At 34.4% G+C, this 72,089-nt stretch overlaps 1 protein-coding gene across 1 annotated transcript; it reads left to right on the top strand.

Annotated features, from left to right (window-relative positions):
* Nucleotides 1–12,605: 12,605 nt before the first annotated feature.
* LOC129225054 (junction-mediating and -regulatory protein-like) lies at nt 12,606–48,328 on the top strand. Its single transcript, XM_054859599.1, has 8 exons — nt 12,606–13,580; nt 16,798–16,970; nt 17,058–17,223; nt 25,130–25,287; nt 29,695–29,775; nt 33,768–33,866; nt 41,710–42,304; nt 47,809–48,328. Exons 1-8 carry the CDS (start codon nt 12,773–12,775, stop codon nt 47,934–47,936), a joined length of 2,208 nt encoding a protein of 735 aa, XP_054715574.1. The 5' UTR covers nt 12,606–12,772; the 3' UTR covers nt 47,937–48,328.
* The last annotated feature ends 23,761 nt before the right edge of the window (nt 48,329–72,089 follow it).

Below are 72,089 nucleotides of genomic sequence, written 5' to 3'. Positions count from 1 at the left end.
AGATGGGACTCTGAAAACAGTTAAGTTTCTTGATCCAGACCAGGAGCCGGGCAATCCCTGATCCTGCACCCTCGGAAATATCGATTTGGAATGGAAACTTGGAGGTCTTCGTGATCACGACTGATTAAACGTGACATGAACCTGTCACCATTAGCGTACACGGAGGATCTCCGACCAGCCGCATCGAACCCGCGATCCTGCAGTTGCGAATCAAACGCCCTACCGATCAGAAGAATACGGCCACATGTTAAGAACATGCAAAGGTCGCTGTATATCTGGGGACCTTACTCAGTGGGCTTTTTTTTCCCACTAATGGATTTTACCGCAACGCTGTAATTGAATTCTTGTCTTCAAAATTCAAATGATTGCCTGGGGCTTGATACTGGATGTTATGTTTTGGATGTTGCGTGCTGGATAATGTTTTCGCTTAAAAAGGATGTGTGAACTCGAAAATGTCGTTAATAAATAATTCGATTTCGAGGTGCATGGACGCTACCATCCAAGGGGGGGGGGGACATGCTAGCGGAGGCTCGTGGACTAGAGGACATGGACGTGCCACCACCTAAGGAGGAGGGACATGCTCACGGAGGCCCGAGGACCAGAGGACATGAGCATCACCATTGAAGAAGATGGACACGCTCATGGAGGCCCGTGCACCAGAGAAGTTTGCATCATAAGCATAGAAAAATGAAATCAAAGGAAATCAATTATTGTCAAGTAAAAATAATAAACAACCGCGATTGCTCAAAAACATATTTATATAAACTTTTTTATTTTACATTTTTTTTTTAATTCAGCAATTGTGAATTGCTTATTGTTCTCACTTGACCGTTTTGGGCGTCCGTCCGTCCTTTGATTTTATTTTTTCCACCACCGGTGGATTTTTGGAGGGACTCCACCTTGGCCACCCCCCAGTCCCCATACTGCTACTCCAGCGGACACCGTCTCCAGGTTGCATAGATATCCTAGACACACGCAGAGGCCTACACGCCTGCACACACACACGCCTGCATACACACTTACCCAGTAAGCAAAATATCTTGCCTCAGTATTGCATAAAGGTTGACATGCAAGAAAAATCATCTTGCATTAATGCTGCCTCAATGTTGTTATGTTACTCCATTTATGCTGTCAGCAGGCTGCCACAATATTGACTGACAAGGTGTATGCAGCATAATATCAGGAAAATATCAAGGTAGGCTGCTTTTGTAATATTGCATACGTATTGATATGACAGGATAATATCAAGATGTTGTCATGACAGCATGAAATCAAGGTCTAGGCAAGATGATCTTGCTTTTGTAATCTTGCATACGTATTGATATGACAGGATAATATCAAGATGTTGTCATGACAGCATGAAATCAAGGTCTAGGCAAGATGATCTTGCTTTTGTAATATTGCATACGTATTGATATGACAGGAAAATGTCAGGATACATTGACATGACAGTATGAAATCAGCACGTTTGCAAGGTGTTTTATCTATTTATTTATTTGTATTATTTTCACTTTAAACTCGAGAATTAAATTTCATTCTTTAATTATTTCTGTTATTCTTCAAGATAGTTTTTTAGCCTAAGAATATTTTCTTAAAGCTGACATCTGATCGGAAATTCATATAAAGGTATTAATAGTACTCGCAATTCAATTTAAAAAATGAAAGTTTCTTCGTTTTGCGTAACACTTGACTTATTTTTTAAATTCATGCTTCTAATTGTATTATAAAGACATAAAATGCCTAGTTAGGAATAATTGCGGAAGTTTTTATAACACATTTAGGAGTAAAGAAAGAAAAATAATAAATAAGTAAATAAATACAATAAAGTACATTTCCAAATGGATGTCAGCATTGAAAATATCCCATTGACAAAACACATAAATTTATCTTAAAGAATAACATAAATAACCATTGAATAAAATTAATCTTACTCATGAGATTGAAGTGATAATACGAAATTCTGGGCTTCATGTCCTTTGTTTCTAAGTCTAGGGACGAAAAACGTTATTTTCGGCCATTTCTAACATTGATCGCACATCGTCTGCGATATGACTTGTTTATTACTATATTAATAAACAAATGCAGTTATCAGTCATTCATAAGTTATTCCTAAAACAATACTATTCCACACTAATAACTAAGCAACCAACTTAACGAAGCCTAAAGAACGCAACGCCAACGCCACGTGCAGCTCCTCTAAACCGACTGAATCGTAGGTCGAAGGAGGAAAATGTGCCAGCAATGCGGAGGGACGCTGGGTAGAAAGAACTGTGCGCATGCGCAAGTATCAACGAAGGTCCACCTGTTCTATTGTGTACTAATTACCTTGACGGCGACAGCATGAAATCAATATCATCTTGACGGCGTCAACATGTATGCAATGTTGTTATTGTAAGGTAATATCAGTATTGATATTTTAAGATGAATGCAGTGTTGCATACGTGTTGTTATTGTAATATTGCTTTTTAATCTTTATGCAAGCTTTATGCAGCATGAAACACGTCAATATTGACGCCGTCAGTATAATATCAAGATCTGTCAAGGTTGATGCAAGAAATTTTGCTAGTAGGGTACACACCTACATATACATGCCTGCACACAACAACATGCCTGCAGATAGACTTACACGCACACGTCATAGTCAAAATTAAAATTAATTTTTATTAATTAATTGATTTTCCAATTTTTAAAAAATTATGTGAATAATTATTTATTAATTTAATTTATCTTAAAGCGACTTCTAAGACGTATTTCTATTAAATTATTTAGTTCAAAAGTTACATTTTTCTGATCACAGTATTTCTGCAGTTTTGTATTTGCCCTTTGCTTAAAATGCAGTTATTTTTACTTTCTTTCTTATTCAGTAAAAGTAGTTTCTTTCTTATTTAGTATCATTAAAAACATGCTTAAAAATATTTTAAAAGTATTAAAAAGTTTTTGTTTTTAAATTATTGCAACTTTATTTTTTAAAGTCGACGGGGGGAGGGGGCTTCTTGCCAATTCAGGTAAACTAAGCGATGGAATTATTTTAATCGTGATGCATTTTGCAGTTCTTTAAGATATTTTATAATTTCTCAATATGTTTAACTAATCCAATTTAGTTTTTATAAGTCAAGGATGAAGAATGCCCCTAAAAATAATATAAACACCTAAATATGAAAGAAAACCTAGTGATATATGTTTAAATTTCTTATAAATAACTAGTAAAAAAGTTAATAAAAAAAAATGTTTTTTGAAAATTGTTTTTTGGATTTTTTTTTTTCAAAAGCCGTGAGGTATAAGAAATCCTCCTTGCATCCCCCCCCCCTTGCCGGCACCCATGTGCACATCTCGTATTTCCTGTGGAAATAATAGGTGTCACATCATTGTCGTACCAGTAAAATTACAAAAGTATAAGAAAAAAGAAAAGAATGAGTTTAAAAAAAAAAAAAAACAGCGAGATAAGAACAACGTAAATCCGCTTATTTCAGACCGGCTGAAGAAAACGTAGCTCCACCCATTCCGATGACATCATAAGGCAACGTAGCTGTGACGTCATGGTAGACCGTTGCAGATTTATCCGAACGTGAAACTTTCAGCTTTGCAGGAAGCAAATAAAAAATTGTTCATGTTGAGTTTTTCTAATAATTAATTTAATATAGATCAATATAGATCTTCACACATTACAGTAAAAATACAAAGCTGATGAAATTAAGGTGAATGTTTCCAGCTCGTAAATACCTCGCACAAAGTGTGTTTACTACTTAATATTCATTAAGATTCAATCCTTTCGATTTAAAGCATTGGCTTTGATTCGACGATCAAGACCTTTAGAAATTTGAACATCTTTATTTCTGACATCTTATTTGCTCCTGTCCTCATGCTGTACCCGAAAGCAGAACAACATCCCCTCTTTTTACGAAAATTTTGCGCCTTTGAAATTCATGAATAATTTTAAAAATTCAATCAAATTACAGATACGTAAACAGAGCAATTCGTCGTAAGAAGCAATACAAATAAGACTTCCGCCGGAAGTTTTGAGTGACCCCGTGCAGCCTTGCCACCTAGTGTTCAAAAGAGTAAGCGTGGTTTGGAATTTGGTGAATTGATTTACGAATTTTGACGAATGCAGAGTTCATTTTTGACAACTTTGGTAAGTGTCTGCCTGTTGTGCGGCCGGTGTTTTTTTGAGCAATCACGATTGCTTATTGCTTTCATTTGACTGTTTTTGAGGTCCTTTGATTTTTCCCAACGCCACCCTCTGCACCATCACCGTGGACAGGCGGGCTCCTCACGCTGCTGCTCCTATAGCGAAAGCCGTCTCCAGGTTGCATCCATGTCCTACACACACGCGCATATATACACAACTACACACACACACAAACACATACATACAGACACTTACACATATACACACACAAAAACCTACACACACACACAAAACTACCCACACTTTCATGCCTGCACACAGACACAAACACACATGCCTACACATACACAGCCCGAAATGGGAAGATTGGGCGCCGACTATTGGGCGCCGCATATTGGGCGCCGGGAACTTTGGGCGCCGAGCATTTTGGGCGACGGGACCTTTGGGCGCCGAGCATTTTGGGAGCCGGGAACTTTGGGCGCCGAGCATATTGTGCCCAGTATTCCCGGGGCGTAAAATGCTCGGCGCCCAATGTTCCCGGCGGCGAATTTTGAACCGCTCTCAATGCTTACGTTACGGTAGCTACCGGTCAGTTAACCACGTGATAGCTAATGGTAACCGGTTGATTATAGAACGCTGCGGTTAGTAACCGGTCGACCGGTGAGGTTCGTCGAACGCAAGGAATGCTTGCGTTCGCCGAGCTCAACTGGTAGCTACCGGTTAATTGATCACATGACATCTAATGATCACGCAGCGGTTAGCAACCGGTTACTCAGTGGTCGACCGGTTAGGATCGCCGAACAAAACCAATTACAGTACATTGGCGAAATGAGAAATAAAAACGAGCGCGTTCTATTAAACAGCATGGTGACCTGGATACATTAAAGCAACCCCGAGTAAAATGTAAACAGAGCCGCCCCTTTAAATTGTGAGGTAGAAATTGCAATGCGAAATATTGCTGCTTAAAGTTTTAGTTCGTTTTAATTTCACGATTTACTCACGATTTCGAAAAATTACTGGCCTTAATATTACAAAATATGGCTTTACAAACGTGTTTTTAAGACTTGAATTTCGGAAAATATTCGGGCAAGGGTCCCTATACCGCCTTTCTTCAACATAATAAGCAATTAGGTTTTTAAACTACACTTAAAATTTTTTAAGTGGAATAGTCACTGAATATAGAACATTGCTTTAGTTTTTAGCACCATAATTTTGAAAACTTTACCAGGAAAGAGCTTTAGAACCTCCTTCTCGTAAAATATTCAACGTTTATCCAAAATTGCGTTTTTGAAACTTCAATGTCGAAAGCGGGGGGGGGGGGGGAGGAATTGAATTAGACCTAATAAAAAATCGATCCGGGACAGTCCTTGAACTCCATCCTAACACCGATAAATATGGATTATAATCACGTTTTTAAAAATTCAATTTCTTGAAATTCCGCTGAGACCCCTGCACCTTTTGTCCCTATAATATCAACGAAGAAAGTCTAAAATCGCGTTTTTAAAGCTACAAGTTTAAACATTTTTCCGGGGGAGAGCCCCCGGATCCCCCTTTCCTATCAAATAAAAATTCCTCTTTTCTTTCTCAATGTGCCCTCCCCATCTCCCTAAAAACATTTTTCTGGTTGCGTCACTGAAATAGAGTATCACTTTGGTTCAACTGTACTTCATCTGTTATTGTTTGTCAATCTGTACTTTAGGATTACAAAACGTAAGTACAACTGTTTGGCGACATTGATCGTGTTAAATATAAACACAACAACAAAAGAAGGTCAGCATATTTTTTGGGAGAGAAGTTTCATTTTTTTAAAAACTTCTCCGAATGTATATGCGCATTACTCTCTGTAGCTCTGTTCTGTTTAAACTGAATAACATACATTGCGTTAAAATGTATTATGATTTCTTAAATGTATTTATTATTTTTTGAAAAAGTAAATTTTTTTATTATTTTAGTTGGAAGGCAGAATATGAATCAAATAAATTTCCTTTGAAAAAAAAGTTTACTCCCCCCCCCCCCCAATTCACGTGGCCAAGTTACGCCTCTGCTTCCGAGTTGTCAATATTAAGGGAGGTGCCCAAGAACGGATCTAAAATGAAGTCATAAAATCCTTTTAGATCCGTGTTTAGGACTCTAAATTCGAACATTTTCCGAGGGACATCCCAAAAATCCCTATCTCATCCAACGCCGCCAAAAATAGCTTAAAGTTAGGTTTTTAAAACTTCAAGTTCAGGAAAATTCTAGAGAAGGGGTCCCAAATGTCTATGCAATATCCTAACATCATATATGGCTCTAAATTTCGTTTTTAGAAATTTCTGAGGGAAGCTCGCAAAGCCTTTTTTTTTTCAATGATAACGAGTCTTAAAATGGACATCAAATTCCAGAAATATTTTGGGTTGGAAGCCCTACTTCGACCTATTTCTCATAACGCTGTCAAACAACGCCTTTTGTCGCGTTTTTGGGTGTCTTTTTTAAAAGTTTCCAGGGGACAAGGGAGAGACTTCCCAACATTTTCGGGGACATTCGACAGTTCACAATTGCGTTTTCGAATCTTCGATAAAGAAAAATTTCCAAAGAGGGCCCCAGAACGTTCCCTGTTCTCTTAACCTGATCAAAGATAACCAAAAATTGATTTCAATGTTGAAAACACTTCGGGAGGAAAATCCAGTCTTTGTTGGAGCTAAGGGAAGCTCTTACGGCACTAAAATCAACCTACAGTTGTGTTTCCCCCCAGTATTGTCGAAAAACTTTCCGGACACAATCCTGGAACCTTCCCCATTCTCTTAATATATCCAAAAATAGCCTAAAATTGCTTTTTTTTAACACTTCGATTTCAGAAAATTTCCTTGAGAGACCCCAACCCCCTAACGTCACCAAAACAAGGCGAAACCTGACTTTAATTTTGAAAAAAAGAAAAATTTCGGAGGGAGCCCCAAACCTCTTTTCTATTAGCTTTACTAAAAATTTGCCAAAAACACTGCGAGTTTTGAATTAACTTTATGAAATTTTCGGTGGGGCTCAGATATTTTTTTTTATTATTATTATTCGCAAGAAACATGTTGAAAGATAGTAAAGATTTTCTTCTAAATTAAATTAAGTTCTTATTTTTACTTTTAATACGTTTGACTGTTTCTCTAACTAAGGGCGGCAAATTGAGAAACCGCCCCAAGCGGCAGAAAATGAAGCTACGCCACTGCCCACCCCGGGTTAACAGGCGTCCTTTCTCCTCCCACCTGTGCACGCCCCTGGGCCTAGCTAAGTTGGGGGGATGGCATTCTTTTGGAGACGACGATTCAGCACCTTTGATGTGAAAAAAAAAAATCTAAATAAGGGATCATAATTTAAATCTATCACTGGAGGCAAGAAAAAACCCATTCGAAATGAAAGGTTTTAGTATGACTACAACTGCTCTTCTCAGTGTTCAAACTTGAAATACAGTCGAGTCCCGACTTACGCGAGGGATGCGTTCCAACACCCCTCGCGTAAGTCGAAATTTCGCGTTGTGGAAAAGGGTACGTATAAAAACTTTTATAAACATAACCAATCATTTTAGACACTTGTAAACACCACCTTAAATAGTTAAAAACCTTTTCTTAACTATACATTACTGTTTCTTACATAAAGAACTGAATTTTTATTTGTATTAAAAAAAAAAAAAAAACACGTTTTATTCAACATAAAATACTGCTATGATGCACAAAAACAATGATCAATGCGAAAGAAAGACATAATATAAACCAGTACCGTACGTACAGCATGTAGTGGAAAACAAATGCCCTAGAGTTGTACTGTACAGTTGATTGAGTAATGATATTTGTAACTTGAAATAAGTGAAAATGATGATGATTTATGCTGCGTGATCAAACCGTTATTCTAATATATTTTTAAATACAGTTGCTTCATTGGTTCTTTTATAAAGTTTCCATCTATGGCATTACCCCTCTTCCTGGTTTCTTTAATTTACAATAAAAAGCAGCTTCCATTTTTCTAATTTTTGCATTTTGCTTGGATACTATTACTCGGTGAACTTTTATGGATTTCCTTTTCTTAACTTTTAATTGTACGTATGGAAGATTCACTTATACCGGCATACCTAATTGTTGTGCTACCCTTCGAAGCATTTTTTTTGGTTCAGCTTCAGCTTTTCGAGAAGCTTTACCTTTTAATTGTCAGAAACGTTCTCTTTTTTTTTTCTATCTTCACCAACTTTAGATGAAACAGCGCTTTTAGGTGCCGTTATATTTCGTTAACTTTCGCATTTAGAATGAAAAATATTAATGGAAAATGAGAAGTAGTTATTTGTATAAGCGATAAAAGACTAGTACGGTGTGTGTACTTCTGCTCTCAGTGATGCTAAAGGGATGAAGGTCCATTACGAAAAAAACTTACACACCTCGGTTCCCTTCTGAAAATTTTCATGTTGCGGGCGAGGAATTCGCGCTAGCCTAAAAAATCTTTACTGTTGAAAAAATCGCGTTATAGCCATTTCGCGTAAGTCGGATCGCGTTGTAGCGGGAGTCGACTCTACTTCCATAGTGAGCCCCTGAACCTTCCTCATTCCACCAACGTCTCTAAGATAGACTTAAATTGTATTTCTGAAACTTAAATTTCGGGAAATATTCTAGAAAAGACCCCGACTTCCTTACGTGACCAAAAGATAAAACTGACTTATGTGTTGATGAAGATTCGGGAGAGACCCCCCCCCCCCCCCAACGTTACTTTTAACTGTGATTTTATAAAAATTTAGAATATTTCTCCGGGAAGACACCTGACCCCCCCCCCCCCTTTTTTTTAAAGGAAGAATATAGATTAAAATAGTTTCTTTTTTTTCTCAAATAAAGTTTTTAATTTTAAGCTCAATAATTTTCTTTGTATAACTTATACATATAGATATGTTTCAATGAAAGGGCGGGTAATAGAGGAACCGCCCCGAGTGGTAGAAACTGCAGTTACGCCACTGACTGTTCTTGTACATAAATTTTACTTAAAATGAGCGATAAAATTAATTTCAGAAATAGAGAGAGAGAAAAAAAGAAAAGAATAATCTCAAGCGTTAGAAGCGGAAAGGAAATCAGTAAATAAATAATTGCGAAAAAAAAAAAAAAAAATAAATGAACTTCACACAAAAGAATTTAAAAGTTGATTCAGTTATTGAAGATATAACTTACATCTTTATGAATATTGATAAAGAATTCCATGAAACTCCAAAACCCGTGCTTGTAGTGGGTAGTGTTCACGTGGCGTCGCTACGTGTATTCGACGTCACTGAGCAGCAAATGAAATTCTTATTCACCGGTATTCATTAACACATGTACTTTTGGGGTTGGAAAATTCTTCTTTCTATTTGAAAGAGATATCTTTTGAAAGTTTTTAAATTAGAAAGACTGTAAAGACAGTAGCATGAGAAAGCATTCATTTAGTACGGTTTTAATCGTAGTTTCTTTCCTGATTTTTCGAAAGCCTGTCATCAGAAAGTTAATGAAAACTCGCAAGATTCTTTATTGAGCAAACAAGAAGATTACTTATTGATTTCACTTCGCTCAAAGCCTGATGTTCACTTTTGTATTGCTTTTGTAAAAAAGGTAGTTACCAGCAGTCATGTGGTCCTTTTTAGCTTCGTTAGATAACTCACACGAAAATATTGACGAAACCTTAATTTTTATGTTAAAGTTCATCGGAAATTCCGCTCCATTTGTCGACACGAAAATTTTGAAGTTTTGTCAAGAACTACAAGGACTTGAAAATAAAATAGCGTTGTTTCATCGATAACATCTCTTCCCCATAAAACCATGCAAAAACCTTAAATATAATCTCTGATAGCTCAAAATTTTTTCAAAATTTCGATCTATCCGCACATCCAAGTTTTAAGAACGTCTCAATTTGTTTTAAGATGCTATAAATGTTATCAATGACTGGGGTGTTATAACGTTTTCTTTAGTGAAGAGTGCTGATTATTGAGTTGACAGATTTTTTAACATTTTCATGAAACTTTTAGTGTAATTGAATATTTTATTCATTTGGAGGATTGTTTGCAATTTAATTAAACTTTTTGTGTTTTTTTTTTTTTTTTTTTTTTTGTATTTGTTTTTTTTGTGAACTAATTAAATTTTTTGGTGTAATTTTCCCATTTCAATGAAATTTTTGGAATATACGAGAAGCTAAGATTTTTGAAAACTCGTCACAATCAGGGTACTACTTTTAAAATATTGTTATTTATTAGCAAAAGTGAGAAATTTTCAAAAATGCCCAAAATATTTTTAGCCTTCAAACAATATTCAACACATAGTCAGTGATATTAGGGTGGGAGGACATCACATGTTTGATAATAATTATATTCAGATATGTTTGAAAATCTTACAGCAATAAAAGAACGCAGCCTCTGTCCTCTGTCATTAATTTGAGTTCTGGCGTCTTGAATTCAAATTATGTTTTTCGTACTCACGAATTGCGATAGTTGGACTTCTTGTTTCTACAAATGTCACCTATGGCTATGGCAATCATAATTACGAAAACACAATTTGAATTCAAAATGTCAAAATTCAAATGAATGCCAGGGACTAGATGCCGGACGTTGTGTTCTCGATGCTGCTTTTGTCTAAAGAGGATTATGTAAAGTCGAGAGAATTAGGTATAAATAAAGTCGATGCCGAGGAACATGGACGCCACCGCTCAGAAGGAGGGACATGCTCTCGGATACCCTTGGCGGTCCCTGTAAGGACTCTAGATCAGACATGAAAGCCACCGCCCAGGAGGAGGGACATGCTCGGACAGGCCCGTGGACCAGAGGAGTTTGCAATATAATAAATAAGCATAGAAAAGAAAGCATATAATCTATAGCATAGAAAAATAAAATCAAAGGAATATCAACTGCGGTCAAACGAAAGCAATAAAAGCAATTCGTGATTTCTTAATAGAAAAATTCACGCAATTTTAAAGGTAATTCGAAGTTGAAGGTACAGTAGAACCTTGTTTATTTGGATTAACTGGGACAGAAGCATAGAGTTGAGCTTATTAGGACCAAAGTATCCAAAGCTGTATTGGACCCAAGCATTTCCCCACAACGGACTGAAGGCATACCGGATAACCGAAACTATGCAAGAATCGTAAATTTAATCAAAATAAAAAGCGAATATTTGGCGCATTCAACATTCATAGTTTCGCTCTTGCTATCATAATTTTGAATCATTATTTAAGTGAATATAATTTTTTTTAACTCTAGAAATTTGATCTGTATAAACAGGAACCGGAAAATTTGAAATATTAAAAAAATCTTTAAAATGGAAAAAAAATGTCCCTCTTTATTAAACAGAGAAGTTTTATCCTAAACGTTATTTATTTCCTAAAATTCTACATTTAAATTTGTAAATTAAGAGAAATTAAATGTAATACATTTATTAAGCTTAAAATTCTTGTGACACTATAAAAAGACAGCGTTATGAAAAGGGGGGGGGGATACAGTTTTAACTGAAATAAATAAACAAATAAGAAGTCTTAAATAATTTTCCGATAACTAAAAAAAAGGATAGACGAATTGAATCTTAGCTTTCACTTTCACGCTTCAGAGTTGAAAACCAGAATGTTAGTTTGATTATTTCCATTGTTTGTAAATTTAAAAAACGTTTTTTTTCCTAATCCATGTGATTTGAATGCCACTATTTTTGTTACTCATTTGTGTAAAAATCATAAGTGATCTTTTTGCATGATTGTAGCGTAAATAAACGATTTGAATAAATAAGTTAAAATATATGTAGGATTATAACTTGTAGTGTTAAGCACAGTAAGTTACCGTCCTTAATCCACTTTAAAGCGGAACTACTTGCAATATACTGACAGTCCAATTATGCCATCCAGTGACAGCATTTTCGTTCTTGCTATGGCCTCGTCAGTTTGGGAATAGGCAATATCTTAGCTACTAGTCTGTTGGCATTCTCAACTTCAATTAGTGACATCTGCCTCCAGCTCGGTTATTATCTATTCCAGACTGATGAATCCATAACAAGAACTAAACAGCAGTCTTTGGATGGCATAACCGGGTTGTCAGTATATTGCAAATACAAAAGAGTATTCTGATCGCAATTCCTAATTGCGAAAACTTTAATCTGTCAGAAACGAATTCAATTTTTTGTTTGTTAATGCCTTTTCGCAATACTTTTCACAAAATCGTTATTGTGCACGCATCCTAGATCCTATGCATATTCAATTCGTTACAATAAAAGTACAGCGATTATGAAATGAAATGTGTTTTTTTAACGTTACACAAATGTTCAGTAACATTGTCCTTACATACGCCCATGCAGCCCTCCATCTTCTTCCTCCACTTTTAACAGTTTTTTTGAAAATGCTTAAATAGTAAAATTAACTGTTTCTTTAACCGCTGTGGGCGAAATCGTGTTGTTGTTGATTAAAAATCATCTGACTGAAAACTGAAACTAAATTCGTCTGTATGCTTTTGTATTTGGTAGCTTGTTTTAAAGGGGATTTCTATTTTCTTATTCTCTTTGCGTAAAATGTTTGAAATAAATAGTTTTTGTGTTATCTTGAAAGTTGTGCTCTTAAAGAACAAATTACTTCGCTTTCCCTGTATGGGGTTTAATTAAGACGTGCATTGTTATTTGCCCTTCTTCAGTTATTATAACAGTATTTGACATGGATTCTCCGGACTTAAGCGACTGGGTCGCTGTTAAAGATGATTTATTCAGTCACAACGATATTACAGACTTTCCTCGATTTATATGTGGCTGGAATAGTGACGAATCGAAAATTGCTATAACGCTTCACGAAGGATGTCGTAAAGCCAGTGACCAATCGCATAAAAATAGAGCATGTTTACTTAGTCCTAGGGAACTGTATCACATCCACAAACAATTTTGTTTAATTGATGCCAATTTAGTTGCAGACTTTCCCAGGGAAGTTAAACCAAACTATGTGCCGTCCAAAAAGAAATTTGACTATCTTTCTTCTGCTGTAGAACATTACTTGGATGCAGCTGTCAAAGCAGTCGGCAAGAAAATAGTTCTGGCTGTTGTGTTTGGAGATGAAGATCCAATAAGTTGTTACGAAGAAAATTTAACTGAATTTAGGCAAAAAACGTTAGAGAACGCTCTTGAAAAAGCTTCCAAAGAATTAGAAGAAATTCTCCAGTTAAGAGAAAGAGCTGAATCTTTGCTGCAAGTTTCAACAATATATGCTCTGGAAGACCAAATAAGCTCGAACATTTTTGACTGTCTTGCAGAGCTGTATAATTTTCAACTGCAGCCATTTCTGCAGCTCCGAGAAGTTTCGAGGAGTCGTATGAAGGCAGCTAAGTTGAGGTTAAGTGAAGAAGTAGGTCCTGCTATCAAAGAAAAGGCAGAAAAGGAGTTTTATGAATCTAATGAAGATATTTTAATTGCAGCTGAAGCCCTGCAGCAACTTTATCAAGAGTATTACCGGAAAACTCTTAACTTGGTCCTTGGTAAGAATTATTGCATTGGTCTTCAAATCAAGATGCTAAATACATCTTTGAATCCAGCTTGGGAAGTTACAAATGTTTAAAGTATTTGTACAAGGCTCTTCACTTCTTTTGTTAGAATTTATGTCCTGGTTGTGAGGATAAGCATTGAAAATTGAAAAATAATAAGACGGTGGTTCCAAAGTGGTCCACATGGACCCCCTATTCACATATGGTTCTCAGATGTACAATTATGCATCTTTAAACCATGAATATGAACTTTGTGTGAATATTGTTACATTACTTTTATTCATTCATATGTATTTTTTTTTAAATTTAAGATGACATAGGTTTCATTTCTTTTTTTTGCCTCATTTAGATTGAAAAAAAGGGCTTTTTTTCTCACTAAGAACTATTGAATTTATCCCCACCCTTTGTTTGCCCCCTCTTTGTATTTCTATTAAACCTTTATACAGTGAAGCACCATTTGTACGTTTCTCTTTTATACGTTTTTATCATATACAGTGAAATTCTGTTACAACAAACTTCAAGACACCGCAAATTTTGTGCGTTGTAACAAGAATTTCATTGTAATGGAATTCAAATAATGTAATGTCAGTTAAATCAGGACTGAAAATGTATTTCATTGAAACGGAAATTTTGTTGTATTGGTATTCGTTGTAACCGAATTTCACTGTATGTATATGTTTTTTTAATTGATCCCTCCAGAAGTCCAATACACATTAACGTATACCTATTATATGTTTTTTCCTTTATAACACTTTTTTCATACAGTCTCTCTAAAAACCTATAAACGGTGCTTCACTGTAACTGTAGCTGCTGATCTGGAAAATGCCATACGTATGGATGCATTGAGACAGCAGGCGAGCAGGGACTGATTTAAAGAAGGGCATGTGCCCAAATAGGCAGCCCCCGAATTCTGTTTTAAAACATTTCAGTACAAAATAAACTTAGTGTACACAAATCTCGTTTTCTACATAATTTTTATAATGGTCGTCAACGACTGGTATTAAATTAAATTTCGTTACTGTTTTCTTCAGAGTAGAGCTGAATTTAATATTGAATTTCTATATGATGTCCTTCTGAAAGGAATATCAGGCTGTTTACAATTTGCTGTCATCTAAAAAATAATTGTATGTTTTATTTTGATTTAAACCACTCACATTAACTGAAATTTGCTGGCTCTCTTAAAAGGCCCCCTCCAAATGGCTTTGTACACAGGATCCTGAGATCTATTAGTCGGTCCCTGCTGGCTTGTTATTATAGCTTAAGTGTTTTACACAGAACATTCCAAACTCATACCTGTGATCAGTGTGGTGGATCCCGAAAAATTTGACGGAGGAAGGGGGCACAAAGTATATTTTTTGAGGATTTATATATTAACTTATTGTTGGCAAATATTAAATATTTATAATGATAAATTAATAACAGTAATAATTAGGAATAATAATGATAGTATGCAAATGAAAGAAATAGAAGACAAAAAAAAAGTTTATTTAAAGGACACGAACAAATTGTGATTAAAATTTTTGAAGATACTTTTTCGCAAATAAAGTTACATTAATTTAAGCATTTACTTTCATATTTTTGTGAGCGAACATATACAATTTAGAACATTCAATCTGTTCTGATCCATGATGGATTATAAAAATGTCTTCATTCTTTTCAAAGCGGGAGCCTTTTTGCAGAGCTATTTAGGATTGGTAAAAACAGAATTTTTTTAAACACTCGAGGTTTGGAAACATTGAAAGTTTTAAAGCTTTCAGTGGATTCTCAATTTTTTGGGGTTTGACAGAAGTTTTTTCCACAAACTTAACTATCCAGATAGAACTGCAATGCTTGAGGGCAAGTCACATTCATATTTTCAAGGGGTATTAATGCCTCCACCAAGAAAGATGAAGGTTTCACAAATAGTAATACTAGAGGTAAACATACAGGGTTGACATTTTTCTCCAACTTTTGCTATGTTTTTTCTCTGAAAGGGCGATTCTGTTCATATTGAACATTTGCTAATTGACCAACGTTTTTGGTTTTTAAAATTTTGATTAGGTAGTTGCCAAAATTTACTCATGCATGAAACTAACACAAAAGAAAACTCACTCTGTCTTCTTTCAGGTGATATAAGTTATGTTTTCTTTAACATTAATTGTGTTAATATGATTTTAGGGAAAAATCGCATCATTTATTCACTACATAAGGATGATTTTGGCAATTTTTGACCCTTCTTAACCCCAAAGGGTACGTAAGATTTTTCAAACCCCTCCCACCATTCTTACGTAAGATTCCATTTCGTTTTTCAAAATAATAAAAAATATTTTTAGAAACAGATCAGTTACACTAAAACTCCCAGTTTGGCGTTAAATCAAAGACTTTTATTTTTTAATAGATAACTTATATTATTTTATTGCTATCAACTACAAATTACCATGATAATTATCTAGTCTTTGGAATATCATTTATCAGTAGTTAAATGTTTGTTTTCAAATAATCTTAAACATAAATCAGTTACACAATCAACAAACCAATAACACTTTTAAAATAATGATAGACTAGTTTTAATTAATTTCAAAGAAAATAAATTAAAACGAGATCAATTCAGATAATCTAGACTTAATGTTGTTTCAACATATTTTTTGTATATGATGCGATAATAATTTAAAATAAAACATGCCATACATAGTGCAAAATTCTTTTAAAATATTTTACACTATTCCTTCTTTGCAAATCAAGTAAAAAACAGCTCATCCTAATACGTTTTTTACCTTCCAGACACAAATGAGATATAATCCCTGCCACACCACTTGACCACCCGATTTCTAATTTAAAATTATGACTTAGAAAATATTACGTAAGAATGGGTTTCACCCCCCCCCTTCTCCAAAGTACAGGTATGTAGAGATTTTTCCAACCCCCCTTCCCCTCGGGACAATTATGTAATTAATGAATGGCCCCTAAGTTTAAATCATTTTATATGAATCCAAAACATGTCATTCAAGCTACAGAGGCCTCATTCAAGCACCTCTAATCTCCCCTTTCCTCCAGTCACCAAAGATGACTGAAAGTTGCATGTTTTAGACTTCAATTTCGAAAATTTCTGGAAAAGAACAGCTTTGCTGCCTCTTTGCAATAAATCTGACAAAAAAAAAAAATGAAATGGTCGAAAAATGTTTGTAGTTTTACTAACCAGCAGTTTTTTAAAAACATATACATGCTTTTTTAGGACAGCGAGATCGTATGATTTCCGACAAAAAGAAATTTGGCAGAGTTGCTTTTGAACTTCATGGTATGCCAAGGTTGCTCAAATTAGAGGTGCAGGTTTGTCAAGAAGAACTCAAGTTGCGCAACGCATTGAAAGGCACAAAGGAATTTCAGCGGGACAAAATCAAGAATCAAGTATGTTAAAACAGCCTGGATTTTCAACCTTGTATTTTATGCGTATGCTGTGTTTCTATCCATTAATAATTTCCTTCTTTTATGTAGTTAGCTTATTTGAACTACGATGAGAGCACCATGTATGAAATTCAGCGAATTGAAGAGGAAGTTACACAAGCTCAAATTGGTGTCCTTAATTCCTGCCTTGACATTCTAGAGGTTGAAGAACGGTTATACAAAAGCCAGTTGGCTATACTTAATAAGGAATTTAAAGGTAACTATCTGAATATACTGTACCACGAGTGTATTAATCTGTGTGCACTTGTAGGGGGCACTTGTAAAGGGGAAATTACTCTAATTGGAGTGAGGTTTTAAGCGGGGTTCCTCAAGGATCAGTTTTAGGGCCTGTTTTGTTTGTTGTTTTTATGAACGATATTCACAAAAAGATTTCTGGGAACATGAATTGTTTTGCTGATGATGTCAAAGTTATGGGGACTGTAGACAATGCAGAACAAGCAAAACAGCTGCAAGAGGATCTAGATCATATTACGGAGTGGGCTGATAAATGGGGTATGGCTGTTAATGTTGGGAAATGTCAAGTGCTACATTTAGGGCATGGAAATAAGTGTACAAGTTATTATTTGTAAGGTTCAGTCATTAGTCAGGCAGACAATGTTACTGATCTGGGGGTCTTAATAAGTCAGGATTTAAAGTTTAGCCAACAGTGCAGCATTGCTAGTAACAAGGCCAATAAGATGCTTGGGTTTATCAATAGATCTATTTCAAACAAATCTAAAGAGGTTCTTCTGCCCTTATATAGAAGTTTGGTAAGACCTCATTTGGAGTATGCTGTTCAGTTTTGGTCTCCTTATCTTAAGAAAGACATTAATGTATTGGAAAGGGTTCAAAGGCGGGCTACAAGGCTAATAAGTGGACTTTCCCACTTAGATTATGATTCCAGGCTTAGAAGGCTAAAAATGTACAGTCTTGAGCAAAGAAGAGACCGAGGGGACATGATTCTGCTGTTTAAATTTATTAAAATGAAAGATGTTACGGGGCTTAAGTTTAGCACTGAAAACAGGACAAGGGGTCATTGTTTTAAGCTATTTAAATCTCAGGCTAACATGGATATTAGGAAAAATTATTATTATAGTAGGGTAGTGGAACCTTGGAGCAGCTTACCGGAAGAGGTGGTAATGAGCAAGGGAGTCGACAGTTTTAAGAGGGCCATTGATCTTCACTGGGGATTGTAAATTGACTAGGACAAGTCTAGCTGGGCCCAGAGCCTGTTGCTGGTCATCACTTTTGTATTTGTAGTATAATGGAGCCTCAGAAACTCCGGAGGTTCGAAATTCTGGATAATCTGAACAGCTCTTGAGGAGAAGACCTAATATTAAATTTGAAAAACAAAAAAAAAATCGATAACCACCACTCAAAAGCGAAGTTAGTTTTTTTATGACAGCTACTCTTAGCAAACATGTTAATAGAATGTATATTACATCAATGTACCTTATTGTGTAGAACTGAGTTTAGTAATCTTTTTCATGCAACAAACTTAATTCTTCTTGATGACACTTCTTGAACATACCATAACTTACTGAATATACTTGCCTTGCCTTCAATCTTCGAGTTGAACCGAATCACTGCTTCGGTCACTCGTCTGGTCTGTGCTAATTCTGTAATAGCTACCAGTTTGTTAAGGCACTCTTGGCTTCCTTAAGAGGTTTTCCACCTCCAGCTCAGCCACTTCCTATGCCGGGCTGATGAGTGCTAATAAGCACGAAACTGCAGTCCTCGGCTGAAATTGACTGAGCTGGCGGTGTATTTCATGTACTTCTTGCATCTTTCTGCTGCTCTGCCATGGGCAGGTAAAGGGCAGTAACTGTAAATTTTTGATATTTCATTTTTTTTTCATCGATGATACTGTAGCTTTATTGTACACTAGTGGCACACGCACGGCTTTGACCGTAATAGAAAAATTAAAGGTCTTTTGGTTCGCTTGTATATTTACAAATAATGTATGGTGAATTTTCTCGCCAATTGGCTTGTACCGACGTTACAGTTCCACGTTATGATAATTTCGTATCTCACCAATTGGCTTGTGCCCATGTTACGGTTCCACGTTATGATAATTTCGTAATTTATGATAGTTTTTTTCTTAAAATTGGAATAAAAAAAGAACCACATCGAATTTTCGAAAAATCGCTTCGAGGTGCACACCTCCATGCTACATACTAACTTTGTGCCAAATTTCATGAAAATCGGCCGAACGGTTTAGGCGCTATGCGCGTCACAGACATCCAGACATCCAGACATCCTCCGGACAGAGAGACTTTCTGCTTTATTATTAGTAAAGAAGTAGCTTGCTTATTTGGTTTCTGTTGAATAAAAAGTCCAACAAAAATGTCTAGCTCCAACTTTTCCCTATTGTTGGTATTCAAGTGAAAATGCATTACTTCAAATGTCTTGAAAACTCATTTTTGCAGATACTGCCGTTTACTCATGCTTTATCAGGGATAAAATTGCGTTATTATTTTCTTAAAATAAAGAATTTCATTTCACTATTAAGCTAATAACAGGAGTTTAAATAGGCCACCCGGTAAATCCAAACTTTCAGAAATCCAAACAGGGCTCGGCCCCAACTATTTCAGATTTCTACAGTTCCACTGCAGTTTACATCTTTTCCACAATCTGATCTGTTTCTATACCTGATGCATGTTTTTCAGCCAGTAGTCAATTTAGAACTTGGGGGGGGGGGGGGGAGAAAGAAAGAAAGAAATCAAGTGGGGGAGTACCTAGTGCTAGAGAGAGGCTCTCATCTAAAATTGATTAGCATTTGATTTACATTAGAAGGTAAAATAAATTAAAAAAAAGCTAAAGGGAGAAATGTTTTGTATGCATTTTAGTGATGTATTTTATTTAAGAGTGCAATAAAAAAATTCATAATATACAATTGAACTCTCTTCAAGTGACTAGGGTTAATACAAAATCACGGCTAAAATGAACATTTTGCTATTTGAGTTTAGTTTGCTTTTAAATTATGATAAAGAATTCACACATAATATGTACAATAAAATGCAAGTTTCAGCGAATTGATTATTTCAGAAGGGGCGTATGTCCTATGGGAATCCATTGGTCTTACGCCCTTTCTGAAATAATCGATTCAGCTAAGATAAGCAACATTTTCTGAGCTTGGCACTAAATCTATTCATGATTTAATACTGTAACTTTTTTTTTTTGAGAAATTACTCAGCATTTTATATGGTGTACAAGGGCGCCCATATAGAGGGCAAGGGGGGCGGCTCGAGCCCCCCTTAGAAATTAGAACTTCCTTGTTACTTTCTTCTATATCTAATATATAGAAGAAAGTATTGGATTCGTGCAAATTTTCGAATTTCGAATTTTGACGGATTCGAACGTTTTGAGGTGTGCTGAGTCCATTTCGACTATTTTTGGAAAATGTCTGTCTGTCTGTGTGTGTATGTGTGTGTGTGTGTGTATGTGTGTGTGTCACGTCTGTGTGTGACCAGTTTTTTGTGGCCGCTCTACAGCAAAAACTACCGCATGAAATCGAACGAAATTTGGTACACATATGTGCCGCTATGTGAACTTGTGCCCATTGGTTTTTGGCGCGAATCCCTCCAAGGGGGGTGGTGCAATGGGACGTTTTTTGAGTTACGCGTGCTTGCTATTCCTGAGGAAGTAACTGGCGGAATCAAACAAAATTTGGTCCATGTGTTGCCATTAACAGGAACAGGTGCTGATTAAATGTTGGTGTCAATAACTCAAACGGGGGTTGAGCTATAGAACTTTTTTGTCGTCAATTGTGACTGCTGTATCTCAAGAAATAATGAACGGAATGAAAGAAAAATTTAACGGCAAGTAGCCCTTAGTGGGTATAAGAGCTGATTTTATTTTGGTGTCAACAGCTAAAAAGGGGGGTAGCGCAATCGCCCGTTCTTTTTTTCCATTGTGAGTGCCCTATCTCAAGAAGTAATGCTGCGTTCTAGTTGAAATTTGGAATATATGTGAATCCATATGTAAACAGGCTTTGGTTCAATTTGGACGCCAATCGCTCCAAGAGGTGTGGATTTATTTTTTATTTATTTATTTATTTTTTTTTTGCGAATAAAAATAGCTTTATTAATGCAACAATAAGAAAGATAAATCGTAATAGATTGTCGTCTGCGTATTTCTCGTGATTTTAATTGTATGGAAATGATAGGAAATATTATCTCAATGATTTAAAATTTTTAACTGTTGCCATCTTATGTTTGTTAATAAATAAAATATTTGTAATTAATTTAAGCAAGGCTTTTAAAATAACTTTCATTTTTCGCTTTTTGCTTTGCTTTTGCAATAATTCAGACATTGGAATGGTCGTCAAGTTTTTTCATGTGAAACTTTGTTTTTGTTGGGAATATTGCTTCCTCATCAAGCATGGGGAGGGATCAGAAAAAAAAAAAGAAAAATATAGAAGAAAGTTTCGTGATGGCCACAACATACTAGTTTTTAGTATTTTTTTCTTTGCAAAAATGTTAAAATATTTCTTCTCCAGCCACTAATGAATAAGTAATTAAAAATGTCCAATTATAATGACTCTAATCTGTCCTGAAATTGGTTTTCATGGGGAAAATTTCATGATAAACCATGGTTAAAATATCTGAGCCCCCCCTTACAATTTTGCATATGGGCGCTCATGGCGGTGTATACTAAATCTTTTTTTCATGGAGAATAAAGCTTGCACACCTGTTTACCTGTGAACATTTCATTTTCTTAAGAGGTAAAACTGTATATTTTATTCTGGAATCTCTCTTTAGTACAATTTTCTAAGATGCTTCCAGACAATATCACTATACAAATGACACTATGCATCTTATGCTAAGATATGTGAATGATAAAATTTAATAGGGCTAAAAAATCTAAATACACAAGATTTTTCCTCAAAAATGGTAAGTTTTAAGAAGCAAGATAAATGTTTCTCAATTTAATTAAATTGCTATGTGTGTATTAGTAATTATAAAATGGCAGAAATTAGTTTCAAAATGTAAATATATATATATTTTTTCCACAATTATACTTATACACGGTTGTTAGGAATATCATCTAAAATTAACAAGCTAGCAAGTTTTTAGTATTTCCTATTAACTGAGTTAAACTAGTTACATTTTGTTAATTTATCAGAATTAATCAGTTTCAAAACAACGATCTTGAGTTGTAGTAGTTGCTGTATGAAAGCGGTTTGCTCATAGAAGTTTTACCGTATATTACTGTGATGAAGCCTCATGGTTTTTTTCTCTTAGATTCTCAAGTTCCAAAAATTTAATCTGCCCACAAAATAAAACTTTTATTAATAAAAAAAAATTGCAATATCAAACTTGATTATTAAGTGCTCTTTAATACAAAACATTTGCGTAGTTTGAGTGAATTTGTCAAGATATTAAAATTTTTTATTAATGTTTTTTGACTTTCCAGTGCTGCGGAAATGATATTAATTATACTTACCTATTTCTATGTGAGGGGGCTCTCCATACATGGGCGGATTTATGGGGGGTCAGAGGGGGGCAATGCCCCCCAGTTTTGGGCGGTCTTTATGTAGCAACAACACATCTTCCAAAAATTAAAAAAAAAAATCATTATTTTTTCGTTTTTGAGTAGTTCAGAAGAGCATGGGTGGATTTATAGGGGGGGGGGACGAAGGGGACAATGCCCCCCAATTTTGCGAGGAGTTTATATAGTACAGTGCAGAACCTTTTATCCGGGAACCAATAAACCGGGAAACCAGAAAACCGGCAACTTTTTCCCTACTTTCCCGTTATTTTTTTTAAATAAGCAATTTTGGCAATTTTTGAAAAATTAAGCTTTTTTTTTTCTTTTTTTGAAATACCAAAAAGAATATGAACGATTTCTTAATAAACAACATATTACTCACGCATAACTCGAGAAAATGTTTGCAAACACTAACTTAAAATGGTTATCCTTTATGCGGGTCAAAATTTCCGAAATATGTTCTTGAACTAAAAAGTACATTCGTAAGTTTGAAATTTTCGTGTTTTATTCTAATTGATAGCTAAGGAAATGAATATTGTCGCATAGAAAGCGAATTTTTTTATACACATAGGTAGAAATTTGCAGATTTAGGTTCAAAAACTTATTTTTTGCCCTTCCCTTCATTTTCTTTCGTTTTAAAACATCGAAAAGTGGTGGATTTTTTTTTCTTTTCCAAACAGAATGTGAGGGTCTCATGTATTATGAACAACTCAAGTCTTTTAGTGTTTAAATTATTCTCACAATAATAGTTTTTTATATTTCGATATTCATAAGCATTTCTGAACTGTTTTCTTCTTATTTTAATATGCTTAATTATTTATTATATAGTAATTTAAATTTTACAAACAATCGGCCAATAGCGCTTTTTAGCAATCCAGAAAACCGGGAAATTCAGATATCCGGGATAGCGATGGTCCCGAACTTCCCGGATAATTGGTTCTCTACTGTAACAACTTATCTTCCAAAATCTTATAACAAAAACGAGCTGATGTGTGCCTCACATGACTTCCTTTTACTCCATTTTAATGTCATTTTCCCATTATTGGCAATTTTAATGGGATTCAATAGTTTAATCTCTAAATATTAAAAACGATGGCCAAATTAAAACCAGATAAAAAAAATCGCCAAATTTTCCGCCAAGTTGGCGACAAAACTTGGCGACCAAAAGACTGGCGATATATCGCCAAGTGTCCGCCAAATTGTAACACCACTTAAGTTTGCATCGATATTAACAATGATTTCCCCCCAAAAAGGTGCAAAAGACCCCCTTAGGAACATCCGAAAGCAACCAAAAGGGGAGGTGCACAACTAGACCCCACTACAAGTCTATGTACCAAATTTCAACTTTCTAGGACATACCATTTTTGAGTTACGCGAGATACATACGCACATACACACATACGCACATACATAGAGACGTCACGAGAAAAGTCGTTGTAATTACCTCGGTGATGGTCAAAATGGATATTTCGCGTGTCTATACATTCTTAGGCACTTTTCCGCATGTGGTCGAATCGAAAAAAAAACTCAACATTCATTTGGGGGTGAGCAAAATGGAAATTAAGGGCGATTTTTGAGTGAAAATTTTTTCGTGAATACAATACTTCCTTTTTTGTAAAAGGAAGTAAAAAATCATGATTTTTTCTTTTTTGAATAGGAAATTAAAGTTTATTTTTTCTTTTAAACTTAAAATAGCCGTTTCTTACAAAGTTTGAACAATACTGAACAACTGTATAATCTACTACTCAATTTCAGAGACTGGAAAAGGCAAATTATTGATAGGTTCTAAAATCCCTGAAAAGAATTGGCGCAGTATAGCCTACAAGGGCTCTTAAGCCAAAACCCCAATCTAAAACCAACCAAACCTTGAAAATTATTAGACAAGTCTTTGAAACTCCTAAGCAAAGAGTGCTTCAATTTTATTTCTTATCAAGTGTATAAATTAAGAATTGTTCAAATGGGTAGTATGTTACTCTCTTGATACCTATTCTCTTAATCTGTGCACCATTTCGTTAAAGTATTAACTTGCATCACAAAGCACTTTTAAAGCGTAATACTTAAAAAAAAAATTATTTGCCTATTATTTCCAATTAACCCTTATAAGACTTCAAAATGCAGAATTTTATATCCATTTTAGATACTTTCCTCCGGGGGAGTAACCCCCGGGCTTCCTAAAACTGGAGATATTCTATATCCCACTTAAAAGGGAGCACTGCATCACTCTTTTAATACCAGCCCCTCTCTTTTAAGGTCAATTTAAAAAGGACAGCATGGTTACACACAGTAATGAAAACGACACATAAAAAAGTAAAGAACGGCCTTACGCCGGATTAGGATTCTACACGAATACACTATTTTTTAAGAAGCTTTAGAAATGTTTGCTAACATGTTGTATTTTTACTGTACTAATAAATGTTAGTGATTTACTTAAATATACTTCCTAATTTGACTCAACCAAGACACATTTGTGAGGTCCACTAAAAACTTTAAATAGTTTTTCCTCCTAACAGAATTGCAATATGAAGCGCTTTAATTATTTATTTATTGAAGTCTTGATGTTTAAAAAAATAAATATATATATTAACACCCATCCTCTAAACAATATAGTTAAGCTTTTCTTTCTTCCTCAGATAACCTTGAAATTGGTGTGTTTTTTGATGCTGTTGAGAATCCAGAGGACTTATCTGAAGTAGATACTGAATATCCACAAATGAATCCCAAAGCAGCAAAATTAAAAGAGAAACTCAACCGAATTTATCGTAAAAGGGCTATTATACGCAATAAAATTGTAAGTATCATATTTTTTTTGTAAATAAATGCAATCAATATCTGGTTTGAGTGCAGCTATTATTTTTTCAAAAAAATATTTCATTAGTTTTTAAAAAAAGAATACATATATGTATATATCGGTGGGCGGGGGTAGCTTCTTAATGAAAGAAGAATTATAGTGTTTCATTACAAAGTAAAAAATCTCTTGAATCGGGTACTTTTGAATTATTTTTTCGAAAGCTGCATCACATGAACCAGGGCTGTAACCAGTCTTTTGCTTCCTGGAGGGTTTTACCCACATATTTTTCATGAAATCTACATGATCATTATTCATTTGTATATTCTACTGATTTTTGTAACAGAATAAATTATTTGAATGAAGGAGGCTACTTTAGGGCATTGACACAGGGGCGCCGACTTGGAAAAATTATTGAGGGGGCTGGGCCAGTCATCACTGGGGGTTTAGGCGGTTATGTAATGCCACGGAGGTCCCCCCCCCAAATAAAGGTCGATATTTGTGCCTCGAAAATGCCAATTTACATATTTTCTGGTGTGTATAATTTAAACAAACAGTATATGACATGGCGTTTTCAAAGTAAAACAATCAAAAAATTGGTATACAAATTTTTCTGGTTCAACTAGATCATGCCACTTGTCTTAATAAGAGACATTTCTTTGTTCTATTTTATGGGGAGTCATGCAGTGCCGTAGCTAGGCATGGAAAAGGTAGGGCGCTTGACTTGCATTGAAGGGCACCCCCAGAGACTCCGACTTAAAAAATAATGGGTGGAAGGGGGGGGGGGACATGCCGCAGGAAATTTTCTAAATTTGAGATGAAAAATATTAGTTTTAAAGTTTTTTAAAAGCATTTTAAAGTCAAATAATCAACATTAGAACCCCGAAAACTCGACAAGCCCGACACATATTTTTTGGCTTTGAAAAAAGGAAAAAATAAATACGAACACACACAGCATTTTTGTAAAAAGGTAATTTAATTTACGTACGCTTTTTAAGACCAGTTGTTTTTCATTAGTGATATCGGCTAACATATTCAAGCATAAACGCAGTCTCTCAATGTCTAGGTCATTTAAAAACTCAGTTGATTTTTCAAAATGTTTCACCTCTGTTTAATAAAAGCAAGCACTCTTGTTCAACTGCAATGTCCTGTGTGACTCCAGTTGATGTAAATCGCCCAATAGAGCAAAATTGCACCATTTTACAAACCTCAATATATATTGCCTTGTAGTACAGTCGAATCCCGACTTACGCGAGGGATGCATTCCAAGACCCCTCGCGTTAGTCGAAATTTCGCGTTGTGGAAAGGGTACGTGTAAAATTTTTCTATAAACGTACCGAATTATTTTAGACAATTGTAAACACCCCCTCAAACTTAAAAACCATCTCTTAACTAACTGTACATTACTGTTTCTTACATAAAGAACTGAATGTTTACTTGTTTTTAAAAAAAAACCCGTTTTACTCAACATAAAATACTGCTACGATGTACAAAATCAATGATCAATGGGAAAGAAAGAAAAAATAAACCGGTATACGATAGGCACAGTATATAGTAATAAAAGCAAAAAATGCATCTTTAGTTGTACTGTACAGTCGATCCATTAATGATATTTGTACACAATACATGAGCCAGTTTCCATTTTCATAAATTTTTGCATTTTACTAAGACACTACTCGGTGAATTTTTACGGATTTCCTTTTCTTGATTTGTAATTGTATGCATGGAAGATTCACTCATACCTAATTCTCGTGCGAACTTCAACGCATTTTTTAGTTGAGCTTCAGCTTTTCAAGAAGCTCTAGCTTTTCTTTAATTGTCAGAAACTTTCTCTTTTTATCTTCAAACTTTAGATGAAACAGCGCTCTTAGGTGTCATTATATTTCATTAACTTTCGCATTTAAAATGAGAAGGGAACTTCCACTCTCAGCGATGCTAAAAGGATAAAGATCCATTCACAAAAAAAAAAAACTTTTTTTAGTTGCCAATAACAAAGCCGATATGAGCAGACCACGATTTCTTTCCAAGAATTTTCCTGTTGCAGGTGAGGAATTCGCGTTAGGTCTGAATACTGGAGAAAAAATCGCGTTATAGCCATTTCGCATAAGTAGCGGGAGTCAACTGCATTCCTTTTGGATTTTGAAAGTGTGCGGTGAGCTTCGTTGTTTTCACTTCTTTGATGGTATACGTCAATTCCGAGGAAGGGAAGGATCATCATTTTGTGAAGTCTTTCTTTTAAACACAATTCCCAAAAGTATTCAAAACTATCATGCCTCCCATTTTATATGCAAATCAAACTCTCATGTATTTTTTTCGGATCAGCAACACTTAAGTGCGCAGCGCTGCCCACCGGCAACAGACTTGACCTGTAATTTTGCGCACTGGGACAAATTTTTACAGTACTCGCAGCACTGTAACACTATCATTATTCACACCACTCGTTTTCAGTTAACCTGCTTACACAACCGTAATAATTATTTGTTTTAACTCATTACTGAATGTATTTTACAAGGTAAACTATCTTCAAACAAAGAAAATAAAAGATAAATTTACGAGTTTTAGAAAGCATAATATAACTAATAATTTTCTTGATTTATTGAGGGGGCTCTGCTCTCTCAAAAATAGATTTGAGGGGGCTCGGGCCCCCTCAGGCCCCATGGAGTCGGCGCCACTGCATTGACATGAGCAAATGTAAAGGGTGATGTGTCTGTTAAATGAAGAAAAAAAAAGTCTAATGTGTACATAACATAAGTTCTCTCCTGTTAAATGCTCAGTGTCTTTTAAAAACTCAAAAAAAAAAAAAAAAAAAAGCATGTACTTGTATATGCACAATTGAAGTAATTTGTCTTAAATTCATATTTTTCAACACTTACAAAATGTGCTAAAGATAAAGTTTAGCAGTTTCAAATTGAAAGAATTTTGATGTTTTTGTTAGCCTTAGGTGTTCAAAATCTGAACAAAAATGCTCTTTTGTTTTTAAGAAATTATTTTCGCTATAAGTATTAAAAAAAAAATAAGTTCTAGAGTTAAAGCACTGAGTTTGTACATCTTTAAATAAAACTGGAAAAAAAATAATAAAAAATAAATAAATCATTTGTTTTTCAGCAAAAAAATAAATAAATAAAAAGCCAGGGACGTGCAATATATAAGCAGCTGTGTTGTCCAATTTTTTCTATGTCATTACTTACATTTCATAACATTTGTGGTGCATGTATCTCTATTTGCTGCAGTGTGAAGGTTGTTCATTTTAACAATGGCGTGTTGAATGTCGAATCATTCATGCAGCAAACACAACTATTATAGTAACATACATACAAAATAATACTACTAATTAATTGCAAAAACACATTAGAAATACAAAAAATCAATACTTTTAAGCAAACAAATAGCCGAAACTGGTGTCTAAAACAAGCTTTATCTTAAAAGTCTCGTTCATTCACAACAAAATTGTCGATAATAGAATTTAAAAAAAAACATGTTCCTCTCTTTCAAATCATTTAAAACAGTTCTCATTCAATAGAAATCAGTCCAAGATTCGAAAGCAAACTATTTCATTTTTTTCAAGCATCACACTGCTTGCTGGAGTATCAGTTCGATAATACTCCAGCTAAACTAAAATGATAAAGTTAATGAGTAACAATCCTATGTAATTTTGTTACAAAGCATCGTTTTTTGCTGTAATAAAAGATAAGTCTTCTTATTTGTGAATGTGTTTTGCTTATTACCCATATTACCCAAATTATCCATATTTTCGTTTATCCGGATTGCCTTTGGTCCCAGTTAGTCCGGATAAACAAGATTGCACTGTATCTATCTATAAAGCGTACTTAAAATTATTTTTTAAATATTGACTCCGTCTGTTTATTTTTTTAAAGCTGATTTTAATTGAATAAATCTAGTTTAAATTTGAAAAAAAAATTTTTTTTTTCTGTTTTTACTATCATTTGATGTTTGTCTCATAAAACATCACCTACTTCATTTATTTTCCCCTGAGTAGTGTACTACTACGCCATCTGATTTGATTTGAATCAAATGCATTTGCATTAAAATTAGTTTTTCTTTACATCATTTTTTTTTGGTGAAATAATGCTTGAGATATGTTTTTGTAATTTTTAAAAATTTCAATGTCAAGTTTAGTTATATTTATGAATGTAAATCATTTAACCAAAGTTTCTTTAGTCTTTTTTTTTTTTAATCCCGTAAATTTTTTAAAAAATCAGACTTTTTGACGTCTTTTAGAAAGAAAAAAATATGATAACATCCTGATTTGAGCTGTTCAAAAAATACAAATTATCTGAACATTTAACTTTAAAGACTGTTAGTCCATTTGAAAAGTTAAATGAAAAAGGTTAATTTTTGTTGTTTAGGTCTTTGATAGTTTACTTATATATTTCTGATATCTTCTTTCAGAAATCAATGCTTGCTGATATAAAAAAGAAGCAGGAAAAAAAAGTTGCTATAATTGAGCAGAATCGTAAAGCATCTACAATGGTATGCCGTTTTACCTCTATGTTTCAAGTGTTGAAATCATTTCCAAATTATACCTTAGTTTCTTCCAGAAATTTAGAAAAATAAATAAAATAATGCAGTTGTGAAATTAGACTTAGACCCCCCAATAAAGAGGAGAGTAAGGGGGGGGGGGCAGGAATAAGTAGAGGTGTCCCTCGTATAACATGGAACTCGTACCGTTCGATATTGAAACCATGTTATACAATAATTTTTATTTATTTTTAAAATTAATTATGTATGTAAAGATAATTAAATCTGGGAAATACATACCATGTTGTAACAAAAACGTGTTTCATGCTATAGAAACCAGTGGTAGGAAGTAGCGCACTACAAGTAGCAACACTAGTGCAGTAGCCACATTTTTTGGTAGTTTGTAGTGTAGCGCACTTCTTTCCAAAAAAAAAAAAAGGAGAGTAGCAAGTAGTTTAATACAAAAAAAAAAAAAAGGTAGTTTGTAGCGATTTCTGGAAACTACTTTTAAATAAGATTTTTAAAAAAAAATCGATCTCAAGAGCATCGTAAGAAACGGGGTTGTGTCCAGATCCAGACTCCTAGCTTGAAATTGATTAGATCCTACAAAATACAAGTTCATATAAAATTTCAATATAGAAAATTAGTTTTTCTCTTCTGTTTAAAAGATGTTTTCCTCATCTAATCAATTTTATGCATATGTATTCCGATGTAAAATTTAAGTCAAATTATGACTGCTTGTATTTATATATTTCAAAATAGCCAAAATCTAAAAATTTGAATCTTCCAACTTTTTAATCCTTTCTTGCAGCAAATATTCGTAAAAATGCTTTAAAAAAGAAAATAAAGAAAGAAATAATAATTCTAGGTAATATTCCATGTTCAAATGAGCCTATCTGAGCAACTTTTCAAGTTTTTTCCTTTAATCCTCAAATGGTGTGTGTGTATATATATATATGCTTTTTATTTATTTATTTCTTCAAAAGTAGAGAAGTAACGACTACATTTCATTAGTAATTTGTTGTCGCTACATTTTAAAAAAAGTTGTTGTAGGTGTAGTTGACAATATTTGTAGTAAAGTAGTTGTTTGCTGCACACACACACACACAAAATGTTTTTTCAACCACTGATTGAAACCATGTTTCGTGCTATATTGAAACCATGGTATACTTTAAAATAACATAAATCAAGGCAATGTGTACTGTGTTAGATCAAAGTCAAGTTTTAAGGTGTAAAATTTTATGAGAGTTCATTCCAATAAAACATACAAAACACGTATTTACTTTCTTGAAAACTGGAGAAAAAAAAAACAGATAGGAAAGAGCTTGATCATTTTCATTTATAAGGAACAAAATGCATACTGTTACAAATTCTGTAAATAGTAATTATTGTAGTAACGTAACCTGTAAATAATTTCCCGTAATGAATATACAACCCCTTTTTCATTCGGCTAAAGTATACGACCCCTATTTTCTTTCTTTTCATTGATAACGGTCTACTACTTTACAGAAGCGTGTGGAATATTTGAGAAATTTCTTTTCGGTGTATTTAAGCCGTTAGCGATGGATAAACAGTTAGTTTCGATTGATATTTCGAACCGAGAGCATTTCTGCTCTGTTTATAGCGAGGCATTTCGCTGTGTTGTTTTCGTATTTGGAAGTAAATACGTGTGTAAACGTTGAGTTTACGGTGTTGTGTGATAATTGCTTAATTGCTGATGAATAATTTAGCAGTTGTTGAAGATCTTTCCTGTACATAGTGTAAATAAATTTCCTGTGTTTTTATCAAGAACTGTGTCTTCATTTCAAGAAAGTGGAAGTCGCACCGAATCCGTTACAATACTATTAGAAAGAAAATTTGAAATACTGTGCAGCAATAAAGTTTGTCTGAGCAACAGCAACAAAAAATGTAACATGAACAAAAATTATAAAAATTTTCCTTTGCTACATTATTTTATTTATCGTTTGCCAAATTTTACTTTAATTTTATTTTCTTTCCATTAAAAACATTAGATTGAAGCAAAAATGCAAATCAATTTTTTTCAAATTGTACACGTACCATGTTATACAAGAGTGCGCTTGTAAATGAATAAGAAATATTAAAAGTGCGCTTGTAAATGAATTCAATAAATATTCAAAAAAAAAAAAAAAAAGAATCTATAAAGCTGGGTAATGAGATGGATGAAGCTTTGTCATTGCCACTAGTAACTTTTAACTTTTATGGGAATAGTCCAAAATGAAAAAAACGCATTAAAAAATATTTTCCGGGACACCTCAGTCCTATGTTTCATTTTTTCATTTGAACAAGTTTTTGCTCAATTTTGAATACATGCCAAAAAAATTATTATGGTATAAAAAGAAATTTAAAACTTATTTTTATGTAGCAGTCAGTTTTGTTTTTTGAGGAGCCTTTATAAAAAGAAATTTTGGTGTGAAAAACGTGCAATTTTTTAAAAAACTTCAATTACCTTATAGCTTTTTTCAAATAGATGAAAATTTTTCAACAGTAGCAGCTGTGAAAGAAATACAGGGAAACCTGTGTATAACAATACTGTCTATAACGATAACCTGTCTACAACAATATTTTTTTTTGGCCCCAGCAAAATGTCAGCATGAATAATCAAACTGTCTTTAACAATAACCTGTCTATTAGGATATTTTTTTTAGGTCCCAGCAGTATCGTTGTAGACAGGTTTTACTGTACTGTTCTTTTTACTGACGGAATAACACTAGAAATTATCTGTACACATTTTATAGACTTGAATGTATTGGTAAAGTATCGTCCAGTAATTCAAGTCCTTTATTCTAATTTTAAGAAAGAAAAATCATGCAATGTAAAACAAAATAATTTCTTCACAGACTTAGAATTGATGAAGGTAAAGGATTGATTAGTTGAGTGACTGATTCTGTGAATTTAAAGTAACGTATTTCTTACATCAAAGAAAGAGTCGCAAACACCTGTCACACTGTTGGTGTATAAATGATTACTAAGACAATTTTTTTTTTCTTGTTTTAATTTGAAATATTAATCTTTTTTCTTGATTGCAAATGATGAAACAGTAAAACTATGTGGTTCTTATGGAATAAGTATTTAAATTTTCAATTTACTCTACTCGAAAATGAAAATCTTCGTAAAGTAATGTACATAAAGTTTTACTGTATTAATTTTATCTATTTAGTTTTAGTATTTACCATTTGGATGACTAAATTATACACTTAATTTAAATTTTGTTTTTAATCAGTTGAATGTTTGTATACCTATAAAATGTGCATAATGTTTAAATTTTTTCATTAAAAACCTAAATAAGTAAAAATTACTGAGCTATAACACTTTTAATCATTTTGAGAAAATGAATTTGCTATTTTAATAACAGTTATTTATTTTTCTTCTAAAACAGTACAGATGTACAGTAAAGTACCATCTATACGTTTAAAAAAATACTTTATGAAAAAGAACACATATACAGTAAAGCATTGTTTATAAGTTTCTCTTTTATAGGTTTTTATCAATTATACGTTTTTAAATTTGGTCCCTGCAGAGTCTAATACACATTAACCTATTCCTATGATATGTTTTTTCATTTGTACACTTTTTTCATACAGTCCCTTCAAAAACGTATAAACGGTGCTTCACTGTAATATTTGCGCGTTGGTATGTAATAAAATATGCCAGAACGGATTAGGAAAATGCTTAAATGATAAAGACTTTCAAAAGGGAAACATATGCTTCACCGTACATTGTTTTAAAATAAATAAATAAGTAAATAAATAAACATTGCAAAAGGTGAGTTTTGGAAATAACTTGGTGTCTATTCTAAATAAGAGAGAGAAGGAAAAAAAAGTTACAAAATTTATGCTCGTAAAGTGGAAAACAGGCACATTTAGTTTTGGACTACAGCCACATTTAGTTTTGAACTAACATCTTGTTCATCATGTAATAATATTATTGAAATATTTTGATGCGCCGAGCTTAGATTACATTCTTAATGAAATTATCATTTACAGACACAGAAAAGAAAAGAAATTAAAACCAAAGAATTATCAGAAGATAAGCTAGCTTCTGAGAGGAAAAAGACTCTACAAAGACTTAAAGAGTACAGAAAAGTAAGATTTTTGACTCGAATTCCAAGTTTTTAATGCAGTTATTTCTAGTAAATCCTACACAGGTATAAGAGTATTATTTAACCCATTCCATGATCAGCCCGAAACCCCTTAACGCGCATGCCGCAGAGAACGAACGGAGTTCGTTTTTGCTGCGTTGTATTAGCACTTTTCTCCCCATTTTGCTATCGGGATTTTGATGTTGTTTTTGCTGTTCAGCTTGCATTCGAAAATTGCTTCGCTTTATTAGTGTTTTGGCACTGAATCAAATAGTGCAATGAAATACAAGGTTGCTAATATGTGCTGAAATATTCATTAAATTTACACAGTACATAACAGGAAAATAATAGACAATAGAGTATAGGACGAAATGCAATTATTTTTATAACACTAATTTTTTTATTGATTTATTCTTCCTTTTGCTTTTATCTCAGTATATCAATTTTTTTTCTTTTTATACACTTAAGAAATCAAAACTGTTAAATGCAAGATGATCTACCTTTCAAAAGGGCTTAACAAAATATTCTTCAAACAATTGACTGATCGATCCAACCTGTGAGCAAGGGAATTGAATGGACAAAAACGCTTTAACTGTGGGAATGCTTTTCTAAGAGGGTAAAAAGTATTCTTCGGTGCCTTTTGATACATTGTGACCTTTCAAAACGACCAATAAACACAGAGACATACCTTTTCTGGTTGGTTCTTTTATCGTTATTTCCGGTGACTTTTAAATCCCTTCCGAGTGCCCAGATATCAGTTGCTCAAGTGTGGGAAGTATTTTAAAGATAAATGATTACAAAAGATCAAAACTTGCGGCTAGTCCCCTATTTCCCTAAAGGATACTTTTGTGCATGCAACTAAAAGCCCCCAGTTGAGAGAGAAATAACAGACAGCCTGGGAGAGGTCGATTCAATAAAGAGGTGCCCCCCTTGGTGTCTTGTGGTCAACCCTTCCACATTATTTTCTTACAACAAAACATTTTGAATCAGAAAGGAATTTCAAAGCAAGCTTTACTGCTTGTGTTTGGGAACATGTCTTCAGAAGAAGAAAAAAAAGAAAATATTGCTTGAAATAGAGTCGGATTGTTTTTTCTTCTTCTTTTTTAAAAAACATACTTGGATAAATTTTAGTTAGTTTCATAGGATTATTTACTAATTAAAGCAATTTGATTATTGAAAAGAAACCAGATATTTTATTTCTATTTTTAAAATCTCATAAAAGAAGGTGCAATTAAAACATTTGAGCTATTTTAAAACAATAAATAAAATCTGAAAAAGAAAGGGAGAAAAGAAATGTTTTGTTTCGTATTAGTAAAGCGAAAAGAACTCAAGATATTATCATTTCATTTGTACTGTCGTATCTATTTTATGTTTTGCATGGTCAACTTTTACGTGTAGTCAATGCGGTCGTCGTAATTTTTGTTTGTGAAATTAAAAATATTCAAAACCGTATCACTAAAAATCCATCAAAGGGTGCCGCGAATATAAAAAGTTATAATTTACGTTTGAAAATATCATGATTTAAAAATAAATACATAATTAAAATAATAATAGTATACAAATAAATAAAAAGCGTAGTAAACAAATTATAATTATTAAAAAAAACAGAACATACTTGTACAAAATTAAGATATGTAAGATAATTAAAAAAAATAATATTGTGTAAAATAAATTATAAAATTTGAGGATTATGAACAATTTAGTGAAGGATGCTTGGTTAAGAAGGTGGATTTTTGATAACAAGAAAAAAATATTTCTGTTTATTTGCTTTATTCAGGCATAGAAATATTGGCAAATGTGTAAGGAAATATTTTCACACATGTTCATCAGGAGTTCAAATGCCAGAATGCTAAGAAACAAAGCTTCCCCGAAAAGATAAAAATATAATGCCTGATTATTTGAAGCATTATAAGTGTCCTATTCAAGTGTACTTGAAAGGTTAATATCTTAGTAAAATAAAATAAATTACAAGTTTCGTGAAACACTATAAGTTTCATCCCTTTTGTCTAAGGAAAGGAGCTCGATTACCGCTCCCCTCAAAGCACCAGAACCCAACAGTGAAGCGCAATAACAGGGTTCTGCCCCTGGAAGGATCGCCGACACATATTCGGCCAAAGCAAAAACTGCTAGACACAGGTTCGTCGAAGGCAGTTAGGAACCATTTTCTCGCGACGAGCCTGAATCGGCCGGGGCAAGGAATGGGTTAAAACACACACACACAAACACTACTTTCCAAATATTAGTTTGAAGTTAGTATTTACTTTGTTGTTTGTGAGATTTTTTGAGCGTTTGCTAAGTTATATAATACCATAAAATCCTGTTATAGCAAACTTCAATGCAAATTTTGTTCTTTGTAACGGGTATCTCATTGTAATGTAAGGGAAATTAAATTAAGACTGAAAAATTATTTCATTGTTGTGGGATTTCACAGTATCAGTCAGAAAAAATGATAATACTTAGTGTATTTAGGATGAATCACCTGTTACACATATGGGGGGAGGGGGAGCCAATTTTTTTTCATGCTTCATTTAAATATCTCTAACTTTCATTGTATGAACACATCTTTTGGGATTTAAGGGAATTGTATTTCTATACAAAAATATTTGCTTATTGTTATCAAAACAATCAGTTGAACATGTTCTGTGCTTGATTTAACTAAAAAAAGTCACTTCCTTTTGGAATGTTTAGTTTCTCTAACTATCTGCTTCTATTTTTTTTTTAAATTCTTAAACACAAATCCTGGTAGCTTTTTAAATCATTAAAGATGTTGTCTTATTTACATTCTATGATTTTTTTTTCCGAATTTAAAATAAATAAATAAATACAGCTGAATGGGGGGCACAATACAGTCGAGTCCCGACTTACGTGAGGGATGCGTTCCTAGACCCATCGCGTAAGTTGATATTTCACGTTGTGGAAATGTGTGTGCATACGAATTTTTTTATTAACATACCCAATAATTTTAGACCCTTTTAAACACCCTTCAAACTGTTTTAGACCATTTTTTAACTATATATTAGTTTCTTACATATAGAGCAGAATTTTTACTGTATTTTTAAAAAAGCTGTATTATTCAACATAAAATACTGTTGCGATGCACAAAACCAATAATCAATGGGAGAGGAAGAAATAAAACAAAACCGTACGGTATGTACAATATGTAGTAATAATAAAGCGCTGCACTATAATAGTACTGTACAGTACATGCACTTATATTTATAACTTAACTAGTATGTTGTGGCCATCACGAAACTTTCTTCTATATTTTTCTTTTTTTTTTTTCTGATCCCTCCCCATGCTTGACGAGGAAGCAATATTCCCAACAAAAACAAAATTACACATGCAAAAACTTGACGACTATCCCAATGTCTGAATTATTGCAAAAGCAAAGCAAAGAGCGAAAATTGAAAGTTATTTTAAAAGCCTTGCTTGAATTAATTACAAATATTTTATTTGTTAACAAACATAAGATGGCAACAGTTAAAAATTTTAAATCATTGAGATAATATTTCCGATCATTTCCATACAATTACTAGTATGTTGTGGCCATCACGAAACTTTCTTCTATATTTTTCTTTTTTTTTCTGATCCCTCCCCATGCTTGACGAGGAAGCAATATTCCCAACAAAAACAAAATTACACATGCAAAAACTTGACGACTATCCCAATGTCTGAATTATTGCAAAAGCAAAGCAAAGAGCGAAAATTGAAAGTTATTTTAAAAGCCTTGCTTGAATTAATTACAAATATTTTATTTGTTAACAAACATAAGATGGCAACAGTTAAAAATTTTAAATCATTGAGATAATATTTCCTATCATTTCCATACAATTAAAATCACGAGAAATACGCAGACGACAATCTATTACGATTTATCTTTCTTATTGTTGCATTAATAAAAATATTTTTATTCGCAAAAAAAAAAAAAAAATCAACACCTCTTGGAGCGATCGGCGTCAAAATTGAACCAAAGCCTGTTTACATATGGATTCACATATATTCCAAATTTCAACCAGAACGTAGCATTACTTCTTGAGATAGGGCACTCAAAATGGAAAAAAAGAACGGGTGATTGCGCTACCCACTTTTTAGCTGTTGACACAAAAATAAAATCAGTTCTTATACCCACTAAGGGCTACTTGCCGATAGATTTTTCTTTCATTCCGTTCATTATTTTTTGAGATACAGCAGTCACAATTGACGACAAAAAACGTTCTATAGCTCAACCCCCGTTTGAGTTATTGACACCAAAATTGAATCAGCACCTGTTCCTGTTAATACCAACATATGGACCAAATTTTGTTTGATTCCGCCAGTTACTTCCTGAGGAATAGCAAGCACGCGTAACTCGAAAAACGTCCCATTGCTCCACCCCCCTTGGAGGAATTCGCGCCAAAAACTAATGGGCACAAGTTAACATAGGGGCACATATGTGTACTAAATTTCGTTCGATTTCATGCGGTAGTTTTTGTTGTAGAGCGGCCACAAAAAACTGGTCACACACAGACGTGACACACATACACACACACACACATACACACACACACACAGACAGACAGACATTTTCCAAAAATGGTCGAAATGGACTCAGCACACCTCAAAACGTTCGAATCCGTCAAAATTCGAAATTCGAAAATTTGCACGAATCCAATACTTTCTTCTATATATTAGATATAGAAGAAAGTAAAAATAGAAGACGATTTATGCTGCGAAATCAGATCGTTATTTCTAATACAGTGAAACCTGTGTAAGTTGACCACTTGCGGTGCAGTACTTTGGTGGTCAACTTAGACAGGTGGTCAACTTATGGAGGGTAGTTATGAAAACTTCTTTTTTTTTTTGTTGTTTCTTGTCCTATGCATTCATTTTTTAACTAATTGGAATACTTTAAACTCACTGTCATTGTTTAACATTACTTTAAAACAATAAGAAAAAATGTTGCTTAAATATTTTTAGAGATTATTTACCAGAATGACGCGTAAAGTATCATACAAATTTAAAATTTCTGTGAATCGATCAAAAAAAAAAAAAAAAAAAGCCTCATTGCTTATAAAAAACTATTTACTTGATATTAACAATTCCTAAAGATTCATAACAAGTCAAAAGTGACTCAAATTCTTCATTTGATTTTTTTTCTTGTACATTTTTAACCATGGTAATCTACTTTTCAACAAAATACCTCCTTATTGAATTTTGGCGCTTTTTCTGGGACTTAACATGAGCCCAATGTTTTTCGATGGAAACAAATATTTATAGGTTTTTCTAAAATGCCTGGTTACTTATTTGAGGCATGACTGAAGGAGCTTTTAGTACAATCTAATGCTTTTGCCTAGTGGTCAACTTACAAAGGGTTTTTTACAATACTCCAAACCAAAGCTGGTGTATATTAGTGATCAAGTTAGAGAGGTGGTCAAGTTACAGAGGTTTTCCTTCATTATATAAGATAGGACTAATTCCGTTCCTGACGAAAGCGGTCAACTTAGACAGGTGGTCAACTTACAGAGGTGGTCAACTTTACAGGTTTTACTGTATAATTTTTGAATAATATAGTTGCTTCGCCTTTACTTTTATAACGTTTCCATTTGTGGTACCACCCCTCTTCCGGGGTCTTTAAAATACACAATACAAGAGCAGCTTCCAAATTCATACTGTTTTGTAATTTGCTTAGACACTACTCTGCAAACTTAATATATTAAAACTAATTTCTTTCCACTTCTACGGATTACCTTTTCTTAACCTTTAGTTGTACGCATGGAAGATTTTTTCATATCTAAATGTCGTGCTACCTTCGATTCTCTTTTTCTTTCCATCTTCACAATCTTTAGATGAAACAGCGTGCTTAGGTGACTCAATTTTTCATCACTTTTGTATTTGGAATTAAAAAAAAAAAATAATGGAAAATGTGGAGTGGTTGTTTATACACACTAACACAGCTTGAAGTTCATGAAACCAATATTTAGTAGTCAATAACGAAGCCCACATTCAACACCACGATTCCTTTCTAAATATTTTCATGTTTAGAGAGAGGAATTTGCGCAGGGGCGGCAAATAGGGGGGTCAAGAGGGGGCGGTTGCACCCCCAAATCTTTTCAGAGGAATAATAAAAAGTGAGCAAATTCAACTTACGTAAATCGCCAATCAAAGTTGAAACACAATCTTGCTGGTTCTTCGTAATGGTTGATGAAACTTGACACATTTCCAGACAAGAGCAAGTATTTTCCGTTTTTTAAATTATTAGAAATTCATCAAGCTTTTACCGGCCTTTTCGGAACAGAAAAAAAACTGATGAAGAATCATGGTTTAATTTTAACGAAAGACCTAATTTCTTCATATAGGCTAAGTATATCGTTCTTGTGTGCTCTGCGTAACGATGGTTTATGAGAGGCCCGTGCAATGGTGTGGCTGTATGACTTCATAAGGAAATGCCGTGGTATTTTACATTCATTGTTACGCTCGTACTTTCAGTGTGACTATTTAATGAGTGTTCATCACTTTCTTCCGCTAGAAACACATTTCAGCTGCTCATGCATATTATGCTTTCATAGATACTCTTTAAAAATACATACTATTTTTGAAAAACATATCTCGCAACAACAAATATCTTTTCTGGGGGCTCTTTAACTATGCAGTCTCCCCCCCCCATACCATGATTACTTGCTGTTAGCCAATATGTGTTTTGTTCCATACTGAGACTATTCGTATTTAAGAAACTCGACCCCCCAAATGAAATGCTGAAATGCCGCCCCTGAATTTGCGTTATCTCTAAAATTTGTTGCTCGTGAAAAATTCGCTTTATAGCCATTTCGTGTAAGTCGAATCGTGTTGTAGCGGGAGTCGACTGTATATAGATATTTTGTCCCAGGGCTGTAGCCTGGGGAGGTGCAATCGGCACTATTATGCCTATATGCTGGAGCAATTGATATGTTGCCATTAATAGGTGTAAAAGATATTCCAGTTATAAGAGTCAAGCTCAACAGATGAAGCTCATTCTTCATTTTGCTGTCTTTCAAAATAATATTTGGAGACTGACTTTGAAATATGCAGTGCCATATAAAATGAGTTAGATAGTAATTTGGTCTGAAATGAGATAAATTTGGAGGGACAAAAAAAATGAATTTTTTGAGATCTTGAATTCTAATTTTTTTTCTTCGGAATCATGAATTGCGATAGGACCCTTCTCGTTGCGTTTCTTGTTTCTACTGATAACTTTTCTCGCAACCATGATTTGAATTTAATCTATAGTTAACATTGAATCCATGCGTGCAATGTGGGAGTCATATGATCAAACTACAGCTTCCCATTGGCTGAAGCAGGCAGCAGTGGATTTGTTCTTGTTTGCCTTGGCCACATGCATGGATGTGTTTTTTTAGGCACAGAACGTCTGTTTTCAAAGCTCTAAAATAATGGGATATGATTTTTTTAAATCGTGAAACCAACTAGACTACCCTATAGGAATGAGGCTGAAAAGTAAAAATCTGTCATTACCACATTTTTGCATTTTTGTTGATATGTTTGCTTTTGCATAGCACCTCCTCATTTGTCTTATTTTTAATTACAATTTTATGTTAATTAATTTATTTGAAAAGATAAGACAAAATCAGGTGACTCAATGAAAAACTGTTTGGTGATGTTTCTTTTCTGTTATTTATAAACTCTAGTTAAATCTAGTTGCATGCTGTCATACTTTGCTTGCTCAACTTCCTCTGCATGTTGAAATTACATTCTTATCTCAACTAAAAGTTCATCTGAATGTAAAATTTATAACTTCTAAAAAATGTATTGAGTGCATATGCTTACTAAAAAAATATATACTATACTAGTATGTTGATTTTTTGTTTTATTTGCAGAAAGCACTACATTTAGAATCCATGAATCAAAGTGGTTTTGAATCTGATGACTCAACTTCTTCTCTACAAGATTCTAAACACACTCAGCCCGATTCATCGAAAAAAAAGCCACCCAAAACAGTGAAAAATGTGCCTAGGAAAAATAGTAAAGTCTCTGAAACTAGAAGTTCAAAGACGGATGACGTTGGTTCAAGTCTACCTCCAGCACCACCACCACCTCCTCTTCCTCCTACAACTTTGCCTTTAATTCCACCTTCTTCGCTTCCCTCTGTGCCTTCAGCTTTACCACCTCCCCCACCACCCCCTCCTCCTCCTCCACCACCTCCCCCTTCTCTTTCTCCTCCTCTTCCACCACCACCGCCGCCACCGCCCTCATCACAGCCCTCTGCCAACAAACAGAACCAAGTGCCTTCTTCAACTTGTGTTAAATTGCCCGAAAAGTCCAACTTAGAAATTACACAAGACGGCATTGCTTCTCAGTTGAACAAGCTAAAGAAGCCTGTTTTGCAAGAAGTGAAAAATGTCAATTCTGCACAGCCTTTTAATCTTGAAGAAATTCTGTCCATCAGAAGTAAACTGAAAGCTCCTGTTATAGGTATGTATATTCAGTACATTTTTTTTCTGATTCTATTTTTTATTTACTTACTATCAACGGTACCTGCTCAGCTTCGCCCGTAGTCGAAAATTATAAGGTCATTTGGTTCGTCTGTATATTTATAAATAATGGATGATAACTTTCTAGCCGATATGTTGTGGTAATTTGCTCGTTCACGTTATGGTAGTTTGCTCGTCTACGTTATGGTAGTTTACTCGTCCATGTTATGGTAATTTGCTCAGTGCAGAGGAATTAAATCCACCAGTGGTGATAAAAATAAAATCATAGAAAGAAAAAAATCAAATTTTTAAAAAATCGCTTCGAGATGCACATCCCCATGCCAAAGCTTGGCAGAAATCAACAGTCCCCAGGGACAGAACTCGCACATATCGGGGTTGTACTCCTAAAATAGCTGATCACTCCAGTTTGTAAATTATCATGATTTGCCTTTCAATGATTTAAACTAATTTAACTTTGATATGAAGCCGCTTTGGTTTTCCTAAGCCTAGGTGTTTCAATTTTCAATTGAAGCGATCATCAGGGCCGTAGACAGGGTGGGGACCGTCGGGACAAATCCTCCCCCGAAATTTTAAATTCTCTCCAAAAAATAAAGAAACGAAGACTATCTAATCAAAACTCTTCCTTCGATTCCTCCTTCACTATCTCTTGGCCTTGTTAAACAAATCTTCTTTCATTCAGACCTCTTCTTCTTTTCGCCCCTCCCTCCACACCACCATACAATTTTGTTTTTAAAATTTCAAAAAGTCCTCATTTTTTCACACCTTGGCCCATTACTGATTGCTAAAGACTTTTGTTAACAGATAACATTTTAAAAACATTCTTTGATACACACTTCAGCAAGAGACGTAACAGATTTACATGATCAAAACGATCATTTTTAATCCTATCATACTTTTGCTTAATTTTGTAGATTTTAAAAAAGTAAGCCTTCAAAAATATTAATTTATTTTTTGAGGTGGTGACTGTAGATTACTTTTCAACTGTGACTATTTTCACTTATTTGCCTGAAAGTTATTCTAAAAGCCCCCGACGCATGCATTTGTAATTGCAAACATGTAATAAACACTGTATCAAGTGTTATAGACCGTAAAAGCGTACGCAGTCCTCTTATTTTGTGAACTCAAAAATAAATAATTCCGATGGTTATAAATTAGTTATCAAATATTAATGAAATAATTAATCATAATAATTATTTGATCCAAATTTTTTAAATACACTGTTATTTAATTTTTGCAAACAACATAATGAACATATTTTTTATAAATGCTATTTCCCCACTTGATTTCATGTCTTGGAACAACCTTTGCCTCGACCATGTCCCTCCCCGAAAAAATATCCTGGCTACGGCCTTGGTGATCATCTATTTGTTTCAAAAGAGATGATCACTTGAAATTTGTGAATTAGCATCATTTGATTTTCAAGACTTTAAACCATTTTAACTTTGATATGAAGCCATTTTGGTTTTCCTAAGCCTACCTGTTTCAGTTTTCAACAGATGATTACAGTGGAGTCTCAAAAATCCGAGGTAATTGGGTCTCACCTCACCTCAGATTACTGAAAACTCGGAATATCCGGAAAACTCTTCCGGATTTAATATTTACACTACTCGGAAGACATAAGGAGGGGCAATTTTTACTTCATTGTATAAAGACAAGGGGCTATTGTCTTCACAGAAATTTATCACTCAAACTTTTAATATAAATTTCCTTTTAATTGCGTCTAAACAAATGTTAACTTAATTTTTTCTCGATATCCGTGCGCATTTATGTGTGCAAGGCAACCAAAACATAACCAACCTCTTGGTGTGTTTTATTATTTACTGTACGTATTCAACGAAATTTACAGCAGCAAAATATTTCTATTTTCAGATTTTGATGAAAATCAAATTTTGAGCTACTAAAATGTATAATTTAAAAAATAAATGAAGCACTTCAGATTAAGCCGGACCTCGAGCTTTCGAGACTCGGATTTTCGAAACTCTACTATACTTCCATTCGAGAACTAGCACAACTTGCTATTTTAACTTTAATGTGAAGACATTTTGATTTTGCTAAGCCTGCCTGTTTCAGTTTTAGCTGATGTCCTTTGAAAATGTTTTACCCAAGCTCACATCGCATGTTTTTTCCCATCTGTGCATTGGGAAAAAATATCCGCATCTAAATAAATAATAGTCATCAACAAACTCTCAAATTATTTATGTTGCCATGCTAAGCACAAACTGCATTTTTTCAGTTTTTAACAAAATTAAATTATTGTCAAGCAGCTTTAGAACATTTTGTTATAGATTTTTTTTTTTTAAATAAAATTTTGGGATGTTGTTAAAAATGAATGGATCTTTTTAGACTGCTCTTGTTTTAACCAGTGATTTAACCAGTTTCGTATATTTAATTTACTCTAAGCAGTTACAGTGATCTCTCACTTTTACACGACCTACGTTATATGCGTTTTTCACTTATGCACATTTTTCTCACGGGCCCGGCCAGCGATATAGGAAAACAATATTAACTCTCGTTCATTTATATGCGAAACCTAAAATGTACCTTTCACTTATGCGAGATGAAAGTTTTTCAAATTTTAGTTAAATCGCCTATTTACGCTTTGCTTATCGGAGGATTTGTACCCTTCTTGTTCTGTCTCTTGGAATGCATTCACACGGCTTTATTCCATTGTTCAGATTCTTCTAAGAATGCGCGTTCTTTTTCACACAAGTGTGCAATTGGGGGTGGAATTAGTGTTGTGATTGACATACAAAAGGGCTGACATCACTAAAAGTCGTGGTCAAGCGGTAAGAATTGATGTAGCGTATCGAGGATCTTTTGCATCCTTGTAGACTACAGTCGAATCCCGACTTATGCGAGGGAAGCATTTCAAGACCCCTCGCGTAAGTCGAAATTTCGCGTTGTGGAACAATGAATATTTAGAAATTTTTTATAAGCATACCCAATTATTTCAGACGCGTGTTAATACCCCTCAAATTGTTTCAAACCATTTCTTAACTATATATTAACGTATCTTTTATAAAGAACTGACTTTTAACTGTATTTTAGAAAAATCTTTACTATTTAACGTAAATTACTGTTATGAAGGACAAAATCAACGAGATACATGAATTAAAACAGTAGGGTACTTGTATTAAGTACATTACTGCATTATAATAGCACTGAACAGTAGATATTGTAAACTTAATCATAATTTTTAAAATGATGAAAATGATGGTTTATGCAGGGTGAGAACACCCCTATTTCTGGCCTGTTTAAGCCACGATGAAAGAGCAGCTTCCATTTTCATGATATTTGTACTTTGCTCAAACACTACTCTGCGAGCTTCCGTATTAAAACTAAATTTTGAACCTTTATGGATTTCTTTTTCTTGAATTTGAAGTTCTAGCACAACTAACTGTTGTGCTACCTTCGAAGCACTTTATAATTGTTTAAGCAAACTAAAGCAAAGCGTTGTTTAGACTAATAGTGTGTGAACTTCTGCTTTCAGTGATGCTAAGGGATGAAAGTCCATACACCAAACCAATGTTTAGTGTCAATGAAGCCCATTCTAAGGCTCCGCCACTCCTTTCCAAAAAATTTCATGTTGCAAGCGAGCAACTTGCGTCAACAATAAAAAATTCATAACTCATGAAAAACTCGTGTTATAGCCATTTCGCGTAAGTCGGATCGCGTTGTAGCGGGATTCAACTGTATAGCTATAATCACGCGACATTTTTTAAGTTCTGTGGAATTCGCCTACTTACTGTACAGTATGAAAGACGACAAAATGTACAACTTCAAATTTTACATTTTTATTAAATTACAATGCATAAACGGAAATTATGTGCTTATTTAATCATTAGTGTAAGTAGTGTACTATTAGTATTAAAGTTCCAATACCTTATTTCCAATACCTTATTCATTAATAGCTGGAGAAGAAAAGCTTTTACATTTTTGTAAAGAAAAAAGCATTAAAAGCAAGGAAGTTTTAATTTCTAAGGGAGGGCTTGAGCCCCCCACTTGCCCCCTATATGGGCACCCTTGCTGATGTTAACTTATTGCATTTAAGTTTATTTTTGGGTTTTTCACTTATGCGCAAATCTCACTTTTGTGCGAAAATTTCATTGTCCCCTTCGATCGTGCATAAGTGAGAGGTCACTGTCAGGGTTGGGTTTTGGACTGTCCAAAACTGGTTTAGGACAGGACAGGAGGTTTTTACCATCCGAAACTGTCCAAAAGTGTCTGAAACTGTCTTAAACTGTCCAAAACTATGCTGAAGCTAAAGGGGTGTAATCTAATCAATTTGTATTTACTACAATATTCGTAATGCATAAACACAAATATTAATGAGGTTTATTATATATATAATGAGTATTTGATAATACTTTTCTCCAAAATTTTCATTTAAGAAATATTTTACTTAAAATAAATTGCCAATAACTCTATGACATAAAAACTTTCTTATGTAACAGTTGTAGAGTTATGAAAGGAAATTCACATAGCTACCAAGACAAATAATTTCAGTTCCATTTATAACTCAAAGGAATGTTATTAAATGTACAATATATTTAAAAAAGCTTTTTTTAATGGTTTTTGTGTGATGTTTTAACATTTTTTTTTTTAAATCATAGATTAAAGAACAAGAAATTGATGATTAAACACTTTTTTAAAACTTGTGCTATTCTTTTTTAAGTTCATATTTTTAATATAATACATTCTGTAACTACAAAAAACTGTCATTTATTGCATTTAAATCAATTATTGCTCTATATTTTGAACACTTTTGTTTGCTTGCATGCATAGATGTCGAAAAATTTGGTTTATGGAAACAAAAAAGAAAAAACTCATGCATACAAATTGAAATATTTAATGAAGAATTTAATTTCTACATATCTAGATTAAAATCTGCTGTATATATAAGTTATATATATAGATATATATTTATTCTTGAATGTTCACATTATAAATAAGTATATTAAATAATAAAAAAAACGCAATTTTGACACATTTTGTTCTGTTTTTGATATTTTCTCACCGAATATGGTTTCTCAAAAAATAGTTTGAGACACAAAAGTATTGAACCGGATGGTAAACCTTGCCAACCCTGCTTTCATTTGCACACATGCACAAGCATAAGTAAATTTGGTTACCATTATCAAAAAAATAATAATAAATACATAAATAAAATAAGCTTATGAATATACAAATTTAAATCAAGAATTCAACTTCTGTAACTAGATTAAAATCAGCGGCATAAATAAGTTGTATGTTAACATTGAATAAATGTTCAATACAAAACATTACTTTGATGCATTTTATTCTGTTTTTGATGTTTTCTCACAAAATACAATTTCTCTAAAAATACAGTTTGACACAAGGGTTTTGGACAGGACAGTAAAAACCAGGGTTTTTACCATAGTGTCGAAAACCTTGCCAACTCTGGTCACTGTATTATAAAATGTACAATGTGTATAGAATTCTTAAAATAATTGATTTTTTCAGGAAAGAAACCAGATAGAGGAAATGGCGGCACAGATTTCACTTCTCTTCTGCAAGCAACTATGAAACGTATTCGTGTCATTACTGAAGACTCTGACGTGGAAAGTGATAGTGATTCAATGGAGGATTGATGAAATAATACAAAAAAAAAAAAATTGTTTTATGAAAAGCTTTAATAATGTTGCCTTATACTCTATGATCTGATTTTTTTCTTGTATTTTGAACAGGAATATTATTAAAACATTTGAAAGGTTTTTGAATGAGATTTATATTAACTGCGGTACTTATTGGAATTTGTTCATATTCTTATAAGATTAAGAATTTTCGGTTGCTAAAAAATTATGTATATTCTTGATAATTGAAAAGGTTGTTTTTAAAACCTAATTCAACAAAAGTTAGCACATAAAGGTAAAAGTATGTGTTGCACAATTCTTACAAAGATGATGAAGCTTTAAAATTTGTTTTTGTTTATACATAAAATTAAGGACCATATCATGGATTTAACCTGTGATAACTGCAATAACTTTTTATTTTTATTGCAGTTAAATATTGAGCCTTATAATCAAAATAAAATTGAAAGAATAAATAAATAAAAAAAAAATAAAATAAATACAATAAAATAAAAAGTTGTGTTTTTTAGTACTGAAATAAAGTATTATAACATTTGATTTAAAATGTAATTAAATTGAATGTATGATGTGTGAAATTTTGTTAATTAAGTATTATTATGTAAATAATCATTTGGTTGGGATTGTATAACAATTTTTGTTAGTAAAAGTACTATTTATTTATTTTTGCAATGATCAGCAGACTGGCTGATATGCTTTTTATAACCATGCTTTCTCTTGCTTTTGAGAAAAGTCTAGCATCGAGATGTGCTACTAGACTTTGCTGTCTTTAGATTAATAACTAAAATTAAAAATTTAAAAAACCCCCGACTGAGTCGCAAATGTAGAATGAAGACGGAAAATTGAAAATCCTTTTAAAAGCCTTATATTATAAAAAATCAATTACAAGTATTTTATTTGTTAAAAAATAGAAACTGGCAACAGTTAAAAATTTTAAATCATTGCGTTTTCTTTCCTTGTCGGTCAACAGTGAATTTGGTTACTAATCTCGTGAATAGAAGCTTAGCCGTATTTAAAATCTGCTTTAAAAAAGCATTTATAATTCAAATTCTATGTAACATGGAAGTTCTAAATACATTCTATCAGACTTAGAAAAAAGAACTCTGTATTTTGGTACTAAGTTTTAAAATTTTAAGCATGTTTTCACTGCAAAAATCACGAAAACCCTTTTAGAGGTTTTTAATTAATATCTTCGTTAATTAGTGTCATCCAAAGACACAACCTAGCTAAAAACATTCTCTATCAACTCTCCTTTCAAACAAAAAAATGTTTTTTAAAATGTGTCCATCTGTTTACGTGCTAGAGTGCCAAAGATACACAGACACATGAAACTTATAACCCCCTTCTTGTGTGTTGGGGGTTAAAAATAAAGTACTCAATATAGTTCTCATAGCTAGCAAAGCCAAATTTGTGATTCTGCTGCTAATACTCAGTTACAAAAGATTGATAATATACATTGTTCAAACACTAAGAAACTATTCAGTCTCTTTTTTAAATAATTTGGAAAATAATGTTTTTCGAAATGTAATCTTCAGATGACAGGATGGTGAATTGTTCTTATTGTCCTTTTCCTAATGCAGCTTTTAAAATTATTTTTGCAACAATAATTAAGTTCAATATTTTCTGTAATAGCTTGGAGTGGAGTTTTACAGCCCTATTAAACTTCGTTTTTGAATAATAAACAGTACAGTATTTTCTCTATTCTTTTTTATAAAATAAAAATAAAAGTAAGTAAAAAATTCGTATACAAAATAGTATTACTTTAATAATAAATGCTGTGAATTAATTGAAATTAGATTTATTATTTTGAAATTTTTGACTTAATGGACTGTTCATGGCAAAAATTCTTTGGTGTTTTGAGAACTGAATATGTTTTTTTCTTGATTGTATTACATAAATAACCTTTGACATACATTTACAATGTACTGTACGGTCAAAAATGTTTTACATCATCAGATTGAAAATCTAAAATTTTATCGGATTTGTACTTCATTATAAAAGTTTTAGAGTTTCCATTTTTAGAACTTAGTGAAAATATAAAACCAAGAAAACATAGGAATACAAGAAGTTTCAGCAATAATTTCTATGTATTTTAATCAGGACCCTATATCAGAAAAAAATTTCACCCTTCAGGTGAATAGTTGAGTATATCAAATTTCTCTGAATGAAAATGATTATGTATGTGTTTATTATTATTCAAGTATGAAATCATATCTGTTAGTTTACTTGAAGTATTAAAATATTTTTTAATTAAGTTATTAGTTGCTTTAGATTCAATGTGCTATAAATTTGTTCTGATAAAATTCCGCACATAAGTTGCATTTTTGTAAAATCTCCTTTCATTTGTGTTTTAGTTGCATTACAATTAACATGTAAGAATAAGGGAAATATTTTTTGAAGTTATAAGCGCGAATCTTGTATGAATCTTCCTAAAATTGAATAAAAGTTCAGGACTTAAAAACTTCCAAATTGAATTTCTTCAAAGTTTTGGAAGCCATAATTGGAGAAAGACAAAGATATCTTAAAACTTTACTATTTTGTTCCAACATTGCTTGAAATGAATTCATAGTTTTCTGTTTACACAATGCAATTAATGAGACTGATAGATGTCACAATCCATACAGATTGTGACATCTAACAATTAATATAATTTTTAATTTCAATTCGGCAAATGTTATTTGTTTATGATCTTTTAATTAGTTGAATTTCTGTGAGTGCAGCTGGCAAGAGAAATAATCTTAATCCTTTTTTCAACTTCCCAAACCCATATCGAATGAATTCAGGTATATTAAAATTTGTAGGAGTGTAATATAGTCTTTGAAGATTGATTTTTCTCATCCATTTAAAGATGTTTTTATTAAAAAAAAGTATGAATTTTTACTTAATTTAAGCATAGTTTTAAAAAAATGATTTCATTTCAATAAACTTTTTTTAAAATGATTTTTTTTTTTGATTTATTAAATAATTTTTAATTTTTGAACCTTCATCCTTGTCATTTTTCTTTCTAGCTGTGATTGAAAGTTGTAAATAGTTTTTGTGTTCATAGTTTTAAAATTTGTTTAACACATTGACTGCCACAGCAATTTTCAGAAATCTGACCTAAAATGACAATTTGATTTAATCACATTATATTATTAAAAACTCTAATCCTAATGCATAGTTATCTTCCAAAAGCATAAAAAATTAAACCACTTACCGAAAAAAAAACTGTCCAGCAGAGCCAAATGTCGTATATATACCAAAGCAAGAAAATGGCGAATAACGTGTTACTTCTGTCCAGCCTGTAAAGAGAAGTGTGGAAAATTGTTTTAAGAAGTTTCAAAAACAATAAAATGTAATTTTATTTCTTGAATTTTAATTAATTTTCATAATTCTATTTTTTGTTTTGTTTTTAATAAAATTTCTGTTTGTGCAATCCAGCATTGATTTTTTTTTCTTTTTCCAGAATCCATCTCTCGATATTAGCACTGATATATTCCGAATTTTATCGTAGCTGCACAAAAACGGCAAGTAAACAAGTATGAGATAACTCAAAGTCAGGTATACCCACCTCCCCCTAAGAGCAAGGGCACACCCCCTCTCAATATCACAGAGACCGCCCCCTCTCCCCCATAAACAAGAGCCTCCTCAAAAATGAGAAAAATACCCCTCCAACCCCCTCCCCTCACTAAAAATTTCAACCTCCCCCTCCCCAGGCGGCACCCTGGGGGGGGGGGGTAGAAGCCAAAGTTGGAGCCCTAGAAAAGAACCCAATCTATAAGTTATCTCATAGTCAAATGTGTTAAAATATTTTTTGCAGTTAGAAAGGCATTCTAAATAAGTTGCCAGTGTTATATTGTCAAGTTTGAAACATGAGCTTTTCAATTTATTTTATTTATTAAATTGATTGTATATTGTACAAATCTGTAGTTTTGAAAGTTAATTTATTAAAATTCTGTATATTTCAAGTTGTAAAATTGGCACCATCTGTTCAAACTATCGAATTTTTTTAGATCTTCAATTGTGTTAGATAAAAAACTGGTGTATTTTGCTTAGAATAATGATATTATTGTGTTGAATATATTTTAACAATCTTGAATATTAATTGTTCCTATACATGTTGATTGTTAGTAATGATTTTTAATATTTTTCTGAATAAAAATTTCGACATGAAATCTAATTTAATTTGAGTATTTCTTATGCCATTAGAATTATAGACACATATACAGACTTATGTAACGATTTCGGTAAAAATGTTAAAACTACCAAGCTCCAAATAAAATAAATCAAATGATTAAAATCTTTCAGTACATTTTGATCTGAGATCATTGTAGCTAGAATAATTTTGAGACAGATATCCTGTGAAAAAAAGTGATTTATGCAAAATGTATTTGATAGAAATTTCTTTGTATTGGTAAAAGAGCAGTGTTCGTGATTTTTTGATATTTTTAAAAATTGTTTTAAAAAAATCGGATTTTTTAATTTAAATCAGATTTTTTTTTTATTTTTTAAAATGTTCAAAAACTTGTAGACATTAATTACTTTACATTTATAAACATAATATATTTCATACAATAAATGAATCCATTCAACTTACTTTTAAAATTGAGATAAGTTCTTTAACTATTCAATAATATTTTAAGATTTATAAATACGTTATAATGCTAAGATAAGATGTGATTTTGTTTTATGCTTTGCATAAAGATTAGGTTTCCATTATCATGTACGATTTTAGTGTGAAAAAATATGTTGAACAATTACTTTTCTGAACTATATTAGTCATGGTGTATAAGAAAAACTCCAAATTTTTATTTTGTTTTGTAATTTTGGAGTAAAAGCAATAGAGTGAAAATCTGTTGAACGCACAGAAAGAGGGATCTATGTAGTTTTTCCTGTTAAGATAGTATAATGCAGTGTAGTTAAATTGAGAGCAATACATTCTAAAAATGCAAAATTAATTAACAAATGTAAAATCAACTGATTTTAATTAATGATTTTGTTAAAAAATCACTTAATTCAAATAAATTGATTTAAATTGATGATTTAAAAAAAAAATCACCTTATTTAAATCATGATTTTAATCGCAATTTAAATCAAGCTGATTTAAATCAACGAACCCTGTAAAAGAGGGGTTTCAAATTTAGATTAAATTTTTTTTCAAAAATCAGGAATGGTTCTGTTTTGACCCCGGTAGCAGAATTTGTTTCAGCTGTCTGCGACATAAAACAAAAGTAAATTAAGAAAATTAGTTTGAATTTTGAGATCTTGTATTCAAATTATGTTTTTTTGCTATCACGAATTGCGATAGGACCTTACTCATTGGATTTCTTGTTTCTACTAATGGCTTTTATTGCAACCATAATTTGAATTCAAGACGTCAAAATTCAAATGAATGCTAGGGGCTAGATGCTGAATGTTGTGTGCTGGATACTGTTTTCGCGTAAAAGTCAAGAACGTCGTTTATAAATACTTCAATTCTGAGGCACATGGACATGTTGACAGATGATCAAATCCAGATTTCCTCATTTCCCATCCAACTTTTCCCCAAAAAGCAATGTTTTCTATTAAAATTCCACAAATTCAAAAACTATTTTTCCACTAATATTTTCATATTCCAGTGATATTTTTTTCTCTTGAAAAATTCCCCCCCCCCCCTAATAACCAAATTTTCTTCTAAAATTCCCCAACTTTTTTTTTTTTTTTTTTTGTCTGCATAAATACAAGCGCCTGTATCAAGAAAGGACTTTCACTCATAATGGATTTGATTGGATGGAACTGGCCGACTGAGAGATAAGAAATAGCCGAATACTTTTTTTTTCTACTGGCATTTATTAATCTGCTTCTGTACATTTAGACTATGAACTTTGTGTATATTTATCTAAGAATTCTTCATCACACTCACACATTTTTACCCGTTTTACGCATCAACTAACTAGTCACTCACGCAAAACATTAATGCGAATTCCGTAACATAAACATTCCTATTCTTATTCAGAGTCACAACTGACTGCAACTGTATTTATGTCGAGGACTGCATACTAAGTGCCTTGCCTCCATTATTTTATATACCGATAGATAGCAGCACCATCACCGGATCGAACAGTTAATGAGAATTTAGAACTAGTCCAGGAGCTAATAGCTACCTAGTACTAGCACCCCCAGAGGTATCGTTTCACTTGGAGGACATTGAGACCACGAGCATATCTAACGTCGCCCAGTCCCCTTTAATGACGACGGTGGGTCTTCAACCATCGAGGTTCGAACCCAGGACCCTCCGAGCCCGAATCCGACACTCTACCGATCGGGCTACCACGGCCCTGCATAAACATTCCACATAATGCGGATTCCATAAAGTTGATCAGAGCTAAACCAACGCTGTTTGATACAAACAATGTAACTACCAGATGTAAATATGTGAATTTAAATATGAAAAAAATTCTTTTTTCCTGAGGGTTTTTTTTTTTCTCTCAGGTTTTCCCCAAGAAAATTTTTTTCCCCCACAGAATTCCCCTCAAGACCCGTTTCCCCCAAAATTTCCCCAGAAAGCACAAGATTTCCCCAAAATGGGGAAATTTCGCCCAATCTGGCAACACTGCACATGGACGCTTGCATTATAAGCATAGAAAATAAGACCAAAGGACGGACGTCATTCAACGTTCAAGTGAAAACAATAAGCAGTCCATGATTATCAAAATAGTCTGCGAGATGAACTGGCAATAGATGAAGCGTAAAACTTAAATCGGTGCCAAGAAATGTTAAAAAATAAGATGCCAATATACAAGTACATGCAACCTGTGGATCATATCCCAGAAAATACGGTACAAATCCTCATTAGTTAAAATAAAAAAAAAATTTCTATAAAAATGTTAGTTTTTTTTTTCTTTCCCCTGACTAAGAAATAGTCTGCAGATTTTCTCAAGAATCTGACGCTCTTCACAGCGTCTCGCTGATTTCGGTTCCGAGGTTCTGACCATAGTAAGAGTACACTGATGGCCTATTGGGAGTGGCCCTACAGATTTGTTGCAGGGGAACCCAAAATTTATAGATCCGGGCCTGGATTCTTACAAGCTGATGTACCCATAACTAGTCAAGAAAAACTAAGCATCTCAGTTATAGGCACATACGAAACTAACTACGTATATTTTTGGCCATTGTACTCAGAACGCTGTTTTTGACGTTTTTTCTTACTTCATAGTAAGAGGTGTTCTGTCTGCCACTCCTCACCAGGGAACCACACGAACAATGTTATTATTCATTATGAAAATAAGAAAAAAAAAAGCATAATTAATGCACAGTTAAACTAATGCACAGCATAGTTAAAGAAGAAATATAGCACAGTTAAAAAAAAAAAAAAAAAAAGACGCATAAATTACTTGCTCTCGTTCCCCCGTTACCGAGATAAACGATCTTAAAGACACCTTATTTAAAGATTTGGCGAGGAATTGAAGGTAACAGGACTTCCCCGTCTGCATGTGGCCGTGACCGCCGCCCTCTCGAAAGCCACGATGTGGCAAGCCGTCCATCTGCAAAGTGTGTAAAAGATGTCTTCCATTTCTCACCGAAACTCGCTAAATTTGACGACTTTTCTTAAAATTTCGCTAGACCTCCTATTTCGATAACGGATACACGAGAGCAAATAATTTATGCACCCAAAAAGTATATTTTAATATTCTCTTTTAATTGCTATTTTCATTATTACATTATCGTATGTTTTCTGGTCAGTAGTGTGTTTATGACATGTAAATATTAAATTATTTTCCTTCACACATGAGATCGTTTAGTAATTACTTAATCTCTTCTGTTGTCATTTTTTTCAATAACGAACAAAATGTGTAAGCTAAAGTATTATATTTTTAATTGTTGGTTGGTTCTATTGATTTTAATGGCGCAAGAGCCTAAATAGGCTATACTGCGCCAAACGATAGTTTTGAAGATACAAGAGAGTGCGGAAAAGAACCAAAGGTGAAAAATTACTTGAACCATAAAGGACACAAAACTTCTGGAATTTAGAAGAAAATTTTCGAAAGAAACACGAAGTTTCGAATTTTGAAAAAGAGGTCAAAATAACAAACTGTTAAAGAATTTTGAAAAACACAAAAACAACAAAACCGATTAACCGATGTTGGGCAGGTTTGTCTTGTATTGTCGATATCAAGTTGGTAATCAATATTCCAGGAACACCATCGGTGGATTCTGAAAATAGCATCTTTCAGGAACACCCCCATCGCAGTTTTTTTTCCAAACGTAAGTTTTATTTATGCTTGGAAAAAATATTCAAAAATGAGAAAATGCAATTTTCTTTGCATTTAAATTTTTGGAGGGTTTCTTAAGGGGGCTAACATTGCTGTTTGTTATCAGATGGTAGTTTTATTGGTACATACTCATTCCTTAGCTTTTCCCCCCCTTCCATATAGATATATTTCAGTCATTAATTAAGATGTTTAAGATCCTTTCAGGGCAGGATATGCGTACCCGCAGAGGGGGGGGGGGGGAGGGCTTAAGTCTCTAAGGGACCCAACGGCCCAAGAAATTAAAAAAGAAAATGAAAAAAAAAAGAAAAAAACCCAGCACTAAGACTAATTAACGTTGCAAATATACACTGATGACCTATGAGGAGGGGCCCAGGGGGGGGGGGCAAATTTATAGATCCGGGCCTGGATCCTTTCAAGCTGATGTGCCCATAACTAGTCAAGTAAAACTAAGCATCTCAGTTATAGGCTCATACGAAACTGACTACGCATATTTTTGGCCATTGTACTCAGAATTATTACTTAAAATTCATGATAAAACATATGCTAAATTTGGCGTAAAAATAAATAAAAAATGCGGCAGTAGAATAATTCTCTATTTATTTTATTTTTTCATTAAGTTTTGTTGTTGTTGCTCAGACGAACTTTTCAAAAGCGATTTGTCAGTTATACATTTTTTAATTTTAATGTTACTGGAATTGGTAAGTTGAAATTTTGATTATATTGTAGGAAAAATAAGTGTTTTAATGTCGAGTACTTTTTATTGTGCATTTTCTGGAAACAATTGAATTTTGCTCTCATGACTATTACTAGTTTCTAGTAATATAATAGCATAACTAAGCGAGTGTGACCATAACTGATCAAACCAGTGTATTCCAATTTATATACAGTAAAACCTGTCTACAACGATACTGTTGGGACCTTAAAAAAATATCTTAATAGACAGTTTGATTATTCATGCTGACATTTTGATGGAGCCCCCCAAAAAAAATTGTTATAGACAGGTTATCGTAATATACAGTATCGTTATACAGAGGTTTCACTACAGGGTGTATCAGTACAACGTTTACAGACTTTGAGAGGCGGATCCAGAATTTTTTTTTTTTTTTTTTTTGGGGGGGGGGGTCAAGTTTTAATGGGACTTCCATCGTGACAAAGTATCAGTTAAGTATGTGCACCCATCCCTGATATGCAGCACCTCTTATAACGCTACGAAGCATCCCTCCCACCCCAAATGAGACAAAAACCCTTTCAATTTGCCCCCCCCCCCCTCCACTCCTCTTAAAGCTTCTAATGGAGCAACCTGCACCATGTGTGGCACATATTTCCTCATATTTTCACCAGAAGTCACATTTGATTAGGCAGACAGGTTAGTCATGATGGAAAAAGCACGAGCTCACACATGTGGTTCGAGATGGAAGAGTGCTCTGAAAAAACGTCAAGCCCATTAGAGATAATTATTCATTAGAAAATGAACAAAAAACTCAAAATAACAATAGCTGAGAAAACGAACCCAGTCAATCCTTTTAATTATGATGCGCTGAGAAAAAATACCTTACAGAATCAAGTAAAAAAGGTTAACATTGTTTCCACGTACTATTTTTTTCGAATCTAAAATAATTGACTTCAAAAATGATCATAGTAAAATTCTTGTCACAGGGGGGTCAGCTGACCCTTTGACACTCCCCTGAATCCGCCCCTGCGTTTTGACTGAAGGAAACAACCCCATTTTGCAAAATGCTTGACCCAAAATGTAGCGACTAATGAGAGAGGGAGTGAGTACCGTATTCGTTATGACAATACGTGGTTTTATGGTGAGTTATCAGCACTGACGGCGAGTTTTAAATTTAAAAACTTTGTTTTTTAAGTAATGTTTAAAATTTGGGAAAAAACTGGAGCACGGGGTTTTTTTCTTTTCAATTTTTAAAAATTTTGACATCCAAAGTTAGTTTTTGATTTTAAAAAAATATTTTTTTTTTTGAGCAATCACGATTGCTTATTGCTTTTTTTTTTGAGCAATCACGATTGCTTATTGCTTTCATTTGACTATTTTTGGCGTTCCTTTGATTTTATTTCCCGCCAGCACCCTCTGCAGCATCACCGTCAACCGGTTCCTCACGATGCTGCTCCTCTAGCGAAAGCCGTCTTGAGGTTGCGTCCATATCCTACTCACACACGCATACATACGTACACACACCTACACACACACATATACATACATACACACACACATATACATACATACACATACACACCCCCCCCCACAGATACCCCTCCCCACACAAACACATATACACACAACTACCCATACACTCATGCCTGGACACAAACACACACACACGCACTCGTGATTGCGAAAAACATAATTTGAATTCAAAATGTCAAAATTCAAATTAATTTTTTATATTTTCAATTTTTTCTTAAATTTCAGCAAAACTGCACCAACAAACAGATTTGTATTCCTATTGTTGGATAAAATGAATAATATAATAATATTTTACTGTTCTAACAACAATGGTATTCAATTGTTACCCCAACAATATTTCGTTCCCAAGAATCGTTTTACGTCATTTGGAGAAGAACTTTCAAGTTGCTAACATAAAAGTGATTTCTCTGCGATTTTTCAATTGGATATTGAGGTAACATTTTATTTTTTAAAACCGTTTTGTATAACAAAATAACCGCATTGAATTGCAGTGAATTTCATTTGATCATAAGAATATCATTAAAATATCTGGAATCTTAATTTTTAAAACGAAGTATAAGAAGTAATGTAATAGCGAAAAACAAAATGTACTTTAGTTCCTTATTAAATTTACTCACCTCCAAATGAGATGTCTGTACGTACGTTTTTGTACGTACGTAATTTGCTGTTCTCCGGTTCAAAATTAAACTCCTGAAAATTAACTTAATACTCCGCTAATTACAGAAATAACGAAATTCATTTATTCAATGCAAAAATACCCGGCGTTGCCTGGGACAGTAATAATTATGAGAAACATTCGCTATTTTCATTTGTTTTCTGTTTTAACTAAAAGAACTCAAAACACACCGCTTTGACGTGATGAAAAATCGAGCTTACTTTTTACCCGTAAAAATAAAATAATAATAAGTATAAAGAACAAAATAGTATTCAATTAGAAGAAAAAGTACGGCATAGACATATACAAATACAAATTTAAAGAATTTCCAAAACATGAAATTAAAATTCTCTCGTTTAAAAAGGTTTATCAGTTATTTTTTTTGAACATAGTCTTAAGCCTTCTTTTTTCAGAAAGTCAAGTAAATGCTTTATTTTTGAACTGTAACAAAGGTGGACACTAACACTCATTAAACAATTTCTTTAAATATTGCGAAAAATATGCAAGTAGTACATGACATAAAATTTTATGACTAAGACTTCATGCTAATTAGTTACGTTTAAAATTACTTTCTACGTTTCTTTAAAGGTAATTATAAAAATAAGTAACGAAATGAAAAATAATCTTCTTTTGAAGGAGAGGCGAACGACTACGTTTTTTCGCTGAATCGATAACATTCTTATTGCATGAACATGTTTTTTTTTTTTTTTTTTTTAAATAGAAATATACATAAATTAATATTTATATATTTTCAGATAATGCACTACTTTAAAGCTGCTTTGCTTTCGGCCGGGCTTCTTGCCGGGACTGCCACTCTAGCATACCTCTACAGGAGATGGAAGCGAAACTGGTACATATATTTTTATCTCATCATTAATTTAAACGAGCTGATGTGTGCATCACATGACTTCCTTTTACTCCAATTTAATGTCATTTTCCCCATTATTGGCAATTTTAATGTGATTTAACTGTTTACTCTCTAAGTATCAGCAACAGTGGACAAATTGAAAACAAATTTAAAAAAAAAATCGCCAAAATTGCCGCCAAGTTGGCGACAAAACTTGGCTACCAAAAGACTGGCGATACATCGCCAAGTGTCCAACAAATTATAACACAATTTGAGTTTACATCGAAATTAACAATGATTTCCCCCAAAAAGGGGCAAAATAACCCCTTAGGAACATCCGAATGCAACCAAAAGGGAAGGTGCACAACTAGACCTCACTGGGAGTCTACGTACCAAATTTCAACTTTCTAGGACATACCTTTTTTGAGTTATGCGAGATACATACACACATACGCACATACATACGTACATACGGACGTCACGAGAAAATTCGTTATAATTAACTCGGGGGTCGTCAAAATGGATATTTCGGGTGTCTGTACATTCCTAGGCATATATCCACGTGTGTTCTCACCCCCGAATGAATGTTGAGTTTTTTTTAGACCCGATCACACGTGGATATATGCCTAGGAACGTACAGACACCCGAAATATCCATTTTGACGACCCCCGAGTTAATTATAACGAATTTTCTCGTGACGTCCGTATGTACGTATGTATGTGCGTATGTGTGTATGTCGCATAACTCAAAAACGGTATGTCCTAGAAAGTTGAAAATTGGTACGTAGACTCTTCGTGGGGTCTAGTTGTGTACCTTCTCCTTTGGTTGCATTCGGGTGTTCCTAAGGAGGTCTTTTGCCCCTTTTTGGGGGGAAATCATTGATAATTTCGATGTAAACTCAAGTTGCGTTATAATTTGTCGGACAGTTGGCGATATATCGCCAGTCTTTTGGTAGCCAAGTTTTGTCGCCAACTTGACGACAAATTTGGGGATTTTTTTTCTTTTCTTTTTTTTTTTTAAATCTGGTTTCAATGTGGCCACTGTTGGTGATATTTAGAGAGTAAACTATTGAATCACATTAAAATTGCCAATAATGAGGAAATGACATTAAATTGGAGTAAAAGGAAGTCATGTGATGCACACATCAGCTCGTTTGTAAAAGGAAGTAAAAATGCTGTCCTGATATTTTATAAATTTGTTATTATTTTTTTAATTTTAAAATAGACGTGTAATATATTCCCCCACCCTTCCTTTTTTTTTCTTTGTCTTATTATTGTGAACAAATATGCTCAAGCATAGCCTATTCTTTTTGCTCATTAAAAATTTAGGAAACAACTGAAATTTCGCACCAAAAACGTTTAAAACTACATTTTAAAGCTTTTCTACATACAATGGTGCAAAGGCATTATTCTTAAATGCTGTGCGAGGGGGATGCAGGGGCGTACACTGAGAGTGGGGGGGGGAGAAGGGACACCTGTTGGCCCGGGCCCAAGATTTTTAAAATAAGGGGTGAAATATATGAAAGGACGTATGGGGTAAACAATATGAAGGAGGCCCGTAAAAGTCATTTGTGACGGTCCCCAAAATTTCTGTCCACGACCCAGGATGGGGGGGGGGAGGGGGGGTTGAGGGAAGTTCGTAGTCCATACATGTACCAGTATTAATATACTTGCTTTGGTAATGTGGCTTTTAAGCCAAGGGTTTTAAGGAGGATTTTATTCCCCCCCCCCCCCCCCACACACAGACACCCAGCTGCCTCACCCTATCCTTTACATTTTCCTATTATTTTTGAACTTTACTTGAAAATGCTTGAGAACGCAGCTTTAATTATTCGCCACGAAACTTTTGAAATGCTGATGTGAACCTCAAAAAATATTTAGCATCACCTGCCAAAGGAATTAGAAACCCTTCATGTGCCTTGCTTTTTACTTCCTTTTACAAAAAGGAAGTATTGTATTCGCGAAAAAATTTTCACCAAAAAATTGGCCTTTATTTCCATTTAGCTCACCCCCAAATGAATGTTGAGTTTTTTTTTCCAACCCTACTACACGTGGATATATGCCTAGGAACGTACAGACACCCGAAATATCCATTTTGACGATCCCCGAGTTAATTACAACGAGTTTTCTCGTGACGTCTGTATGTACGTATGTGTGTATGTATGTCGCATAACTCAAGAACGGAATGTCCTAGAAAGTTGAAATTTGGTACGTAGACTCCTAGTGGGGTTTAGCTGTGCACCTTCCTTTTTGGTTGCATTCGGATGCTCCAAAAGGGGTCTTTTGCCCCTTTTTGGGAGGAAATCATTGTTAATTTCGATGTAAACTCAAGTGGTGTTATAATTTGGCGGACACTTGGTGATATATCGCCAGTATTTTGGTCGCCAAGTTTTGTCGCCAACTTGGCGACAAATTTGGACGGATTTTTTTTTTTTTTTTAAATCTGGTTTGGCCACTGTTGGTAATATTTAGAGAGTAAACTATTGAATCATATTAAAACTGCCAATAATGAGAAAATGACATCAAATTGGAGTAAAAGGAAGTCATGTGATGCACACATCAGCTCGTTTCCAACAACGTGGAGACAAAGGCTAAATCAAGACTCTAAAAGCTGAAACTAAACCCTGATTTAACGACTGTCTAGGCACTGGAAAAAGTTATTGTTAAATCAAGGATATCGTTAAATCGATGAACATAGATATTCACTGCATACAAATCCGGTCCAGTGAAAGGTATCATTAAATTGAGGAAATCGTTAAATCGGGTATCGTTAAATCGAAGTTATACTGTATGTTAGGACGGAATTTATTGCCTTTATGCTAATAATCGATTTTCTTTTAATGAAATTTATCTATGGCAATTCATTTATGTTCTAAATTTCATTGCAGTGATGATGACACACAGGAACCTTTTGATATTCGCAACAACCGTGACCCTGGTAACCGTCACGAATCTTATGTTCTTGTTCCGCTTGAATCAATGCAGTCAACGGAACAAATTATGCGAGATATTCGCACCATATTGAATGACGCTCAATCAAGAATGAACTACGCAAGAATTCAAAATCCCTTACACTAATCCCAATCTAAATTTGCAATTCTGAATTATGTTAAAATTCAAATAGGCGATGAAACTAAGCAGTCGTTTTCTTTTAAGAACATGGTACTGCAATCTGTCAGAAATATTTCAATATAAAACCACAATTCCTACCTGAAGCAAAGTTTAATGAAGTGAAAAGACTTTTTAAGAAATGGATGCATCTTCCTTAACAGAAGCGGTTCTCCTCCTGCAGCGTCTGATTTGTCATCTACCCAAATCGTCTGCCCTGGATCGTCTGCAACCCCCAGATCACTTACAGATTCCATATTGTCTTCAACGATGGGTTTTAAATGAAGATCCGCATCTCCTTTTGGCTGTCTCGCCTCCCTCTCCAGCCAGGAAGGAGTCAGCGCTTCATTTCAAGAACATCTTCAGTCTGCGATCCTCAGATCACTTACAGATTCCATACTGTCTTCAACGATGGGTTCTAAGTGAAGATCCGCATCTCCTTTTGGCTGTCTCGTCTCCCTCTCCAGCCAGGAAGGAATCGGCTCTTCATTCCAAGAACATCTTCAGTCTGGATCGTATGCGACCCTCAGATCACTTACAGATTCCATATTGTCTTCAACGATGGATTCTAAATGAAGATCCGCATCTCCTTTTGGCTGTCTCGCCTCCCTCTCCAGCCAGGAAGGAGTCAGCGCTTCATTCCAAGAACATCTTCAGTCTGGATCGTCTGCGACCCTCAGATCCTCAGATCACTTACAGATTCCATATTGTCTTCAACGATGGGTTCTAAGTGAAGATCCGCATCTCCTTTTGGCTGTCTCGCCTCCCTCTCCAGCCAGGAAGGAGTCAACGCTTCATTCCAAGAACATCTTCAGTCTGGATCGTCTGCGACCCTTAGATCACTTACAGATTCCATAGTGTCTTCAACGATGGATTCTAAGTGAAAATCCGCATCTCCTTTTGGCTGTCTCACCTCCCTCTCCAGCCAGGAAGGAGTCAGCCCTTCATTCCAAGAACATCTTCAGTCTTAATCGTCTGCGACCCTCAGATCACTTACAGATTCCATATTGTCTTCAACGATAATATAATTGTTAGAGTTTTTGAATTTTTTCAATAAAAAAGAAAGTTTTTTTTACATTTTCTGTAGTTTTAATTTCTTTCCATTCTTAATACATCAAGAGCAGTTATTAATTTCCAAATACTAAAAGTGGTTGTCTTCAAAAGACAAACGAACCAGCCAAGTTATTCCGCCAGACAGACAGCCCTAACCAGAGATTGAAACCTGCTGATTGGTTAACGAAGGCTTCGATTGACGAATGGGATGTCTGACTGGGATTTTCCTCGACTGGTCAAAGTAGCTGTTGAAGATGCGGCGAACACTGCTTTTAGAACTGGGAATTAAATTATTTCTTGCGTGCTACATAATTAACGAAAGTATACTTTAAACATCATGTAAAAGAGCATACTAAAATCTAAATAATAATAGTAAAAAAACAACATCGTATTGTGCGGCGAATGCTACAAGTAAGTAACTATATTTCTACAAACCACGCTGCTGAGAAGCAAATACCGAACGACTCGTTACAGCATGCAGAGACTGCGACTTTAGAACAGCCGTAAGAATTAACATATCAAAAAGGCGAAAGATCTCAAAATGAAGCTGAGTACATGTTGTTCCTCAAAAGCGATTTATATGATTTATTTATTTTATAATTTTTATTTTTTAAATTTTGTTAAAGTAAAAATTGAACAAAAAAAAAATGTATTTCCGCCCCCGCCCCCAGTTACTTTTTCTTAATACTTACCCTCTATAACAACAAAGTCTACAATAACTTACACTGAGCTGCCGCCAGGACCCATTCGACCGGTAAACCAATCTGTGGCAGGCATGAGAATCTCTGCGGTGTAATGTAATCAGGGGTGCTCAACTAAGGGGGGGGGGGGGTCATGGCGCAGACTGCGCCATTAAAATTTTTAGGGGGGTCCTGCTTTTTGGGGGGTCTTTGCGATTTTATAGGAGGGTGCGCCCTTGCTCGAAGGGAGGGTCACCCTTGATGTAATGCAGCAATTTATATGCGAACCGCATTGCAGGAATATAATTACCAGCTTATGTACGTTAACTTAAGAGCGGACGTTGCTGCTGGATCCGGGAGCCGGACAGAACGTCCAAATCCAAAAATGCCAGGTCGAAAACGTCCGAGGGACAGAATGTCCGACGGACTTAAGGTCCAACGGACATAAGGTCCACGGACAGAAAGTCCACATTTTTGGACAGCTAGGAGCCAGGGGCGCATCCAGAAATGTTTGTAAGGGGGGTTTCAATGGACAAACCTCCATCGTAAAAAAATAACAGTTAAGCAGGTGTGCCCATCCCTCTAAGAGTGATGGAGCACTCTTCGTATGCTACGAAGCATCCCCCCTCCACCCCAAATGAGACAAAAACCCTTTCAAATTGCCACCCCCCTCTATTACTAAAACTTCCAATGGCGCAACCTGCACCATGTATCATATTACCTCAAATTTTCATAAAAAGTTACATTTCTTTAGGCAGACAGGTTGGTCACATTGGTCTGAAAAAAGTTAAGCTCATTAGAGATGATTATACTTTTGAAAATGAACAAAAAACTCAAAATAGCAGTAGCCCAGTAAACGAACCCAGTCAATCCTTTGAATTTTGATACGCTGAGAAGAAATACCTCGCAGACAAAGTAAAAATAAAAGGGCTAACATTGATTCCATGTACTATTTTTTCGAATGTAAAAAATTGAACTTTAAAAATTATCATAACAAAATTCTTGTCACAGGAGGGTCAGCTGACCCTTTGACCCTCCCCTGAATCCGCCCCTGTTCAGGGCAGAGTGCACTGGACGATGGGAAACCACATAGCAATGCATGGTCGGAAACGCTTTCCTGGCGCAGTAGTGACGACACAAATCATCAAAAAGACAAGGCACGAACAGGAGAAGAAAATATGTTTAACAATTAAAAAATATATATATAATAATTTGAATTTTGACATTTTGAATTCAAATTATGTTTTTCGCAATCACGAGTGTGTGTATGTAGGCGTGTGTGTTTGTGTGTGGGGGTATGTGTGTTTGTGTGTGGGGTATGTGTGTTTCTGTGTAGGGGGTATGTGTATGTGTGTGTAGGCATGTGTGTTTGTGCCTGTGCGCTGGCATAAGTGTGTGGGTAGCTGTGTATATGAATGTTTGTGTGTGTGGGGGGGTAGGTGTATGTGTGTGCAGGCATATGTGTTTGTGTTCGTGTGCAGGCATGAATGTGTGGGTAGTTGTGTGTATGTGTTTGGGTATGTGTGTTTGTGTGTAGGGGGTATGTGTATGTGTGTAGGCATGTTTGTGTATGTGTGTGTAGGTGTATATGTGTGTATGTACGTTTGTGTGTGTGTGTGCGTGCGTGTGTGTGTAGTTGTGTGTGTGTGTCTGTGTGTGTGTGTAGTTGTGTATGTATGCGCGTGTGTGTAGGACATGGATGCAACTTCTGGAGACGGCTTTCGCTATAGGAGTAGCATCGTGAGAACCCGGTCGACGGTGATGCTGCGGAGGGTGGCGGTGGGAAAATAAAATCAAAGGACATCAAAACAGTCAAGTGAGAACAATAAGCAATCGTGATTGCTCAAAAAAAAACAACGAAAAAAGAACATTAAGGAGCCAACGATCGTCATCAAAGTAGTTGTTCGAAATTACATCCTCGGGCCGTGATGCATGCCTCACACCTGCGGCGCACTGAAGATCAAACGTCAAAACGAGCAAGGCAACAAAAACCGCGTGTGCGCATGCACCGTCATCTGATGCTCTGGTTTACGTAACATCTTTCATGTACACCAGACAAAAACTTACCAGCATTTTTACTGCATTAAAAAATATGAACATGTTTTCTCCTCTTATTCGTGGCTTGTCTTGTGCTTTGTGTCGTTACTATCGCGTCAGGAAAGCGTTTCCGACCATGCATTGCCATGTAGATTTCCCATCATCTAGGTGTACTCTATTTGCCCTGAAAGTCTGTAAACGCTATACTGATACACCCTGTATACATATACTAGCTGCGTCGCCCGGCTTTGCACGGTCCACCTCAAAAATAAAAGTTATGTCAAGTGACGCGAGTTCAACACTCAGGCTTGAACCAAAAAAAAAATCAGTGAAATTTTGTGGCAGATTGCGGAAAACCCCCCAAAAAAGTAAACAATTTAAATCCCCTGATTACAGGAAAAGCCTCAAAACAAAAACAAGAATTTTACCTGTTCATATTCGAGAAAAAAATGGCAACAGATCTTTCATCTGAATGATTTTCTTCACGCTATACATTTTAATTTTAATAAAAGCGTTGTTGCGGAAAGTTGAGATGAAGCACTGAATAATAATTTGAATGGAGCCTTCGAAAAATAGGGATTTTATGTCGAAATCCAAGTTTCATAATTAATAGTTTTTAATTGATATCTCCGCTAATTATTATCGGAGAATTATGTTAAATAGCCAAACATGAAGACGGGAGGATTACGAATCCATCGGTACCTGGTTCGATGGTCAGTTCACTGTCGTTCGGGAGAAGAAGCTTGGACATAGATAGATAGATAGATACTCAGATTTTATATGTATAAGATATTTATCATAGCTGAAAATTAACGAAAATTTCACTGCTATAAAAGTGCAATTTCTACGTTCTAACACTATGCTAATTTGGCTTTTCCATGAACTATAACTGCAACACCCCAGTTCTACAACAATCTGAATTTAAAAAAAAAAGAAAAATTAATTTGAATTTTGACATCTTGAATTCAAATTATGTTTTTCGCAATCACGAGTGTGTGTATGTAGGCGTGTGTGTTTGTGTGTAGGGGTATGTGTGTTTGTGTGTAGGGGTATGTGTATGTGTGTGTAGGCATGTGTGTTTGTGCCTGTGTGCTGGCATAAGTGTGTGGGTAGCTGTGTATATGAATGTGTGTGTGGGGGGGGGGGTATGTGTATGTGTGTGCAGGCATATGTGTTTGTGTCTGTGTGCAGGCATGAATGTGTGGGTAGTTGTGTGTATGTGTTTGTGTATGTGTGTGTGTTTGTGTGTGCGTGCTTGTGTGTGCAGTTGTGTATGTATGCGCGTGTGTGTAGGACATGGATGCAACCTGGAGACGGCTTTCGCTATAGGAGCAGCATCGTGAGGACCCGGTCGACGACGATGCTACAGAGGATGGCGGTGGGAAAATAAAATCAAAGGACATCAAAACAGTCAAATGAGAACAATAAGCAATCGTGATTGCTCCAAAACTCTTAATCATTGCCATACTAGACATTTATCCTATGTATATTCTTTTAAACTTTTGCTCAGCTTAGATTCTCTATTATGATCACAATTTCCTTGTGATGCTTATTCCACCTTCCTTGTCATTCATAATTTGCTTTATCAATAAAAATGAACTGACATATCGAGGGTAACTATTATTAACTAAAAAAAAATCGACGTAAAGTGGTTAAATTTTAATGAGTAGTATACTTTTTACTTCCTTTTACAAAAAAGGAAGCATTGTACTCGCGAAAAAATTTCACTCAAAAATCGACCTTATTTCCATTTTACTCATCCCCGAATGAATGTTTTTTTTTTTTTTCGACTCGACCACACGTGGATAAGTGCCTAAGAACGTATAGACCCTCGAAATATCCATTTCGACCATTCTCGAGTTAATTACAACGAGTTTTCTCGTGACGTCCGTATGTACGTATGTGCGGATGTATGTCGCATAACTCAAGAACGGTATGTCCTAGAAAGTTGAAATTCGGTACGTAGACTCCTAGTGGGGTCTAATTGTGCACCTCCCCTTTTGGTTGCATTCGGGTGTTTCTAAAGGGGTCTTTTACCCCTTTTTTGGGGGAAATCATTGTTAATTTCGATGCAAATTCAAGTGGTGTTATAATTTGGCGGACACTTGGCGATATATCGCCAGTATTTTGGTCGCCAAGTTTTGTCGCCAACTTAGCGACAAGTTTGGCTTATTATTATTTTTTTTATTTTTTTAATCTGGTTTCAATTTGCCTACTGTTGGTGATATTTAGAGAGTAAACTATTGAATCACATTAAAGATGCCAGTAATGGGGAAATGACATTAAATTGGAGTAAAAGGAAGTCATGTGATGCACACATCAGCTCGTTTCTACTGGGTGTTTGTTTTAAAATAAACAAAGTTTTATTATGTACTAGTGGCACCCGCACGGCTTCGCCCGTAATAGAAAAATTAAAGGTCTTTTGGTTCGCTTGTATATTTACAAATAATGTATGGTGAATTTTCTCGCCAATTGGCTTGTACCGACGTTACGGTTCCACGCTATGATCATTTCGTATCTCGCCAATTGGCTTGTGCCCATGTTACGGTTCCACGTTACGATAATTTCGTAATTTATGATACTTTTTTTCTTAAAATTGGAATTAAAAAAAGAACCACATCAAATTTTCGAAAAATCGCTTCGAGGTGCACACCCCCATGCTACATACTAACTTTGTGCCAAATTTCATGAAAATCGGCCGAACGGTTTAAGCGCTATGCGCGTCACAGACATCCTACGGACATCCTACAGACATCCTACAGACATCCAGACATTCTCCGGACAGAGAGACTTTCTGCTTTATTATTAGTAAAGACTAGAAACAAGACGACACCTCAAATGAAGTAATGTAAGAATGTAAGTACAGTAGACAATCGTTTTACGCGGGGCTTGCGTTCCACGGAAATGCCGCGTAAATCGAAACCGCGTAAATTGAGAGCTAATACTAGTGTTGAAATAGGGGTTAGGTTCCGTAGATAAAAAAAAACTACTTCATTCTAATGATGAGAAATCGTAGAAGAAAGTTTAATCTGAACTTATATCGATTTTTATGCACAACATGCATCAAGAAAACATAAATTAATTTCGTGTTCTGTTTATAAAGAGGAGCTGGCTATGATGGTCTTTTGGCAGTCATTAAGAATTTTTTCTCTGTAATTCTTTGCAGAGCATTAACGCATCCATGATCGCTTGCGTCATTTCCATGACAGAATCTTCCTTCACAAACAAATCAGATAGATCATTTCTATTGTCTAGGAATGGCTCAAAATTTTCAATGTGAACGTTTTTGGTTGTGCGTCACTGACGTCGGTATCCTCGTTGGTTTTGTCCTCCTTTGTCACTCCTAAAAGCTCTTCTTCCAGTGAGTTCTGAACTGTGTGAATTTAATAACTTCACTTCTGGAAAGAGCTTTGGAACCAATCGCATAAAATGTCTCCATTTTCCAAAGCTCGATTATTACACGCCAAAATGCAGTTTTTTTTTTTTTTTGTAATCTGCAATCTTCAGGAGTTTGGATTTTGAAAGAGGGGAAAATGTTATCTGTTTGCATTGCCGCATCCACGTGAAACCGAAACTCATCCGCGTAAAATAAAATAAAGGTGTCAAATCTTAAACCGAATATAATTGAAACAGCGTAAAAGGAGAGTCTCCTGTAATAGCAATACCTCATACTTAATGATAGATTATTTATCCTAATCAGTACTTTTTATTTATCTCTCTATTATGAAAATATTGCTTTTGATTGGCAGATAGCGAGTTCCCTGATCCATTGCCTTTGTTGCTTGAAATCAAGGGTGATTACGGACCTGATGTCTGTGGGGGGTGAGAATAAGAATTTTACTCATCAAAATCTTTTATGAGTAAAAATTAGCTTCAGCAATAGTTTCGAGGAAGGGGGGGGGGGGAGAGAGGGGTGCATTTTAAAAAAACAAGTTTCAATATTCTGCGTAAGCATGAAATATGAAATTCATACTATCTTCAGGCCATTGTGTTACAACGAACTTTAGGGTGGGCTAACATACAAAAGCCAAATAAAAACTATGAACGCTTTTAGTAGCACTAAACTCAAATGTGCAGGCCGTTGGGAGGTCAAAATAGTACGGGGAAGCATGAAATTGATGGCCCTCAATTATTTCTAACGTATCTCAAGCACAGGGAAAGATAATGGGGTTTAGTTTTTCGGTATGAGAGGAATTCACTTCATGGTCTAAGTATTGACAATATGAACCTAATCCTGAGTATAGTATTCACTCAATGATATGGGGTGGGATAGAGGGGGGACATGGGGAAAATTTTCAAATTTGTAGTCTTAAAAATGCATTTTAGTATCATATTTTCAAAAACTTGCGATTTCACTTTAGGTGTCAACCCCAAACATGTGACACCCGGAGCGGACCGCCCCCCGTAGCGACGCCATTGCCACTGTGAATTGTAAAATAGTAGATCTGAGCACACTTACAACTAAGTTTACAACCCCACAATATATCTTCTAATAGTCTAATCCTATGCATAGCACCCATATGGGGGAGGTGCAAGTGGGGGGTCAATCCCCAACCCCTAGAAATTTGAATTTCCTTCTTTTTAGTACCTTTTTCTTTGCAAAAATGTAAAAACATTTCTTTTCCAGCCATTAATGAAAAAGTTATTAAAAATGTCAAATTTTAATAACTCTAATCTGTACTGAAATCGGTTTACGTTTACGTGGGGAAAATATCCTGCTAAACCATGCCGAAAATATCTGAGCCCCCCCCCATATGTGCCCATATGCAAAACTGTAAGTGGGGGGGGGGGGGTTAGCTATTTTAATCATGGTTTAGCAGGATATTTTTCCCATGGAAACCGATTTCAGGACAGATTAGAGTCATTAAAATTTGACATTTTTAATAATTTATTCATTAATGGCAGGAGAAAAAATGTTTTTAAATTTTTGCAAAGAAAAAAGGACTAAAAGCAAGGAAGTTCTAATTTCTAAGGGGGGGGGGGAGCTTGCGCCCCTCGTGCCCCCTATATGGGCACCCTTGGTCCCCCCCTTAAAATTTTGCATATGGGCGCCCATAAGTACAGATCTTTAAATTTACTCTATTCATAGTAGTTCTGGCAAATTCTTATGCACGCGTTTATCTTTTTCCAGCCTGAATTGTCAATTTCTGCCACCAAAGAAAGAATCGAACCTCCGGGCCGTGTCGATTGTGCCCTTGGTATCAGTAGGTATCGAAAGTAGACCACCGAGACCAATATTTGTTGTTTGGCACGTGTCTCAAATTTTGCAAATGAGCACACCGGCGTCTCAAATTCCGTATAGCAAGAGCCGAGATGTCACTGTCGCGGAGAAAGTCATTGTTA

Source organism: Uloborus diversus, chromosome 6 (genome assembly GCF_026930045.1).
Source record: "Uloborus diversus isolate 005 chromosome 6, Udiv.v.3.1, whole genome shotgun sequence".
Taxonomy (NCBI): domain Eukaryota; kingdom Metazoa; phylum Arthropoda; class Arachnida; order Araneae; family Uloboridae; genus Uloborus; species Uloborus diversus.
The sequence above is the reverse complement of the archived record's forward strand: the minus strand, read 5'-3'. Positions and strand labels throughout refer to the sequence as shown.

Coding starts and splice junctions, on each gene's coding strand:
- LOC129225054 (XM_054859599.1), top strand. CDS start 12,773: ATGGATTCTCCGGACTTAAGCGACTGGGTCGCTGTTAAAGATGATTTA. Junction 16,971..17,057: donor GGGACAAAATCAAGAATCAA/GTATGTTAAAAC, acceptor TCTTTTATGTAG/TTAGCTTATTTGAACTACGA. Junction 25,288..29,694: donor CTATTATACGCAATAAAATT/GTAAGTATCATA, acceptor ATCTTCTTTCAG/AAATCAATGCTTGCTGATAT.